At 44.1% G+C, this 72,089-nt stretch overlaps 2 protein-coding genes across 2 annotated transcripts; one reads left to right on the top strand and one right to left on the bottom strand.

The window, feature by feature from the left end:
- Positions 1–14,128: 14,128 nt before the first annotated feature.
- MDH2 (malate dehydrogenase 2) lies at positions 14,129–36,549 on the bottom strand. The gene is made up of 9 exons (XM_077482189.1): positions 36,382–36,549; positions 25,815–25,983; positions 24,139–24,222; positions 23,879–23,988; positions 22,687–22,812; positions 17,542–17,619; positions 16,358–16,457; positions 15,436–15,587; positions 14,129–14,524 (listed from the first exon to the last, which is right to left on the bottom strand). The coding sequence occupies exons 1-9, from the start codon at positions 36,445–36,447 to the stop codon at positions 14,393–14,395; spliced, it is 1,017 nt and encodes a 338-aa protein (XP_077338315.1). The 5' UTR covers positions 36,448–36,549; the 3' UTR covers positions 14,129–14,392.
- Positions 36,550–36,595: 46 nt separating this feature from the next.
- Positions 36,596–69,240, top strand: STYXL1 (serine/threonine/tyrosine interacting like 1). The gene is made up of 9 exons (XM_077482190.1): positions 36,596–36,958; positions 38,812–38,918; positions 40,905–40,966; positions 52,228–52,327; positions 52,428–52,561; positions 54,418–54,563; positions 58,444–58,529; positions 64,404–64,516; positions 68,907–69,240. Exons 2-9 carry the CDS (start codon positions 38,816–38,818, stop codon positions 69,036–69,038), a joined length of 876 nt encoding a protein of 291 aa, XP_077338316.1. The 5' UTR covers positions 36,596–36,958; positions 38,812–38,815; the 3' UTR covers positions 69,039–69,240.
- The last annotated feature ends 2,849 nt before the right edge of the window (positions 69,241–72,089 follow it).

The following is a 72,089-nucleotide window of genomic DNA, read 5'->3' as shown; positions in this document are numbered from 1 at the left end:
TTTGTGAGGATATAGAGTAAGAACATTATATTTTCAGACCCCCTTAAATTTTACTTATATTGCAGCCATTTTCTAAAATCATTTAAAGCGGAGGTCCACCCTAAAGTGGACCTTCCGCTCATCGGAACCCTCCCCCCCTCCGGTGCCACAATCGGCACCTTTCGGGGGGAGGGGGGTGCAGTTACCTGGATAATCCAGGTAACTGCACCCACTTCCGGGATAGCTCTCTGCGGAAAGGGGCGTAACTTACGCCCCTTTCTGCAAGTGCCTGCCCCTTCCCGCAAGTGCCCCGCTGCCTGCTGGGAAACACACAGATCCCAGAGGCAGCGGGGAGCGTCCTTATTGCGCAGCGCGATTCGCGCATGCGCAGTAGGGAACCGGGAAATGAAGCCGAAAGGCTCCATTTCCTGATTCTCATACCCAAGATGGCGGCGGCAGGACCCGACAGGCGACCTAGAGATCGGCTTCGGGTGCCGACATCGCGGGCGCGCTGGACAGGTAAGTGTCACTATTTTAAAAGTCAGCAGCTGCAGTATTTGTAGCTGCTGGCTTTTAAAAAAAAAAAAAAAAAACGCGGAGTCCCGGTGGACTCCCGTTTTAAGTTAATTTTTTTGTCATTAATGTACACACAGCAGCCCATACTTTAAAAAAACAAAAAAAAAAAAAACCACCCAACAGAATTGTTGACATTTTCACAGATTAAAAAATAAAACAAACTGAAATATCACATGTTCCCAAGTATTTAGACCCTTTGCTGTGACACTCATATTTAACTTGGGTGCTATCCATTTCTTCTGATCATCCTTGAGATGGTTCTACACCTTCACTTGAGTGCAGCTGTGATTATACGGATTGGACTATTAGGAAAGCTGCACACCTGTCTTTATAACACCTTACAGCTCACAGTGCATGTCAGACCAAATGAGAATCATGAGGTAAAAAAGGAACTGTCTGAATAGCTCAGAGACAGAATTGTGGCAAAGCACAGATCTGGCCAAGGTTAAAAAACAAAACATAAACCCAAGTTAGACTTACCGGTAATGGTATTTCTACGAGTCTTTCAGAACAGCACCTGGAGAGAGCGCAGTTCCACCCACTTTCCCAGGAAACATTGCAGTCAGTTTTCTTTAACCACTTGGGTACCGCGCTATTGCCGAATGACGGCATTAGCGCGGACCTAGATTTCCGGGACTACGTCTATTGATGTCGTCCCGGTTACGAGCGGCCTGCGCGCCCCCTGAGGGGCGCGCGCGGCGCGCTCTGTGATCGGCGAGTCCGTGAGACTCGCCTGATCACCGATCCGTGTAAGGGGTCGATTTCGACCCCTTATCACGTGATCAGCTGTCAGCCAATGACAGCTGATCATGTGATAGAACGGAGCCGGTAATCGGCTATTATTATCACCGGCGGCCGTGATCGGGACTGATGGCAATGCAAGGCACCACATGCCACCTGCCAGTGCCCACCTGCCTCCCGCAGTGCCATCCTGAAGAATAACTAAAAGTAAAAGTAAGTGCCCCCCGTCTGTGCCCATAGTGCCCACAGTGCCACCCACAGTGCCACCCACAGTGCCACCCAATCTGCCTCAAAGGTGCTGCACCCCAGTGCCGCCCATCAGTGCCCAGCAGTGCCGCCCATCAGTGCCACCTATCAGAGCCACCTATCAGTGCCACCTATCAGTGCCCATCAGTCCCATCTATCTGTGGTACCTATCAGTGCCCATCCGTGCCACCCATCCGTGCCACCCATCCGTGCCATCTTATCTGTGCCCATCTTTGCCCATCAGTGCCGCCTTATCTGTGCCCATCGGTGCCGCCTTATCTGTGCCTATTAGTGCCGCCTTAACTATGCCTATCAGTGCCCACCAGTGCAGCCCATCAGTGCCCACCAGTGCAGCCCATCAGTGCCCACCAATGCAGCCCATCAGTGCCCACCAATGCAGCCCATCAGTGCCCACCAATGCAGCCCATCAGTGCCCACCAATGCAGCCCATCAGTGCCCACCAATGCAGCCCATCAGTGCCCACCAATGCAGCCCATCAGTGCCCACCAATGCAGCCTATCAGTGCCGCCTTATCAGCGCACTTCAATGAAGGAGAAAAATGACCCGTTTGCAAAATTTTATAACAAACTATTAAAACATGATTTTTTTATTTTTTTTTTTGCATCTTTTTTTGTTTGTTTAGCAAAAAATAAAACTCCGAGCTGTAACTAAATACCACCAAAAGAAAGCTCTATTTGTGGGAAAAAAATGATAAAAATTTCATTTGGGTACAGTGTTGTATGCCCGCGCAATTGTCATTCAAAGTGCATCAGCGCTGAAAGCTGAAAATTGGTCTGGGACTGAGGGGGGTTTAAGTGCCCAGTAAGCAAGTGGTTAAAGACCGGATGCTTCCACCATGGCCTCAGTTGTTCAAAGAGTACCTCCAGCCATGCTGAAAAATAGATAAGCAGAACATAGCAAATAACACCACATTTTACAATAGAATTAGGGCGGGTCATTGGCGCTGTCCTCAAAGACTCATAGAAATACCGTTACCGGTAAGTCTAACTAGGGTTTTTCTCCCTACGTCTTTCAGGACAGCACCTGGAGATAAGAGAGTACTTACTCTAGGGGTGGGACCACCGCCAGCAGAACCTTTCTGCCAAACGATTGCTCTGCTGCTGATAGCAAGTCCAATCTGTAGTGGCGGGTGAAGGTGGAGAAACTTGTCCATGTGGCCGCTTTACAAATCCGACCTGGAGAAGCCCCTGCTCTTTCCGTCCAGGACGTTGCTACTGCCCTTGTTGAATGGGCCCCTAAAGCTTTATACGCTTCACTGATAGCTGTCCGCCGCCATCTACCTATAGTGTTTTTAGAGGCACCATACCCTCTACATGGTCCTGAAAACAAAATGAAGAGCGAATTTGACTTTCTGAATTCTCTTGTGATTTCCAGGTAGTGTAGTAAACACCTTCTCACGTCCAAGCTATGGAAATACTTTTCCCTAGGGCTGGCTGGTGTGGGGCAAAAGGTAGGAAGGATTATATCCTGCATCCTGTGAAAGGGTATCGGAACTTTTGGTAGGAAACTTGGGTTAGTTTTCAACACTACCCGATCTGGGAAAATATAACAGAAAGGTTCTACAATAGATAGGGCTTGCAATTCGCTTACCCTTCTAGCTGAAGTAACTGCCACTAAAAGGGCCAGTTTGAGCGACCATAATTTGAGCGTCGCCTTCTCTGGAGGTTCAGAGGGTTTTTTAGTCAAACCCTGCAGTACCAGGGATAGGTCCCATTTCGGAAAAAACTTAAAAGGCACCGGCCTAACTCTGGACAGTGCCTTAAAGAACCTAATAATAAGCGGCTCCTGAGATAGACGTCTCTCCAGGAAAACCGATAAGACGGCCACTTGGGCCTTTAACCACTTGCCGACCAGCGCACGACGATGTACGTCGACAGAATGGCACGGGCAGGCAAATGGGCGTACATGTACGTCCCTTTAAATTTGCCACCCTGCCATCGGGAGTGCGCCGGCGGCGGCACGCTGCCGCGCTGGTCGGGACCTCCGTGAGTCCGGTCGCGGGACCCGCAGACTCGATCGCCGCGGGCATCCCCGCGATCGTCTCACGGAGCGGCCGAATGAAGAAATGCCGTTGTAAACAACATTTCTCCATTCTGCCTAGCAACTAGTGACGCTGATCTCTGCTCCATGTGATTGGAGCAGAGATCAGTGTTCACTAAATGAAAGCCCAACCCCCCCACAGTTAGTAACACACCCCTAGGAACACTTAACCCCTACACTGCCACCCACTGGTTAACCCCTTCACTGCCAGTGTCATTTACACAGGAATCACTGAATTTATATAGCAGTGATTATTGTATAAATGACAATGGTCCCAAAAATGTCCGATGGGTCCCCCACAATGTCGCAGTCACAATAAAAATCGCTGATCGCCGCCATTACTAGTAAAAAAAAAAAAAAAAAAAAAAAAAAAATTAATTATTAATAAAAATGCTATAAAACTATCCCTATTTTGTAAACGCTATAACTTTTGTGCAAACCAATCAATAATCGCTTATTGCGATTTTTTTTACCAAAAATATGTAGAAGAATATGTATCGGCCTAAACTGAGGGGAAAAAAAATTGTCGCTCTATTTTTGTTTATAGCGCAAAAAATAAAAACCGCAAGGGTGATCAAATACCACCAAAAGAAAGCTCTATTTGTGGGGAAAAAAAAGGACGTCAATTTTGTTTGGGAGCCACGTCGCACGACCGCGCAATTGTCAGTTAAATCGACGCAGTGCCGAATCGCAAAAAGTGGTCTGGTCTTTGACCAGCAAATTGGTACGGTCTGAAAGTGGTTAAGGTGCTGGCCGCCAATCCCAACTTCATTCCCTCATGGATAAATTCTAAAACCGAAGGGATTTCCATTGGTGAAAACTTCTTTGTTATACACCAAGAATTAAAGCGTTTCCACGCTTGCATGAAGCTGTGCCCATCCCACTGCTGGAATTGATGCCGTGAGGAGACCCAGTACTGACATAGCTGACCTTATAGAAATTGGTAGGTTTGTCTGGACCCTTCTCACTGCATCTTGCACCTTCTCTATCTTTTCCTCCGGGAGAAAAATCCTCTCCTGTACGGAATCGATGGTATATCCGAGGAATTTTATTGACTGAGATGGGATCATATTTGATTTCTCCATGTTTATTATCCAGCCAAGACTTTCTAGGTGACTCTTTGTCCCCACTAGGTCCACCTCGAATAGTTCCCTTGTTTTGGCAAATATTAGGTCGTATAAATAAGGGACAATCGATATGCCCTTTAGTCTGAGGGGGGCTAGAGCTTCTGCTACAATTTTTGTAAATATCCTCGGAGAGGAGGATAGCCCGGAAGGAAGAGCTCTGAACTGAAGGTGCAGAGTTGAGTTTCCTATCCTGACCGCAAACCTTAGATATTTCTGTGAACTAGGGCTATAGGTACGTGGAGATATGCATCCCTCAGATCTATGGACGCCATAAAACAGCTTGGGGTCAAGAGACCCCTCACAGAAAAAATGGTGTCCATCTTGAATTTTTTGTACCCAAATGCTCCGTTTAGTATCTTCAGGTTTAAAATCAATCTGAATTTTCCCGAAGGCTTTATCAGAAAAACGTGGGAATAGCAACCCTGTCCCTCTTCTTTGGGGGGGAACCTTCACAACCACCCTCTGTTGAATCAACTCCTGAAGGATTGAAGTCATGGCCATAGCCTTCTCTAGGTCTTGGGGGGCCTGAGTGACATAAAAACGAGCGGGTGGGGTCTGAGAGAACTCCAATCTCTAACCCTCCAAAATCGTCTTGAGGATGTACAGACTGGTCGTTATCAACTCCCATTGTGGAAAGAAGGACTGCAGCCTTGCTCCCACAATCTGAGGACGGTCATTGGCTTTTAGTATTAAGGGTAGGTGGGTGGAAAAGGACCCCCGACTTACCCCTGCCTCTCTGAGACCTCCAAGGCCTTTTGTAGCCTGAATCCTTTGAGTCTGGGGTCTTTCGAAAAGTACAAAATTTTTACTGCTTTGAGGGATCACCTTCTTCACTGGGAAGGCTTTTTTCTTAACAGCCGTTCTAGTATGGCCTCAAGATTAGGCCCAAAGACCAAGTCCCCCTCAAAGGGCAAACCACATAATTTGGCTTTAGAGGCCGAATCCCCAGACCACGTTTTAACCCATAAAGCCTTACAAGCTGAATTTACCAATGCTGAGGATCTGGCTGACATTTTCACAGATTCAGCTTTTAGCTGTTCCAGCCAATGCTCCAGATTTCTGGCCACCACCGTTGAGGCCATAGCTAAGTTCGCCAAGGTAGAATCCCATGCCTTCTTTAATAAGGAGTCTGCCCTCTTGTCCATGGCATCCTTCAGGATACCCATGTCCTCAAACGCGAGGTCTGCGTTTCTTGAGACCTGAGAGAAAGCTGCATCAAGTTTTGCTTTCTTGTTCCATACTTGAGAGCCATCTTCATCAAACGGAAATCTCAGTTTGAGGGATCTGGAAAAGAAAGGGGCCCTCTCTTTGGGTCCTTCCACTCCTTTTATTGTTTCCAACAGAAACTTGTGTACGGGAAAAACCGTGTTTCACCTCGCCCATGCCCTGAAACATTTTATCGTGTAATGATAGCTGGGCTTTATACTGTGAGATGTTGAGGATGGTGTGGATAACCTTCAAAAGATCATCCACTTCCTCCAGGGATAATTTATAACGAGAAGAAGAGGAAGAAGTTTCTTTCACTTCATCCGATTCTTCCCCAGAACCTGAAGAAACACTTGGCTCTTCATCCTCTGAGATACTGCCTGTTCTGGATGTAGTGACGGAAGAGAGCGGGGTACTGTGCTGCTATTTGCAGCTGGGTGTCTGTCCAGATAGGAACCGAACGTCTCAAAAGTGTCTGCCAGTTCCTTCCGGAAGGAGTTCAATAACTCCCCTTGCTGAGTCGCAGGCGCAGCAGGAGTAGTTTCCTCTTTAACCAAGTCTGCTATGCAGGATCTGCATAACACCTTGGTCCAAGACTCTTTAAGACCGTTTCTACAAGACGGACATTTCTTTTTAATAGGAGGGGAGGAATGTTTGGTCTTTTCTTTAGCTTTCTGAAACACACCAAAAATAACATTCCATTAAACACCACAGCATACTATCAAGGCAGAAAAAAAAAAACCCACAGCTATCCCTTTAACTCCCGTTTTCACACCACCAGTAAATCCCCCCACAGATTCACCAAAATAAAAACATAGGTACAATCTTCCTGATACATCAAACAGGAAGATTGCTGCAGGCTTCCCTAGAAAAAATGCCCAAGATCCAGGAAGGGAGAAAACATTACTATGCCCCTACAGTAATGAACAGAGACCACTGTCTCTGCCTACCTGAGGCTGGCTGACTTGGGTGGCTCCTGCTCCCACCACGGCCGTCTGTTCCTCCTCCATAGCGCGAGGTCTGGACGGCTTTCCGCACATCTATTTAAATTTTCCCGGGTCGCTCGCCACTGCAAACGCCGGAAATGTCAGCCGGGAAAGAACCGCCCCCTCCTCCTGCGTTCCAACTGCCGGAACCGGAAGCCGCCCTCGGCCGTAATGACGCACTCGTCCACGGGACCCGGAAGGCATGAGGCTTTGGGGAAGGAGGCGGGAAATACAAAACAAACCATCCTATGCCTCTGGTCTGAGGACCGAAAACCTCCCGGCAGCCTGACCCTCGCTGGGTATGAAGAGGAGGGGACACCGGAGCACCCACCACACGTAAGGGAGGAAGCTGGGCTGGTCCTGAGAGGAAAAAATACGCCTAATACCGGTATGCCTCCTACTCTCACCACCTGGAGAGAGCGCAGCACACCCCTGGTTCCCTGCAGCGCTTCCACCATGGCGGAGGAAACACTACAACTGAGGCCATGGTGGAAGCATCCGGTCTTTAAAGAAAACTGACTGCAGTGTTTCCTGGGAAAGTGGGTGGAGCTGCGCCCTCTCCAGGTGCTGTCCTGAAAGACGTAGTGAGAAGCACAGTGGCCTCCATAATCCTTAAATGGAAGATGTATGGGACAACCAGAACCCTTCCTAGAGCTGGCCCCCAGGCCAAACTGAGCTGTCGGGTGGGGGGCCTTGGTGAGCAGTAAAGAAGAACCCAAAAGGTCACCGTGGCTGAGCTCCAGAGATGCAGTCGGGAGAAAGTCAACCATCACTGCAGCCCCCACCAGTTGGGGCTTTATGGCACAATGGCCTGACGGAAGCCTCTAGATGCATGAAAGCCTGCATGGAGTTTGGGGGGGGGGGGGGGGAAGAGAGAAACACACCTGAAGGACTCCAAGATTATGAGAAATAAGATTCTCTGGTCTGATGAGACCAAGATAGAACTTTTTGGCCTTAATTCTAAGTGCCATGCGGAGAAAAACAGTTACTGCTCATCACCTGTCCAATACAGTCCCAAAAGTGTAGCGTGGTGGCATCATGCTGTGGGGGTGTTTTTCAGCTGCAGGGAAAGAACGACAGGTTGCAATTGAGGGAAAGATGAATGCGGCCAAGTACAGGGATATCCTTAATGAAAAGCTTCTCCAGAGTGCTCAGGACCTCAGACTGGGCCGAAGGTTTACCTTCCAACAAGACAATGACTAAGCACACAGCTAAAACAAATGAATGGGTTCACAACAACTCCGTGACTGTTTTTGAATGGCCCAGCCAGAACCCTGACTTAAACCCAATTGAGCATCTCTGGAGAGACCTAAAAATGTCTGTCCAACGTTTACCATCCAACCTGACAGAACTGGATAGGATCTGCAAGGAGGAAGGGCAGAGGATCCCCAAATCCAGGTGTGAAAATCTTGTTGCATCTTTCCCAAAAAGACCCATGGCTGTATCAAAAATAGGATTTTTAAAACAGCTTACCTGTAAAATCCTTTTCTTGGAGTACTTCATAGGACAGTCTCAAGTAATTACTTGGTGGGTTATAGGCCTACTTTCAGGTGTTGACGACTCCCTTATATAACCCCTCCTTCCAGGAGCTCTCAGTTTTTGTAGCCAAGCAATATAAGTAATATACTCTCACCCCATAAAACAGAGCGGCGGGAGCTCTGTGTCCTATGATGTACTCCAAGAAAAAGGATTTTACAGGTAAACTTTTAAAAATCCTATTTTCTTTATCATACATCATAGGACAGTCTCAAGTAATTACTTGGTGGGATGTCCCATAGCAATGCCACTTGAGGGGAGGGAGACAACCCGTAGGGTAACCCCCAGACCTGAGGACTTCTACTGCTGCCTGCAGCACACTGCGCCCGAAGGCGATATCTTCATTCCATCTTACATGCGCTTGACAACGTTTTGTCGCGGCCTTGCAGATTTGAGGCCTGGAGACGCACTGCCCAAGCACCAACCGCTCTGGTAGAGTGTGCCTTAATTTGAAAAGGGGGAATCTTTCCCTTTAAATCATAAGTTTGAATTATAACTTGCCAAATGCACTTAGCGACAGTGGATTTTGACGCTGCCTGTCCCTTCTTAGGACCCTCTGGCAGAAGAAATAAGACATCAGTCTTACGAATCTGAGCAGTTTTCTTAACTACATTTTCACTGCTCTAACTACATCAAGACAATGTAGTGGCCTTTCTTCCCTGGAACAAGGTCTTGGGGGGGAAAAAACCCTGGCAGGACAATATCTTCATTCAGATGAAAGCCTGAAACCACTTTTAGCAAAAAACCTGGACGAGGGCGTAACACCACTCTGTCCTCATGAATAATCAAATATGACTCCTTACAAGAAAGAGCAGCCAATTCTGAAATCCTCCTTGCTGAGGATATAGCAAACGAAAATATCAGCTTCCTAGTCAGAAGGACTAAAGGGAACATGCTGCAACGGTTCGAATGGCTGTTTTTGTAACACTGACAAAACTAAATTTAAGACCCAAGGGCGTAAGAGTGATTTAACTGGTGGATTAATCCGCAGCACTCCTTGCATGAAACCCTGGACTAAAGAATACATAGCAAGCAGTCTTTAAAATAAAAATTTATAAGGCTGAGACTTGGCCCTTAATAGTACTCAGGGCCAATTTCATCTCTACGCTTAATTGTATAAAGGTAAGAATTCTGCCTATGATATATCTCCGAGGGTACCAACCCTTGGAATCACACCAGGAAACATAAGCTTGCTTTCCAGGCTCTATAATATATAGCTCTAGAAGCTGGCTTCCTAGCATTAACAAAAGTAGAGAACTGACCTGGAAAGCCCACATTTATTCAGAATGTGGGTCTTAATAGCCAAGCCGTTAAATTTTGCGTTCGTAAAGTAGGATGGAATATCAGCCACTGAGATAGCAGGTCTGGCCTTAGTGGGAAGAGCCCTGGACCCTCCACTGCAATCCTTACGATCTCTGCGTACCATGACCTTCTGGGCCATGCTGGTGCTACCAGTATTACCGATTTTCTTTCCAGCTTGATCCTGCAAAGAACTTGAGGTAGCAACTGAATCGGGGAAAAGTGCATAGATCAGTAAAACCTAATCCCACAGGGTCGCCAACGCATCTGTTCCGTATGCGAGTGGGTCCCCTGTCCTGGATGCAAAGTTGACTAGCTTAGTGTTGAATCTGGACGCAAGAAGGTCTACGTCCGGTGTCCCCCATCTTTGGCAAACAGCCTGAAACACCTTGGGGTGAAGAGACCATTCTCCTAGGAATAACTGCCGGCGACTTAGATAGTCCACCTGCCAATTCTCTACTCCCGGAATGAAAACTGCCGATGGACAGAAGAGAATGTCCCATGCCCAAGTTAGAATCTGGTTCACCTCTCTGAGCTGAGAGACTCTTGGTGATTGATATATGCCACAGCCATGGCGTTTTCAGACTGGATCCTGGCAGGAAAATTCTTTAACCTGGAGGTCCAGGTTTCTAGAGCCAGATACACTGCTGGAATCCCTAGGATGTCGATGGGCAAGGCTCCTACTTCCCAGCCTGAAAGGCTGGCATCTGTCGTTACTACCTTCCAGATAATTGATCTTAAGGACTTTCCCTTCAGCAGGTTCCAAGATAGTAACCACCAACTGAGGCTTTGGGACACTCATGGGGACAGCCACATTGGCAAGTCCAAAGCTTGAATAGTTTTGTTCCAAGCAGACAGAATACCGCTTTCAGTTTCAAAAGAAATTGAGCATAGGGAACTGCTTCGAATTAAGCTACCATCTTCCCCAACAACCTCATGCCTTCCAGGTAACTGCTTGTGATGGCTACACCTTGCTTCAAGCAAGCCACTGACTGGTCTATTAACAATAGATAGTCTAAGTAAGCCAAGACAGTTATGCCCTGTGCCTTTAACCTGACTAGAGGTGGGGCCAATACCTTAGTGAATACCCGAGGTGCTGTAGCAAGCTCAAAAGGCAAGGCTATTAACTGAAAATGCTTCTGTTCTACTTTGAACCACAGAAACCAATGATGAGGAGGAAATATATGGACAAGCAGCTATGCATCTCTGATGTCGATGGACACCAGAAGTTTTTCTCCTTGCAGGATGGAAATGACTGACTTGATTGACGCCATGCAAATGGAGTGGATTTTCAGGAACAGATTTAGATTACGTAGATCTAGACGTGGTCCGATATCCCGATTTGGCTTTGGCACTGTAATTAGGTTTGAGTAAAACCTCAAATCTTGCTCTTGTTTGGGAATCTGATCACCCCTTGAGCCAATAAATCGGTCTAATGCTTGCAACAGGGATTGCCTTTTCCCTGGATCCTTGGGAACGTTTGATCGAGATGGAGGAAACTCTCAAAGCTCTAGCTTGTATCCTAGAGACACTGGAGAGAGTCCATTTGTCCTGAATCTCCCTTTGCCAGACTTCTGAGTACTTCTGGAAATTGAATGTATTTATCCAAACTATCGTCAAATAATCGTTCTCCCTTAAAAGGGGAAACTAGTTAGAAGGTTCTTACAAGGCATCTCAGCTGACCAACCCTTTAACCAAAGGGTCCTTCGCATATATACAAGTACAAAACGCAAGGCGTGATGCCTGGTGAATAGAATCCTTCATAGAGTCTACAGCAAAGCATAATGCTTTAGGTAGCTCGGCCAGTTCCTGTGCTTATTGTGCAGGGAGCTCATCTGAGAGCATCTGTGAACTGGTCCTTTAAGGACCGACAGATGCCTATAGCTGCAATTGCAGGCTGAGCAACAGTACCTGCAAAAAAAAATAAAAAAAAAAAAATATATAAATATACACACACACACACACACACACACACACACACAGACCTTCCAACTTCTTATCTGTTGGATCTTTAAGCATTGTCCACCGTTTCTCACATTGGAAATCGCAGTGTCAACTGCTGGAACTTTCCATCTTTTAGTGAATCTCTCTTCCATAGAATAGAGCTTTGCGAGTCTCTTTGGAAGGGGGGAAAAAAAAATAAAAAAAAAAAAAAAATAAAAGCTTATCCGGATGATCCCATTCGGTATAAATAAGCTTTTTTTAGTAATGCGTGGACAGGAAACGCATGCAAAGGCTTCAAAGAACCCAAGGAAGAGACTGGCCCTTCAGCTAACTGTTATGCCCCATACACACTATCAGTTTTTCTGCTGGGTTTTTCCTTCAGATTTACCAAAACCATATAATATGAGGTCAAACCTTAGGAGTTTCAATTTGTATGCAATCAGGCAGGCCCTTCTACTACATGGTTTTGGTAAACCTGAATGAAAAACTCAGCAGAAAAACTGATAGTGTGTATGGGGCTTTAGGGGTAGTATGCAAGTAGAGCAAACCATCTTTGCAAGCCTCTGTACTTCAGATTGTGAAGTAGGGATCCTTGGGAACTTAAAGTATTGTTTCCTCCGCAGAGAAATAATCACGTCTTTCCTCACGATCATCTGAAGGCAATACCCCATCCTGTCCCCATAATTCTCTTGGACCCTCCACTGACTGTAGAGTCTAAGGTGGGGGAGGGGGGGGGGATCTAAGACGCTTCCTATACACTGGATGGAGGACGCGATTAAAGCCAATAATCTTCCTTCTAATCCTTGCAAGGCAAAGGAAAATGCATCTTCGGTCACCTCTACAGGGGCTGAAGTGTGTGAAGCAGTTGCACCACCGCTAGCTTCCAATGACTCACCCTGGCTTGCCATGTATGATCTCTCCAAAGAGGAAGACAGTATGGAGACATAACTGGGATTCCCAGCACCTGGGGGGGGGGGGGGGGGGGGGGTGACACCTTAGGTACCTTTACGGTAGGTCTGGAAGACAGGTACACACAAAACAGTTCTTTTGCTACTAACAATCTGTCTGGAAATGCCTGTTTACACCCTTACGTGCCCAGCGCTCTGGTGTCTTAGTGTGACAAACTGCCTCTCTTCAGTTAAGTATTTCTGAAATGAGTGTCTGATATAAAGCCTCAGGTGGAACCTGATTGGCATCCTCAGCACTTCCCCTCAGCTATGCGGCGAGTGCTGTGTGTGGGCGTTATAGCTATACAACACCAGTTGACCTTGCGGACATGCCCCTCTGCATTCTCAGGCCCCGCTAGGGACCCGGATGGCCAACATGTGTCTGTAAGCAGATTTATAGTTTTGTTTTTTTTAAACCACAGAAGCATAGGGAGTTTCCCCAATGTTACTAGGTGGAAGTGCTGGGTTGTAATTAAACCATGTAGCTACGTCAACCAATCAGCCACCGCCCATATAGAAGTTTATACACATCTCTGTATTAGCAACTTCTGTATTTTTTTACCAAATCCCACAAGATCTATAGTAAGAACCACCTCTGCCACTGGGACCACACATGTTCTGAGACAAAGCTGCACTAAGACACCATAGGTAGTGTAAGGTAGAGGCATATAAAGGTATATTGAAGGAAAAAGCAAAGCTTCTTCCCTTACCTTGTCCTCGCTACAGGATACTGCTGATTTAACAGACCCAACTTTCACCCATCACGATGGGCTGTGTTTAAACACTCTCAAAGACTGGGGCCCTTTTAAAAGGGGTTACGTTCCTTTGGGCCTTGTATAGCACCCCTCAGGACAACTTTAGGAAATATAGCATGACCAAAAAGCGTATTGGTTCCTAGGGACCAGCTCTCAAAGCAGCATTACAGGCAAAACCTCGTCCAGGTACCATCCTATGGCTTCAGTGGCGAGGATGGATCTGATTGTGGAGGTTTCTTTAAATCCAGCATGGCTCCCTCCTGGAGCTCCGCAGAGTTCATCTTCACTCGTGACCAACACCTTAGACACTGGCAAAAAAACTGAGTGCTCCTGGAAGGAGGCGGGGTTATATAGGGGAGTCAACTTCCTGTATTGGTTATATCAGTGAACACCTGAAGGTAGGCCTATAATCCACCAAGTAATTACTTGAGACTGTGTCCTATGATGTACGATAAAGAAAGGGTGCTTCTACTAAATACTGAGCAAAGGGTCTGAATACTTAGGACCATGTGATATTACCATTTCTTTAATAAATCTTAAAAAAAAAAAAAAAAAAAAAAAAAGTCAATACATGTGTTTTTCTGTCAATATGGGGTGCTGGGTGTACATTGAAGAGAGAAAAAAAAAAAAATAACAGTGAAAAATGTGAATATATACTGTATTACACATTTTATACACCACTTTTTTTTATCTGCAAGAAAGCACCAAGACAGACACTCAAGACATTAGAAAGAATAGGATGTTTAATTCACAAATTAAATCTCAACAGTATTTGCTTTTCACTGGTAAAAGCAATGGATGTAAGTGCTGTTACTGAGTTCCCATTGTATATGCTGTGAGGATATCTTGTTTACTGCAAAATAAATATTCAGCAAAAGCCATCTATTGCAATACAGACCTCTCCGCAGCATATTTTATGGGATCCATTTCTAAAGTGTCACCTTGCTTCAATAAATTAGGGAAGCCAACTTCCAAGGCAAGTTTTACATTCACTTGAAGTTCTTTGCAAATTCCTCCCCCTTCTTAATAGAGTTCTTCAACTCTCCCATAGCTTCAGCTACAAGCTTCTCTTCGTATGGAGTTAGTTTTCCCAAGCCAAAGTTCTTCTCAATGCCATTTTTCTGTTGAGCAGAAATAGATTAAAATTCACTCTCATTAAGCACATAAAAAAATGTTCAACTTTATACATTTTAATACCTTAGATGCATCTGGTCCTTAGGCCAAAAATGTGTGATAACTAAACTGTACACAGCTTTGGTCTCCCAGCTTATGTAGCCAAGTGGACATACGACCTATCTCTGGACCTTACACCTGAAGACTGGTCCAATATCTGGCACTTAACCCAGAGTATCCCTAAAACATATCTGCTTTAGAAACACCTTAAAAATAAAAGAACGATGGCAACTAGTGCCACAGCATAGGTTTGGAACTACCAGTCCTCCCGCTTTCAGGATTGCGGCGAATCTTCCTTGCAAAGTTTTTTTTTTTGTGTTTTTTAGATCAGTGTACTTTCCTGACACTGACTGGGGCAGGCCAACCAAGTGCCGGTTACTTAGTTGATTCCTTTTATCATTGCCACCATTTACGTTTCAAATCTTACATTTACTTAGTGTCACCACACAGTAGCTTGACATTTGTATTCCAGTTCACTTCCCACTTTTAATGACATAGTGGGCTGATTTTTTTTTTTTTTATTATGCTTCCTGAAGTGTTCCTTTATCTTAGCTGCTCATTGAGCTGTACATTATGGAATGCTTTCTAACAAGATATTTGAACCCAAAAGATACCTTAGATGGAAAAGCGATCGGCAAATTGGCTATATTAGTTTCACAACAGTTAGCCTTAGTATGGTGTGTAGGGAAGGAATCAGTGCTTAAAAATAGAATTCCACTTTAATAGTTGGTTTGTAATAGAAATGGTTTTGCTTGGTACAAACTATGTGGCCAGACTTGCAAAATCAACTCAATGGTTTGAGTTGCCAACAGTTACAGTAACCAGAGCATGAATTGAACAACTTTTACAACATGCTTACCCCTAGCAGCAGAGGAGTTGAGAAATATGTGCTTTCAGTCTCTTCAGATCTAACAAAAGAGCATTCCACAACACCCTCCTTTCCATTCATAGCATCCAGCAGTGAAAAGACGAAGCGTGCTCCAGCATAGGCCATGGACAGTGTTGCAGATCCTAGAAAGAAATTGTAAGATGATGTAGTAATTTCAATGCGTCACCTGCCTACAGTAAGGAGTAAGCCAACACTTTGAAGTGTACCTCAAGGCACCCCTGTTGTTGCAAATGTTGGCCTATTCACAACCCATCCCCCCCCCCCCAATTCCTCCCCCCTAAAACACTGAAGAGAGAGAGAGAGAGAGAGAAAGAGAGAAAGAGAGAAGAGAGAGAAAGAGAGAGAGAGAGAGAAAGAGAGAAAGAGAGAAAGAGAGAAAGAGAGAAAGAGAGAAAGAGAGAAAGAGAGAAAGAGAGAAAGAGAGAAAGAGAGAAAGAGAGAAAGAGAGAAAGAGAGAAGAGAGAAAGAGAGAAAGAGAGAAAGAGAGAAAGAGAGAAAGAGAGAAAGAGAGAAAGAGAGAAAGAGAGAAAGAGAGAAAGAGAGAAAGAGAGAGAGAGAGACTTTAACAGCAGTATTGTTTGACAATACTCATCCACTGCAGTTTATTTTAATTTTTGCGAATGAGTACATTGAACAGTTAATTCGTTGAAATGGTTCAATTGATAGGATTCTAGGACAGCGCTATGAACAGAGTAGAAAGTCACAAAATGCCCTAAGAGCAGCTATAGAGGGTAGGGAGTTGCTAAAAGCATGTGTACACACCAATTTCTAATCTGTGCCATCAGTCAGTTAATGCTTTCCATTGAAGAATTGCACGATTGTTCATACAGTCAAGCTTATGCTCTATAAAACCCATTCCATAGAAGAAATTGTTACACAGCTCAGTACATACCTGCGCCAGCTTTGGCTTTAACTACTTCTGTCCCAGCTTCTTGAATCCTGGAAACAAGGGGTTCCAATTGGTCTTGAGGAAATTCTACTTTGGGGGTAGACTAAAGCAAGAAAAATAAAATACATACATGTTCTGCGTTAAAGGGCCCATCAAATATAAAAAGGAGCATGTTAGCTTTACAAGTCATTCACTGTTTTCTGCTTCTGTTCTTTGGCTGGCAGAGGGACAGGAGAAAATATAGTAGCCCCTAGAAATCTTTAGTGGCAAATTTCACAAGCATCAGACTAAGGAGCCAGCAGAAGGATGGCAACATTGCTGTGGGCTTCCAAGTGAGATGGGAGGGAAAAAAGGGTAAGGAAACCCCCCACTCTATATCTGTACGAAGAGGATATGCAACTATAAGAGCAGGAGTTCCACAACTGCAGCAGTGGTGCTAGTTTGAATTCAGCCAAGTGGTTTAATCTATGCATCAAAGAGAAAATCTAAAACCAACCAGATGTAAAATCTTATGTAATCCTGCAGACTGCATGCAAAATATGCTTCCAGAGTTAGAGGCGAAAGCACAGCTTTCTGTATACATTTTTACTGGAGGCACTATAACCCCCTTTACTTGCGAGAATCTTAAAGTGGAAGTAAACTCTTAGCTGTAGGTAGAGTGAATATCTAAAACATGCACCATTTACGAGATCATTACAGTGCATGCAGCTGATGTTACTGGCACATGCGCTTTGAAGGGACAGAATACCCACGCTGTCCCGTTAGAGCTCTGTGCCGCAGTACATGACTCCCATGCACCGGAGTTATGTCATGACTCAGCGAGCCTGGCTACACAAACCTGGACAGTCTAGGCGAAGATGGAAGCCCTTTAAGTGGCAAAAGTGTGCCGCTGGATGCTTAATTACTACCACTTTATAGTGATGGTAAAGCTTAATTTTTACTTCATTAAAATAAAAACCATGTTGTACTTACCTGGCATTTAAAAAATTCTCCCCTATCCTCTGCAATAGAATGCCCTAATCCCCTAGCATGTTGGTTACTTAAGTCTATCCCTTTAGTAGACAAAAGGGTAGTCTTACCACCATACTGAAACCAGGCAGTCAGAATTATTTGACCTAGCAAGTATTGGGGGGTGGGGGTGCTGGAATTTGTGCACACAAGAATTGAGTTTGACAGGAAGAAAATACCTGGGAAATCAGAGGTATAATAGTTTTTCCAGCATGTCCACCAACGACAGGAACATTCACACGTGCTGGATCCAGACCCTAAATATAAAAAAAAAAAAAAAAAACACACCTTAAGAATAAAATTAAGATTTTATTTTTAAAATGTACGGTAGGTTTTAAACACCCATTAGCAATCTAGTAAACACTGAATTCATAAAATGGTAAGGAAGGAAGACTCTTTACACAGCAACCTGCTCAAACAGTGATTTTTGGAAGTAATCCTGAACCCACGCAGTGAAGTCTATCACAGAATCATGCCTCTTTAATGCAGTACCAGCAGAGGGCCCAAAGATAAACACCCATCCAATAATGCGTTTCAGCCTTATCCCTTGCGCAGGGACTCTCGGAATCGGAGATTAAAATCTACGTAAAGTATGTAGAACACATTTAAAGTTTGTCAAATTTCAGCTCCTAAGGCTTCAAACCCACCCCCACCCCCCCCCCCCAGATCTATGATAGTGAGAGTGCTTAATTTCCAGGACAATATCCTGCAGGGAGCCAGAACTGGCCCTGAGCTGACGTCTGATGGTAATCGAATATCAATATACCGACTTTTCAGCAGCCACCCAGAAATAGAGAGCTTCCTTTCAGCCCAAAAAGAAAAAAAAAAAAAAAAAAAAAAGACTGAGGGATCTCAACCTGATCTACAGTATGTTGTACCCGGCTAAAGCTGCATATAGTGGAAAATCCTATTTTTTTTTTTTTAACCAATCCTACTGAGGCCTCAGAGTGGTTGGACACTCATGGTCACCAGAGAGACAGAGTTTCTTCCTGCCCGCCCTGATACAAAGAGGTGAAATAATGGGGCTGACAGGGATTACATACCTGGATGTTTCTCCCGTTGGGTATGAGGTAAACCAACCTATTTGGAACATGTTTTTCTGTACCCGAATGCAGGGCCGTCTTTAGAGCAGGGCAAACGGGGCAGCTGCCCAGGGCCCTGTCACTGTTTGGAGCCCAAAGCAGAGCTGCCCGCAAATCAGCGCTGCATGTTAGTGGCACGCACAGTACCTTATTTTTTCGTTTGAGGAGCGGGCCGTGGGTGGGCGGGGCCTTGGGCTCCACTGACGCTCTGGCCCCACCCCTTGCTATGCCTGCAGTTCTGTGTACCTGATCGGAGGAGGAGTGAGCCAACAGCACGGAGTGGAGTGCACTGAAGCCTGGTACCTGAAGTGAAAAACTAAGCCGTGTGGAGAATTGAGCTGAGGCTGAGAATCAGAGCTGAGCTTTCCAGCTCAGGACAAGGCCAGGTCCTGTCTCCTCCCCTGGCTTCCGCTCCCCCTATCCTCATGCCAGTCTGTTATAGAAGATATGTACAAATCAAAAAGAGGGGGAAAACACTGCGCTCCCTATATAAGTGACAAAAAATTGTGATATAACACAAAACAGCAGCTAACATACAAACTAAGTCAAAATAACGAATGATAAACAATGTAGCGCTATAATGTCAAAAAAAAAATTAGAAAAAAAAAAAAAAAAAAACTAGACATAAATCACCAAATGATCTGGTAGTGAAATCAAACTTAAAACGTCAGCACACATCACATGCTGTGCAGTCTAGTAAGGAATACAGAAAATGTGCTTCAGTGAACTAACAATATGAGCATAAAAAAGTCCAGCTATGACAAAATAATGTGAAACGCGAGTCCAGATATTCCGTTGGTATGAACTATGTATAGCCTTCCGTTCACAGCCAGAAAATATTATAGAAAACGGTGGATACCCTTACCGAAAATGGTGGACACAAACTACTGTATAGTAAATGTGTCATGCAGGCTTATGTGCGTCACACACCATTCGTATACATCAGGTCATGGATCACCATCCGGATAGTCGCTGCCCACTTCAGGATCGGTACACCTCAGATCTCCAGGGTTTTCAACTCTCTCGCGAAGGTTCCGGTCAGCTAGGAGCTCAGAGCGGGTTCACCATAAACAAAAAATAAGGACACAATGCCTCTCATAGTGAAATTCCACCATTAAAGGTTTTATTTGGAAAAAAAAAATTCCAAATGACAAAAAAAATGACATAAAAAATATCCAAAAAGAATCACGTGATCCAATAAAAATGAACGATAAAAAGAGCAATATGGGGAGCTAGCCCTACGCGTTTCCTGCTCCCCATATTGCTCTTTTTATCGTTTATTTTTATTTTTTTACCTTCGCGAGAGAGTTGAAAACCCTGGAGATCTGAGGTGTACCGATCCTGAAGTGGGCAGCGACAGTAAAACCACCATTTTTAGTAGCGCTTTACCGTAATTTTTGCGGCACGCTAGCGGCCGAAAAGGGGTTAAAAGTGCCCGCTACAGTGGCACTTTGCCAGTGGTCCATTGATTTTAATGGGCAGGGGCGCTTTATGAGCGGTGAGTTCACCGCTCCTAATGAGCTCCAAAGAAGCTGCTGGCAAGACTTTCTGACATCCTGCCAGCACACCACTCCAGTGTAAAAGCCCTCGGGGCTTTCACATTGGAGTGCATGGAGCTGCTGTTTCAGGGCACTTTGCAGGCTCTATTTTTAGTGATCTAGCGCCTACAAAGCGCCTCAGTGTGAAAGGGGTCTTAACTGCTTGATGGGCTTATTTTGGGCCTGGCTGGTTCACATGTATGCATTTTGGTGGCCCACATTTGCGCAGGCACAGTGCCCATTCATTTGAATGGGCTGCCATGCCTGTGTTTCCTGAATAAATAAAAGTGCATGCATTTAATAGGCCACGCACACCTATGCCCATTAAGCAATGAAATACAGCACTGTCTGTCCATTGTGCTTTTGCAACATGTGACTTACCTGCAGTTCCTACACCGGCAAACTAGATGAAACTGAAACTATGGTGCAGAACACAGATGTGAAGGTTCTGATTGATCCGGATCCAGCTAACCGAATATGTAGATACTATGGAGCAGTGAGCCCGGGGGCGATGACTACAACTTCTAGGCCCATGGCGCTGGAGTTGGGAGGAAATGTGGCAGGAGGTACCGGACACGTATTTGGTTGGTGTACAGTATTAGACACCAGACTTTACTGACTGCAGAGGAGGGAATCGGCTAACTGCCATAAAGGCAAGGGGGCAGAAGGTACCTTCTTACATATGGTCTGGAAATGCAAAAAAGTGAGACCATTATGGTCGCAGGTGACTGAATTTCAGATCATTTTGATTTCCCCAACATTTGTCCTCTGCTACGATGCCTACTTGGGGTCTTTAAGGAAGAAGATGAATGCACACAAAAATGTTCCTCAGGATCCTATTTTTGGTGTGAGGAAACTAGATACATGACGAACACTTAACACTGGGAATGTGGTAAATAGTAAATGCTGCTGTGCAGATGTATATAAAATTACCTACGAAGCTAGAGGGGCTCCAAGGAGTTTAGGATGGTATGGTTTAGATGGGTTGGTAGAAGAGGGATGATGGACCATTAGATTTTCTAGGACTAACCTCTTGAATTTCAGAATGTTAAAATGTAAAATTGCAATTGTTAGATGCAGCTTTTCACAGATTGGGGATAAGGCCAGCCTAAAGGGAATGGTTCAGAAAGATGGGCAGAGGTTAACCAATAAGGTTAATTGGCAACAGATCACAACATACCGTATATACTCGAGTATAGGCCGACCCGAATATAAGCCGAGGCCCCCAATTTACCCCCAAAAAAACTGGCAAACTTATTGACTCGTGTATAAGCCGAGGGTGAGACATGCCTGTCCATCCCTGTGTGTGTGTCCGTCCATCCCTGTGTGTCCGTCCATCCCTGTGTGTCCGTCCATCCCTGTGTGTCCGTCCATCCCTGTGTGTCCGTCCATCCCTGTGTGTCCGTCCATCCCTGTGTGTCCGTCCATCCCTGTGTGTCCGTCCATCCCTGTGTGTCCGTCCATCCCTGTGTGTGTGTGTGTCCATCCATCCATCCATCCCTGTGTGTGTGTGTGTCCATCCATCCCTGTGTGTGTGTGTGTGTCTCCATCCATCCATCCCTGTGTGTGTGTGTGTGTCTCCATCCATCCATCCATCCCTGTGTGTGTGTGTGTGTCTCCATCCATCCATCCATCCGTGTGTGTGTGTATCCGTGTGTGTGTGTATCCGTGTGTGTGTGTATCCGTGTGTGTGTGTATCCGTGTGTGTGTGTATCCGTGTGTGTGTGTGTGTGTGTGTGTGTGTGTGTGTGTGTGTGTGTGTGTGTGTGTGTCCAGCCTACCTTTGTCCCGAGCCTCCGTCCCGTGCCTTGCCTCCTTGCCTCCGTTCCGTGCCTTGCCTCCTTGCCTCCGTGCCGTCCCGTGCCTTGCCGTCGTGCCTTGCCTTGCCTCCGTCCCGTCCCGTGCCTTGCCTCCGTCCCGTGCCCTCTTCGGCGGCCATTGTAAAATTCAAAAGCCGCACCTCCTCCTTCGCCTGTGATAGGCGGAACACTGAATTTCCCAGCAGCCTGTGTTCCGCCTATCACTGACGTCGTATCATCCTCGTCCGTAGTACGAGGATGATACGATGTCCGTGATAGGCGGAACACAGGCTGCTGGGAAATTCAGTGTTCCGCCTATCACAGGCGAAGGCGGAGCCGGAGGCGCGGCTTTTGAATAGAATGGCCGCTGTCTGTCTGCTCGACACGCTGATCGAGCGGGCAGACAGCGATGACTCGAGTATAAGCCGAGGGGGGCACTTTCAGCCTCAAAAAAGAGGCTGAAAATCTCGGCTTATACTCGAGTATATACGGTAATTAGTTGCTTGTTCTTTCAAAACGTTTCAATGTTTTTCACTTTGCAAGCTTTTTGTTGCCGTCCCAACTTTGAAACCATGATGCCGCCATCAATTTAAAAATGTCTCCTCCCACCCCTTTACTTTAGTAGGTTTAACTGCCCCCCAAAATTTATTGACTTTTTTTCTCATATGCTACATTGATTGCAAAGACCTGAATTTTTAAATTCAAGCCAATGGAAACTGGGTCCATCAAAAGCATTCCTGAGCCAATTAAATGCACATGGAGGTTGCCAAAACACAAATATCCATAAGCTCCTTAATGTCAGACCCAATCATGCGTTTGTATACATTACGGCACCAAGAACAGGACCGGAGAATTTCAACCTGAACTAACCTGCCAAAAAATTTGAATGCAAAAGCTTCACTTACCTTGAGCTCTGCTACAAATGTGTTGGCTCGAACAATGTCCAGGGTAGTAACACCAAAAATACGGTTAGGATTGTAAACACCATGTTTCTTAAAAACTTCAGAAGTAATAGGAATAGTTGAGTTTACCTATTAAAAAAGTACAAAATAAAAACTCCTTGTAGCTTTTGCAAATTAAAGCAAAAAAAAGATATATCTATAGCGTAGCCAATTCTAGATAGGTGTTACTATACAGAGTAAAAAACAGAAAAAATAAATAAAAATAAAAAAGTTTGATAAACATGAGATCAACCAAAAAAATAAAATACAAAATTTAAATCCTTTGCTTGGCAATTGTGGAAGATCTTCAGAATTTTTTATTTTTTTATTTTAACTTAAGCAGTCAAGCTTTTTTTCTAAGTAGTAAGGTTTGATCTTCTAACATGCTGCTAGAGAAGCTTATCTGGGCAAAAAAAAAAAAAAAAAAAATTGGAGCATATGCTTCAAAAAGAGCGCCGGGTAATTGAGGAAAGCTCACATATGGAATAGAATGTGCGATATGCATCACTTCTACCCAACAGCATCTCTAAATGTTAAATGACAGAAAACACTTGGTATACAAGTATATCTACAATACAAAACATTTCCTCTCACTTCCGATCTCATACATCGAACCAGAATCACCACTTGGACATCAAAAATTGTGTATTCTTTTCTGATGACAACTTAAATAACCCAAAAAAGTTTTCCTAGTTTTTTTTTTTTTTTTTTTTATAAACCGTTGGCTTCAGATATACTTAGGCCGGGTTCACAGCTACGAGTTTAGTTTTGCAGAAAAGCACTACAGTTCATTTAACATGCTTGCCTATGGGTCACATTCACAGAAGTGTAATTTTCCCACTGATGCACTTTTGGGAAGGGCGAGGGACTCCCACAGCAGGTTGCATTTTTGGTTTGAAAGCCTTTAACAAAAGGCAGCAGAAATACGGTACATCAAAGATGCAGCGCTTTTTTTTTATGCATTTCTGCTGCAACGTAGACACAAACCTGTTAAGATTCCAACCCCTTCACCCCATGTGCAAAATCAGAAATAAAGATGTAAATATTGAAAAATCAGAGCATGCAGGTTGCTCTTTGCAGCACAGATCAATCTTTGGATCTTACCAGTAAGAGAGTACCTAAATAAAATTACAGTGTAAACCAGCACTAAACTCACGGGATTGGCGATGATGCAAATCATGGCTTCTGGGCAGTGTTTAGCACAGGCATCAGTCAGTGTGGCGACAATAGATGCATTTGTGTTAAACAGATCATCACGGGTCATGCCTGGTGTCAAAAGAAGAAAAAGATTGGAAAAAATAAATATATACATAAAAAAAAAAAAAAAAAAAAAACACGAACAAAGTGCATGTGTGTATTAGTCAAGTCTTAGGCTAGATTAAAAAAATAAAAAATAAAGCCAAACACACCACATACCAGGTTTCCTGGGAACACCAGCAGGGATTACTACAACATCAGCACCTTTTAGGCTCTCTGGAAGCTGTTCTGCTCCAATGTATCCTATTTGGAGTGCAATACAATTTTGAAAGAGTTAAGAATGCAAAAAGCATACAATGAGGGGAAAGGGAGAAGGGAAAAATAATACATACACTCCATCACATCAAAAATTCTCAGTTTGAGAAAGGTTTTTGTTCTATAGCAATTAGTTTGTTATATCCACCCCCATTGTACATAAAAAGTCAACATACCCCTGTCAAAAAGTCAGGTTTCTTTGATTTTGGGGGGGGGGGTTGGGGAATACATACATACATACATACTATGTTGAAGCGCCCTTTGATTTTATTACAGCACTCAGTCTGTCTTTTTGGGTATATCAGCATGGCACATCCTGACTTGGCAAGATTTGCCCACTCTTTGCAAAAACTCCAAATCTGTCAGATTTGAGGGTCTCTCCTGCACACAGCCCTCTTCAGATCACCCCACAGATTTTCATTCCAATTATGTACGTCTTGGATTGTCATGCTGAAAAATGAAGTTCCTCTTCATGTTAAGTCTTCTAGCAGAAGCCTCAAGGTTTTGTGCCATTTGGAACCGTTTAGAATGCCCTCTACCTTGACTAAGGCCTATGTTCCAGCTGCTTCCACCACCATGCTTCACAGTGTGAATGGTGTTCTGGTGATTCGCAGTGTTTTTGCCCCAAACATACCTTTTGGAATTTAGGCCAAAAAGTTCAACCTTGGTTTCCTCAGGCCAGAACACATTTTCCCACATACTTGTGAGACCTCAAATGTATTTTTGCAAACTTTAGCCAGGCTTGGATGTTTTTCTTCATAAAGAAAGGGCTTCCATCTTGCCATTCTACCCCATAGCCCAGACATATGAAGAATATGGGAGAGATTGTCATCACATGTACCACACAGCTAGTACTTGCCAGATATTTCTGCAGCTCCTTTAATGGAGCTATAGGCCTCTTGGCAGCCTCCCTGACCAGTTTTCTTCAGGTCTTTATCAATTTGAGGGATGTCCAGTTCTTGGTAATGCCACTGTTGTGCCATATTTTCTCCAGTGTTCCATGGTATATCTAATGCCTTGGAAATTTTTTTGTACCCTTCTAACCGATAATTTTTTTTTTTTACCAATGAGATTCCTCTGATGCTTTGGAAGCTCTCTGCAGACCATGGCTTTTGCTGTAGGATGCGACTAAGAAGAAGTCAGAAAAGACCTACTAGAATAGCTGAACTTTATATGGGGTTAATCAGAGGCACTTCAAAATGAGGGCAGCTGTGTACTGATTCTTATTTAACACGAGTTAAAATGTAATTGCTTAATTCAGTTACACATGTACAGTTATAAGAGGCTGTGCAGCACACTTATACAACCACATTATTTTAGTTTACCTCCGCCCCCCCCCCCCCCCAAAACAAAAACAAGTTTATAGGTTACTTTTATGAAATAAAAGTGGAATAAGTTAAATGGATTTATCTTGTTCTATTTTTTTACATCACAGAAACCTGACATTTTAACAGGGGTGTGTAGACTTTATAGCTCAAAGCAGACCATCTGGTGTTCTACTGTGTTTGCAAACTAGTAGGCACTACCCCGAAGCAATTGCTAGCACCAATATAAAAGGGGTCAAAACCAATTTCTCTTACCTGTCACTTTGGCTCTGGTTTCAATGTGGCTCAGATCTGCAGCGACACCTGGTGTATGAGCAATATCATAGAGTGCAAGGTTGCTGATTAAAGGACTGTTCTTCAAAAGCAAGGAAAGAGGCTGTCCAATGCCCCCAGAGGCTCCCAGCACTGCCACCCTGGCATTGTTCTAAGGAGATAAGGAAACATAATAAACAACTTAAAATTGTGCAGATTGCTGCAGAATAAAAATAGGGCAACAAAAAATACAATGACCAAAGTTACATTTAAAGTTACTGCCATGAGAAAAAGCATGAGGGCTGCCATTGCTGGCCTTCTTCTAAATATGCAAGTTGCCTGACTGTCCAACATCAGTACTTGGAGTGAGAGACCCAAACAAGCCTGGCATATATTAGCCAGAAAGAGTCAGAGTTAGACCCCATTCACAGCTGAGCGTTTTGTAGCTTCAAGCTACAAAACGCTAGAGGGGGGAAAAAAAAAAAAAAATCTATTCTCAATGGAGATGGTTCACATCTCCACTCCATGTCGCCTTAAGCCAAACGCCTGAAGCTCAAAAAAAGTTCCGGACCCTTTTGTCGCTTGAATTGAGCAGATTTGGGCGTTTTTCTTTTAACATTGGTGACCTTTTGCCCTGCACAAAATCGCATCAAAAACGTGGTAAAAATGCAGCAAATCGCAGTAAATTCGCGTGATTTTCTGCTTGAAAACGCTACGCTCAGGTATGAATGCAGCCTCACTCATCTCTGCTTGTCAAGCACTAAAGCATGACAGCCAGAGAACCAGTATTCACAGAATCAGGTAAGCACTGGCAGCCTTTAATTCCTTCTCATGACAGATTCTCCAAGTGCATGGAAACAAAAAAAAAAAAAAAAAAAAAAATTATAGATGTGTAGAAAAGTTTCTCCATCTTGTTCTAATTTTGCAAATGATTGGTGTGCCATCTTCTCTAGAGGTCGACCGATATGTGTTTCTCTGGCCGATGCCGATATTTAGAAATCATGGCAACAACCACTATTTTATTCCCTAGGATCTCTGCTAAAAAAAAAATATATATATATAATTTTTTGGGGGTCTAAGTGATTTTCTGGCAGAAAATACAGGCCTTTTACTTGTAAGCAACAAGTGTCAGAAAAGATTTAGTCTTTAAATGGTTAAGCTGAGAACTTCTACAAACTGAGATGACTTCATTCATTCAAGTGTAAACATTGTATCTTTTTGCTCTTTTCTTGGCAGACTGCCCAGAGAGGAGACAAGTAGCTTCTATGAAGACTCAGGCAACTTGCACTGACTTCCAAGTCATTTCCAAGTCATGCTGTAGTTCTACAAACAGCCGATGCCGATTAAAAAACGGCAAATATCGGCCGATATATCGGTCGACCTCTAATGGTGGTCAAACAAGCCTCTCTAAATGGATTACTTTCCTGACTGATCTCCCCCAATAGAAATAGTCCATCTATAGCCGCTTGCCAACCACCTCACGCCCATATATGTCAGAGGGGCTCGTACAGGCAAACTAACGTACCTGTATGTAGCACTTTGGAGGGGGGGGGGGGGGTAAGTGCTGCAAATGGTCTGGAAATGGTCTGGAAATGGCCTGACCCACATCCGAGTTAATGGTAGATGTGGAAAGGGTGCCTCAGTGGGACTTTAAAGGGGTAGGACTGCCCCTTTAAAGTCCCACTGAGGCACCCTTTCCACATCTGTATGTGGCACTTTAGGAGGCGGCCAGCAAGCTCCGCAAGTCTGGTCGCGTGAACTCGATCGCATCACGGGAAGCGATAAGCTAATGCAAACAAGCATCTCCCCGTTCTGCCTAGTGACAGTGTTACTGATCTCTGCTCCCTGTGATCGGGGGCATGTCACACATAGCCATGAGCCCCCCCCCCCCCCCCCGTTAGAAAAACTCCCTAGGGCACACTTAACCCATACACTGCCCCCTAGTGGTCAACTCCTTCACACAGGAATCAATGCATTTGTATAGCACTGACTGCTGTATAAATGACAATGGATATAGAGATGAGATATTTATTTTAGTAGACATCCTAAATAAAAACAGTGGTTGTTGCAATATTTTACGTTACACTGCATTTGCGCAGCAGTCTTTTAAATGCTTTTTAAACCAGTAAAGTTAGCCCTTTTTGTATAATGTGAAAGATTTTACGTCGCGAGAATCGTGATCTTTTTATTCCAAGCAAAAAAAATTGTGATATACATACGGATCGCCGCCATTACTAGTTAAAAAGCCATAAAACCATCCCCTATTTTGTAGACGCTATAACTTTTGCGTGAACCAAACGTTATAAAAAAAAATTTATATATATATATATATATATATATATATATATATATATATATATATATATATATATATATATATATATATATATATATATATAGCAAAATGTAAAAAATGTGTTCTCTTCAAAATCGTCAATTTTGTTTGGGAGCCAAATCGCACAATTGTCATTTAAAGAGATGCAGTGCCAAATCGCAAAAGAAGTGCTCTGGTCAGGAAGGGGGTAAATTCTTCGGGGACTGAAGTGGATAGTTGACAACCCATGCCACACAGGGAAGTGGACAGATATATTTGGAAGACATGGATCAATCGCAATATGACCGAATTTGTGAACAAAGCATCTCAGCGTTGCCTAAACATTAATACACCCTGTTCAATTGACCAAGAATTTCCTTGAGTAATCTTCTAATACCATAAGTGAGCATGGCAGGAAGAATCCGACTAGCTTCTTGACAAAAGAACAAGACTTCTGCACTCATGCATTTGGGAGCCTGTGGTCTATGACATAAAATTCTGCCAAGTTGCCACACCCAGGAGTCACAGCTGGCCATAGAAATCAGTGTGCCATTACTTGTGTAAACATGCACATGTCTACATACTTACACCCCTGGACATAGACTTGCTGACTTATGGATACAAAAAAAAAAAAAAAAAAAAAAAAAACACTTTGCACATCCATTCTAACCCGACAGCCAGGGTCAGGGCTAATGGATTTCTATCGGATCCCTTGGTGATCAAAAACAGAACAAGACATGGATGTCTACTGTCAGCTCTCCTTTTTGCCCTGGCTCTGGAACCCTTCCTCAGTCATGTGCGCCTGAATCCAGATGTCACTAGCATCAAAGTGGGGGACTCCCAACAAAATGTGTTTGCATACGCAGACAATATGATGTTCACACTTACGAACCCCCTAATATCCCTCCCTAATTTGAAACCTATGAAGCGTTGTCCAATCTGAAAATGTTATTTTACCAAAGCAATGGGGGGGGGGAAATACAGCAGCCTCTCTTCTCACACCTCCAAGCCAGTTTTAAATTGAAATGGGCGTCTATCTCCCTGAATTGACTTCATCCCACCTAGGCCCTCAAGCATGTTTTTGACCCAAAAGCTGCAAGGCTCCATTGCCCGTTTCCCTTAGTTTGAATGGCGGCACCAGGACCTGAGGGACGGGTCGGCCGACATCGCAGGCACCCTGGACAGGCAAATGTTCTAAAATAAAAAATATTTTTTTTTTTAAAAAGTCAGCAGCTACAGTGTTTGTAGCTGCTGACTTTTAAAAAAAAAAAAAAGGTTTCTCAGCTGGCCCACCACTTTAAATAGAAAACTGAAGAGGAATAGATCTCAGCATAGGCAAACTTCTGGATGGCGAGCCGTGAAACTGCCAGCTTCTGAAAGGTGATCCTCCCCAGAGGAGAAGTCAAGCAGCATTCTTGAAAAAAAAAATACCCATCTGTATACAAGGCAGGGCGTTTCCTCATACACCAAACGGAGCCAATGCTGCCATTTTCAGCAAAACCTTGAAAAAGTGCTTTTTTTTTAATTAAAAACCTGTACACTATGCATAAGAATGCCCCATTATGGCTGTGTCACACAGAAGAGAAAGCACAGGCAAATGATAACAATTGGCATCATACTAGTTAGGATTACATTGTATTAAGGGTTGCAAAGTAAATTTTTAAACAAAGTTATACTTACCTCCACTATTCAGCTCGTTATGCACAGAGTGGCCCTGAACCTGCTCTTCTGGGGGTCCCTCACCGGCTGTCTCGGCTCCCCCCCGCAAGTACTCCTTGCGTTCATGCGAGCTCCCTCGCATGGAGAGACGCTGCTCCTGTGATACAGTGAACAGCTATAGCCGCTCACTGTATCACTCGGCCCCCGGCGCACCATGTCATTGGATGCGATTGACAGAAGCGCGAGCCAATGGCTGCGCTGCTTCCAATCCATCCACTCTAGCCAATGAGCAGCCAGGCTGAGCGGTGAAGAGGATGTCGGGGGTGAGCGCGGAACTTTCGAGGGGTCAGGCTGGCACTGCCAGATGTTTTTTCACCTTAATGCATAATATAATTTACCTTTACAACCCTTTAACTTCTATAGTACTTCTTGAAAAGTTCTGCCGACTTCATTTACATGACAGAATGAACTTGGTCACTGTTAACCCACTAGGCTCTGAATAAAAATTAAACTCAGCTAGCACTGTCAGTAGGCTGATCATATTACATACCTTATAATTTGCTAGTTACAAGTGCTCATGTTTGTACAAAGGAACAGGTGAAAAGTCTTTCAATGGCCTGGCCAGCATCCAACTGTGCTCAATGTTGGCACTTAGGCCCACATGCATCCATTGCAAGTGTTTGTGTGTCCAGGAAGCACAGGTGCAGTGTCTAGCCTGGCTACCTGAAGCCCAATAACACTATGGCAGGCCAAAATAGGATTTTTAAAAACAGCTCGTTTGTAAAATCCTTTTCTTTGAAGTACATCAAGGGACACAGAGCCATAATAGTTACTATGTGGGTTAAATAGGCCAGCTTCAGGTTATGGACACTGGCACGCCCAAAAAATTAAAAAAGTGCACTGCCTATATAACCCCTCCCACTACCAGCAGTACCTCAGTTTTGTAGCAAACCAATACACATGTATACCAAGAAGGGAGGGACCTCTGTTCCTGATGTACTTATAAAATTTATTTTTTGGTAAGCCGGGAAGGGAAGGCAGAACAATATCCTGGTTTAAATGAAAACCTGATACTACCTTCGCTAGGAATTTACAATGAGGTCGTAATACAACCTCATCTTTATGCATAAGCAAATTTTTTTCTCTTTTAAAAATCATAAGCCAGCGGATACTCTTCTTGTAGAAGATATTGAAAACAAGAAGAACCATTTTCCTCCACAAGAAAACCAAGGGAATCTCTCGAATTGGCTCAAAAGCCGTTTTTGTAAAGCCGAGCCCATGACACATTTTCTGGGGCGCCAACCTCTGGATTCACACCAAGCCTTCCAGACTAAAATACGATTCTGGAGGCCAGCTTCCTAGCATTAGGCTGGGTTCACACTGCTGCGGGGGGGGGATCCGGATGTGAGTCGCACCGCACTGCAGTGCAAATCACATCAGATCTCTGTAGCGATGCGAGTTCAGCCATACAGATAGTATGGCTGAATTCGCATCGCTCCCGCAGCAAACTCGCACGGGACCCTTTTTTGGTCCGCAGCAGAATCGGATCGCATGGGTGTTCACACCATGCGATCTGATTCCTGTGCGAGTGTGCAGATCGCACTGCGATATGCGGACGGATCTGGGGGTGTCATTAAGATTTCATTGACACTCCCAGCAGTCCGCATAGGGCAGTGTGAACTGCCGGCGGGAGTCATGCGATGCGGGAAAATGCCGCGGATTTGCGGCGTTCCCGCATCGCTATAGTGTGAACCTAGCCTTAATCACAGAAACTACTGAAGTTGACAGCCCACAGTCCTTTAGAATGTGGGTCTCAATAGTCAAACCATTAAAGTTTAGCATTTTTAAGCTAGGATGGAATACCGCACCTTGCAAGAGGTCTGGCCACAGTGGTAGGGTCCAAGGGTCCCCTACCACCATTTTTATGATCTCGGCAAACCAAGATCTCCTGGGCCACAAAAATCACCTCCTTCCCTTCTTGCTTGATCCTGCGAAGATGACTCGAAAGCAGCAGAACAGGAGGGAACGTATAGCTCAGTGAGAACTGATCCCACAGAAAGTCCAAGGCACCTGTTCCGCATGCCATCAGATCCCTTGTCCTTGACACAAAGTTGTTGATCTTGTTGTTGAACCTGGACACAAACAGATCCATGTCTGGAGCTCCCCATTTTTGACATAGAAAGATGTTGGGATGAAGGGACCATTCTCCTGGGAACAATTGTTGGTAAATCAATTAGTCCGCCTGACAATTTTCTATTCCTAGAATGAAAATTGCTGATAGGCAAGGAATGTTGCTTCCTGTTCAAGAAAGAATATGATTAACATCTCTTTGGGGTGCACGACTTCTCATGCCCCCTTGGTGATTGAAGTAGGCCACTGCAGTGGCATTGTCAGATTGAATCCTGACAGGATAATTCCTTAGTCTGAGCATCCAGGCCTCCAGGGCCAGGCGTACTGCCTGAATCTTGATGGGCAAGGTCCTCTTCGAGTTGGACCATTTTCCATGGACAGATGCTTCTTCCAGGACTGCTGCCCAGCCTAGAAGGTTGGCATCTTTACCACCTTCCAGGTGAATGGCAGAAAGAAGGTAAGAACACAAAGAACCGCGCTCTCTTCAAAAGTGCTTAATACATAAACCTCCCACCTGAGGCCAATGTCCCAGCCTGGAAGCTATGTATAAAAAAGTGAAGTGCAACCAAATAAAGTTATAACAAATGTGACTACCAATAGCCCATACTATACACATATTCAATCGTAAGTATATGAAAAATTATTTTCAAAAATTATGAAAAATTACATATAAATGAACATTCAAATAAGTCCATGTGTAGCAGTCCTTAAAGAGGAGGGCCGTTAAAAAGAGTCAGCAGCTGCAAACACTGCAGCTGCTGACTTAATAAACACACTTACCTGTCCAGGGCGCCCGCGATATCGGCTGGCGAGGCCGACCCGTCCCTCGGTTCTCTGCGCCGCCATTCCCTCTAAGGGAAACAGGCAGTGGAGCCTTATGGCTTCACTGCCCGTTTCCTACTGCGCATGCGCGAGTCCCGCAGCACTTTCTGAATGGGACGCGCTGTGTTCTGGAACACACAGTTCCCAGAACACAGCGCGACCCATTACCCAGAAGACACCGCGACGAGGAGAGAAGACAGAAGATCTCCGGAGGAGGAAGAGGAAGATTAGGATTATGTGCCTAGCAACAGGCATTTCTGGCAAGTAAAAAAATAAATAATTCTCATTTTTTTAGATTTTTTTGTAATTTTTAATATTTTTTTGTTTTCAGGGTGGCCCTCCACTTTAAAAGGAATCCAATCTGTAAAATGTTCACAAATGCAAACCACCACGTGTCAATTATAGTGTGCAAGAGAAGTTATTGATTCTTTGCTTCATGTTCCAAATCGTGAGGCATGCCACAGTGCACCACCAAAGATCAAGAATGGCTCCTTACCAGATGTCACAAGTTAATTCGCTTATCAAGGAATCAAAACCAGGCTGTATGCACTCCACAATCCTCCAAACGCCACCCTCCTTCAGAGTCATGGTTCGGTATCAAACTCCAGTTTAAATGTAATGCATGATCTACCATAAAAGAGGGAAAAGAGGCACTCCCATAGTGTAAAATCGCTTATTTAATATAAAGACTAAAACTAAGAGACACACTTACAAACATGCAGTAAGGTATGGCATAACAAGTGGGAAGCACCGGCCGTAGGCAAATCTCCACAGGCCCACCTTCTTCAGATGATACAGTTGGTACAGTTCACAAGGCAATAGAAAGCGTGTCGTGATACTTCACGTCGTCTCGGAGCACTGCCTCCAAGACGACGTGAAGTATCACGAAACGCATCTGGCAGTGAGCCACGCTTTCTATTGCCTTGTGAACTGTACCAACTGTAGCATCTGGAGAAGGATAGGCCTGTGGAGGTTTGCGTATGGCCGGCGCTTCCCACTTGTTATGCCATACCTTACTGCATGTTTGTAAGTGTGTCTTAGTTTTATTCTTTATATTAAATAAGTGATTTTACACTATGGGAGTGCCTCTTTTCCCTCTTTTATGGTGGATCATGCATTACATTTAAACTGGAGTTTATGATACCGAACCGTGACTCTGAAGGAGGGTGGCGTTTGGAGGATTGTGGAGTGCATACAGCCTGGTTTTGATTCCTTGCTAAGCGAATTAACTTGTGACATCTGGTAAGGAGCCATTCTTGACCTTTGGTGGTGGTGCACTGTGGCATGCCTCACGATTTGGAACATGAAGCAAAGAATCAATAACTTCTCTTGCACACTATAATTGACACGTGGTGGTTTGCATTTGTGAACATTTTACAGATGGATTCCTTTTAAGGACTGCTACACATGGACTTATTTGAATGTTCATTTATATGTAATTTTTCATAATTTTTTGAGAATAATTTTTCTCATACTTACGATTGAATATGTATAGTATGGGCTATTGGTAGTCACATTTGTTACAACTTTATTTGGTTGCACTTCACTTTTTTTTTTATACATAGCTTCCAGGCTGGGACATTGGTCTCAGGTGGGAGGTGTATGCTTATGTATTAAGCACTTTTGAAGAGAGCGCGGTTCTTTGTATTTATAGATTTTTGGTATATAATAGAACTGCAGCACTGACGGGAATTGATTTTTCTGATTTTTTTCTGTAGCGCGATTTTTCTTTTCTTTTCTTTTTCTCGAGTGGCAGAAAGGACTTCCTTTTTTGAAGATTCTTGGATATCAACCACCAATTGAGGCTCTGACGCACATTGGGGGATAAATGCATTGGAAGGTCCAGAGCTTGGACCTTCTTGTTACAAGTAGAACAGCCTCGAAAGAAGCCACCATCTTTCCCAAACAATTTCATGCAAAGCTGAATGGAAGGATTCTATTGACCACACTGTCATAGCTGTACATCGGCCCTTTAAACAGCTATAGCGCCTGCTGCACAATTAGGGACCCGGGTGTGCGTACAATGTCTGCCAGCCATGCTGGATAGCGGGCATGAGAGCCAGGTTGGGGAGGTGTGTGTAAACACACAAATCCCCATTCTATCAGGAGAGAAGAGACAGATAGTCTGTTCTTAACAGCAGTGACCTGGCTCCTCCCCTAGTCAGTCCCATCCCTATACAGAAAAAACCCCCACACACACCCCTCGATTTCCTCCTAGTGTTAACCCCTTCCCTGGCAGTGACATTTACACAGTAATCAGTGCATTTTTTATAGCACTGACCGCTGTATAAATGGCAATGGTTCCAAAAAAAAAGGTGACAAAAGCGTCAGATCTACCCGCCACAAATCGCTGTCACTACTAGGGAGAAAAAAAAAAAAAAAATTTAAAAAAAAGGGGGGGGGGGGGGGGGTTTGGTTTTCTTCAAAATTTACCCCCCCCCCCCCCCCCATTTATAGTGAACATAATATAAAACCACAAGAGGTGAATACCACCAAAAGAAAGCCCTATTTGTAAGGAAAAATAGAAAATGTCAATATTTGCTCACATCGCACGACAGAACAATTGTCAGTTATAGTCCTTTCACACTGAAAGTGCCCAGGCGTCGGGGGGGGGGGGGGTAAGGCGATGCTATTTTTAGCAGTTGCTGGCAGGGCAGTTTTGACCCCTGCTAGCATAAAAAAAAAAAAAAAAATAAAAAAAAAGGGGGGGGGGGGGCGTGAGGGTTAAAACTACCCAAAAAGCGCCACTGCAGCAGCGCTTTGCCAGCAGTGCTACCCATTGAGTCCAATGGGCAGGGGCGCTTTAGCAGCAGTGTAGTCACCACTGCAAAGAAGCTGCTTGCAGGACCTTTAGTGACACCCGGCCAGTGCAGCGCCCCAGTGTGAAAGCACTCTGGCATTGCAGCTGAGGCTTTTTTTCCAGAGCTAAAAAGGGTGGGCAAAGCAATAGAGAATATAGATAAATCTCTCTCAACCTCTAAAGCACCACCCAGAAGGTGAATGTATATGGACAAACAAAACGTTAACACTTTGCACACTACAAGCGCCAGCAATAATTCTAGTGCCACACCCCCAACTGTAACTCTAAACTGCTAACCTATAAGAGGGCATTTTAAGGGTCACCTCTGGTAGATATTTTTTTTGTTGGGTACCATAGTTAGTCACCATTCCACAAGCATGTGCAAATTTTAAAGCATGACATTTTAGGAATTTACTAAGCACATCAACTTTTATATATTTTACTGATCAGGTATTGTGTTTTTGTGCTTTAAAATTAGTGTAATTTTCTAAAAAATAAAAAGCTTGAACATACCCTTATTTTTTCCTCTTCCCCCATACTCAAAATTATTTAAAAAAATATTTTAGTAACATTTGAACTTTGCCCACATGCTTCCCCCCCCCCCCCCCCCCCCATGTATGAAAATGTCAGAATAGGCCTGGGAGGCAAACAGTTAATGTGATGTTCCCACACATCTAAGCAGCCTACAGATCCCCTAATGATTAGAATACATTGGATCCTCGACTTTGTCCGTGCATGGAATGCAGAAACCTGCGTCTCCCGTGGCTAGCCATTGCCTAGCCCTGACCTAAAGGAAGGCATCCCCGTGCTCATCATTATACAGTGCCCAACGCCCAGACACATACCTGAGCGCTAGTGGACAGTCCTCGGACGAGGCCGCAGGCGGCGGGTCTGGCGATGCGGGAGAACATGACGGATGACGGGCACACAGTCTTGCAGTGACTCCAACGACCTCCAGCAGCAAGAGACAGCGGAAAAGCGAGGGGGCGGAGCTTCCTGGTGCGTCGGACGTGTGCCGTGACCTTCCTCCGTCATAGATAAAGGCCGGCTTCGCGCATGCGTATTACATTAGGACTTACATTACATTACATGCGTATTACATTAGGCTCAATGACGGCCTATTTAATTTAGTAGGGCCGTGTAATTAATAATAATAATTAATTAATAATGGTATTAGGTACTACGATCCTTGTGTTGTATGACTATTTCTTGCGCAGGGAGCCTACAATGGGCGCACAATCAGCTGTGGCTACGTTCTGATGACATCTGTGATGTATAGTAGGGTGTTGTGGCTGATGATGAATTCAGGGGGCGGAGTAGAGGCGTGTGGGCCTCCATAGATACCAGTAGAGCGTCCTTAGTAACAGGACAGGCAGCCTGTTCTGGGTGGTGTGTGTCTGTAGGAGCCTGTCAGCTATACTAGTAAGTACACTGCACCATCACTGATCACCACATTCCCTGTCTGTGTCACATACAGGACATACATAGATTGTACAACGCTCACCTTACATGTCAGTGTTATGTACACTCAGGGTGTATCTCTGTTTTATCAGTCTAAAATGTACCTACAGCCCAGACTTATACCTTGGGGGCCTGGGGCACTTCAGGTTATGTGGACCCCTCATACACAGGACTTAAAGCGGATCTTCACCCTCAGATTGAACTTCCATCCTCTACACAAATGTGCTTTTTTTTTTTATTAAGAAAAGAGGGCCGCCGTCCTATGCACATTACTCACCTAGGTGAATGACATGCCCTGTGCTCTCTGTGCCTCCAATGAAATGCACATAACGTATTCCAGGTGGTATAGTTTTTCATTCACTAAGGAGGTGGGTGAGCCTAGCAGCACTTCAACAGGAGGCCCACCAGCTGAGCAAGGAAGAGCCATCAGCCTCCTGATGATGTCACAGTTAACATGACAGCACAGGATCTGATCAATGGTAGAAGAGAAGAAGATTCTGCAGGACAACGCATAGTCTACTGGGTGGGAGAGTACTTGCAATTTGCAGAACACACCATCCTGTAAGCAGGGGGTTTAAACAAAAAAATGGGTGAAGGGCGAAGATCCGCTTTAAAATACACAGCACATTAAGGCCCCATCCACGTCTTGGAAATCCTTCAAGTGAGAATTCAATCATAGATTAAATAACAGACCCAAGAAATAAATTGTGGTGTGGTATCTTTATTAAAATAAAATGCTAAGTTGTTTTAAAATCAGCTTCTCATGCCTCGGTGCCTGTAAGACACCAACACATTCAGCTCAACTGGAAAGGTAGCACCGCCGCTCATGGCAACCGAGCCGGTGTGCATTTCAAAGGATGGATGTGTGACGGCAATGGACCAGATATGATGTTGGAGCTCAGCCTCTATGCATTTCGTGCGTAGCATGTCTTCAGGAAGCTTTTGATAAAAGGATACTTACCTGTCCAAGGATCCAGCGCTGTCCTCACCCAGGACCATTCTTGTGCGAGTTGAGCTGTGCTGTGGGAATGGTCCTGCAACCTCATGGGACCTGTGACATGTTCCAAGAAATAGCGGGCAATGGGGGGAACAAACTTCCGCCAAGGTTAGTGGTCTCCAAACTGCAGCATGGGGGCCACATGTGGCCTTTTGCTTGCCTTTATCCAGCGCTTGGACAGCAACAGTAGGGCACTATTCCTTCCACTTACACTAATGATGGGTCACTATTCCTTCTCCTAATGCAAGGAAATATTCCTCAGACGGACACCAATAATGAAGCACCATTCCTCCTACTGACATCAATGGTTTGGCACCATTCTTTCCCTTGATACTAGCAATTGGCACCATTCTTCCCACTAATACCAATGATGAAGCATTGTATACTCCCATTGACGCCAAAGCATTTTCTATTCTCACTGACCACATTCCGGCCCCAGAGAGTCTGAAGTAAACTGGCCTTTTGTTTAGAAAGCTTGGAGACCCCTGGTCTAGGTCATCCGACAGAAGTGGACGTCGGTACGTACCAAAACTAGATAATTCATATTTTTAACTGAGAATTTGGAGTGGATTGGGTTCACAGCCATTGACAAAATCTTGTTAATACCTGTTGCCAATGCCAAAAACGTATATTATATGGTTTTGATTTTATTGACTTCTATGAGCTTCCCAATGCACTGAAACACAGAAAAAAAAATGCTATTTTATATTTTTTCAAAATGCACTACGCTGCAGTGCTGACATGGAAAGATACACACAAGCCAAATTAGAGTTTAGATTTACTTTAAAAAATGTAAAAACTTTTTTCTTTCTTCCAGAAAAATGGGCAAATTGGTATTATGCACATCAACAGAATTATACAACATCTTGAACCAGTCAACCAAGTTCTCTAGACTTGCTGAACCAAACTATTTATGTCTTTTAGGTAAGTAATGTATGTATTATTAAAGTGTATGTATAGCCCAAACTCTTTTTCGTTTTGGATAAAGTCACTTTCTGGAGACATCACAGGAAGCAAGAGGAATTTCCCTGCTTTTACAGTTGTCACCAAAATATATGTCCACATTGGAAGGCTTCACTTTTTTGGTGACAACTGTAAAATGTTGAATTTTTTTCCATAATTTTCTGTTTCTGTGGCAATGGCCCACAGGACAAGTAGAGGAGTGACAGCAATAAACATTTGACAGAGGATCCAACCCTGCTCACCTATATCTGAAACAAACAAAAAAAGTTTTGCCTTTGCATACATTGCATACATGCATACAGAAATGTAAAAATCACAGGCTCATGCACACACATTCAAATCAAATGTAAAAGATATGATTTTTAGTAAAACTTACAATTTATGTATCTTTTTACTTTTGATTCCTGTTTTCTGAGGCACTGGTGACATAGTCAGTGCCTCACAGCCTCGTCCTGGGAAGGCTACGTCATCTGTACCTTCTGCAGAGATTTTGTGTATAAACTGTGAGATCTCCCAAAGTTTTGTGAAGTTTTGTGAGATCTTGGGGGAAGGCCTTATTTTTTTTATTTGTCTATACATTTTTATGCCTTCAGCAATGAGAATGTCAACTAGTGTGATCGCTCTCATGTTGCTAACACTATAGCATTGTATAAATAATAACAAACTGCACCAGATTTCGAACAGAACATACATAGATCTGGCACATGCAGAATAAACAAAACAAAAAAAAAAACATCCACTAATGATGTCTTTTAAAATGTTGGCATGGGATATTTGGTAGGGGTGTAAGGGAGCATTAGGATTCTAAATATATATAGATTAAATATAAAAAATAAATGAGGCAAGTAAAAAAAAAAAAGTATGTTTTTTCTATATTAATTTCTTTATCATAGTGGAGGTTTATTATGGGAGAGAATACGCAGATGGTATTATAGGCCTTATGCACACTGAGCGTTAAAAACACTGCTTTTAGAGGGCTTTTACACAGAGCTGCCCCAAGGGGCGGCGGTAAAGCGGTGCTATTTTTAGCACCGCTTTACCGTTGTTTTAGCGGCTCTATTGGACCGCTAGAGGGGCAGTTTTAGCCACCCGCTAGCGGCCGAAAAGGAGTTAAATCCACCCACAAGATGCCGCCGGAGCGGCATTTTGCCGGTGGTATCGCAGCGCTGCCCCATTAATTTCAATGGGGAGCAGCAGTGGAGGAGCGGTGCGTTCACCACTCCTTCACCGCTCCAAAGAAGCTGCTGGCAGGACTTTTTCTGATGCCCTGCTAGAGCACCGCATCAGTGTGAAAGCCCTTGGGCTTTACATTTATTAGCAGTTAATATTGTTTAAAGCGGGAGTCCGCCGGGACTCCGCATTTTTTATTTATTTTTTAAAAGCCAGCAGCTACAAATACTGCAGCTGCTGACATTTAAAATAGTGACACTTACCTGTCCAGCGCGCCCGCGATGTCGGCACCCGAAGCCGATCTGTAGATCGTCTCTCGGGTGCTGCCGCCGCCATCTTGGGTATGGGAATCAGGAAATGGAGCCTTTCGGCTTCATTTCCCGGTTCCCTACTGCGCATGCGCGAGCCGCGCTGCGCAATAAGGACGGTCCCCGCTGCCTCTGGGATCTGTGTGTTTTCCCAGCAGGCAGCGGGGCACTTGCGGAAAGGGGCGGCACTTGCGGAAAGGGGCGTAATCTACGCCCCTTTCCGCAGAGAGCTATCCCGGAAGTGGGTGCAGATACCTGTACTGTACAGGTATCTGCACCCCCCTCCCCCCTGAAAGGTGCCAATTGTGGCGCCGGAGGGGGGGAGGGTTCCGATGAGCGGAAGGTCCACTTTAGGGTGGACCTCCGCTTTAAATAAAAATAACTGGATGAGAACAAATGTTTAGGAAGTCTGAAATTCATTACCTTTTGTGTACATATTACTTTATAATTGTGCATGGTTGCCTTCTAGATGCCCGTTCCAAACGAGAGTACAATGAAAGTCACATTATTACTGCAAGAAGAGTGAAGCAGGTAATGATAGTAAATGGTAAATTAGTACACTATGCTGTTTACTGTTCTGTAGTCAGGCCGGCGCTACCACTAGGCAAACTATACAGCCACCTAGGGCACACTGCCACCTAGGCTTTCAGCCAACCCTTGCCTCACCCCTTCCATCTCCTCGTCGCCCCTCAGGCTTCCGGTGTCGGTGTTCATCTTGGAGTCCCAGGGCACAGCACCTGTGTAGGACTGTTGGCTACAAAGTCTTCATGAGCTCCTAGCTCCTCGCTTTGGCTAGAGAGAGGGGAGAGCGTTCTGGTGTACTGATCGCTGCTGCTCAGGTCTGCTGATAGTGGGCTAGCACCGGTCATCCAGTAGGGGGACCGGCCACACAGGGGCCCGAACAGTAGGGATAACCAGTTGTGAACAAGACAGGGAGGGAGGGCGAGCAATCACAGGAATGATTCCCTGTGTCTGTGTCTCCTCTCTCGCCAGCTTTTAGCTGCTGCAGGGAGGGAGAAGCACAGACACAGGGCATTTTTCCTGTGATTGCTCCCCCCCACCACACCTAAGGTTGCCACATTTTTCAGCCTGGACTGAGGAGATCTAGGAACTCTGTTGTGGAAATTCCCCAGGTGTCCCATTAGCCAGCATAAACAGTGCTGCTCTCCCTGGTGTTCACCTCGGGCTCTCCCCGTTGACCTGCACTTCTTCCTCTCCACTTCCTGGGCAGCAGCTGGCTGGGAACTGTGATGGCCATGCCTTGCTCCCAAAGGACATGTTTCTGCTCTGCACATGGACATCACTCTGTTGTTGTTCAGGGCCAGTGTGAGGGTGTCCCTGCCGGGTACAGATGTGCTGAGGAAGACCATAGCCCGAGATGTAGAGAGTGGAGCCTGGAGGCAGCAAAGTGACGGACCTGCCAGCTGTTGTGGAACCAGAGCTTCCAGCATGCCCTGACAGCTTCTGAACTTCTAGCCTGTCCATATACTACCCTAGCCTGTCTATATACTACCCTAGCTTGTCCATACACTACCCTAGCCTGCTCATATACTATCCTAGCCTCCTCCTATGCTACCCTAGCCTGTCTATATACTACCCTAGTCTGTCTATATACTACCCTAGCCTGTTCATATACTAGATAATTTTCTAAATTTTCTGTTTTTAAAAATGTTAAAGTGTTCTTTCTTTAGGGTGGGGGGTGGTTGCGCAAGTATCTGGTCATGCCTAGGGCACAGGATAGTCTAGCACTGGCCCTGTTTGTAGTCTTTACAAAATTGGCATCATGTGATCCTATTTGCACAGATGGTGTAAGGGCATTGCGACTGAGCAGAGTGCATTATCCATTAGTAATAGGAGTTCACATTACAGTATTTGTTTCAGTGAAAAATGTCAAATTCAGATTTGGTGTTGTGGGTGACCACACTTTGCACATTGTTCTTTGGACTCTCTAAAATCAAAATGTCTAAGAGAGCTATATATGTGGAACACAACCTGAGGGAGAAAGGTGCATAGAATTTTTGTCAGGAGGCTGCAGTCCAGGTTTGAAGCATTCTTTATGATCACAGTTCACAGAAATATGGGAAAATAGATAGATAGATAGATAGATAGATAGATAGATAGATAGATAGATAGATAGATAGATAGATAGTTTTTGGAAATATCAAACTGGCAAGTATTAAAGAGAACTTGTGTAACATGTTCACAGCTTATTAGCAGTACATGGCTTGAGACAGTAGAAGAGAACATTGACAGTACTCTTATAAAACCACCATATGACTTCTAAACTGCTTGGAGTATGTGAAAGACGTGTTAACCTCTTGGCCAGCATTGACCATACATTTTCTAGTCACAATTCCAGCTCAGTCACATTCCAACATATCTGCTCTTTATGCATGTTTTTTACTTGCTTACATTTTGGTTGTGTATTCTGTAGTCATAAACTTTTTTATCAAGTGGGAACCCTCTGCTACCATTCTCATCCTAAATATTGGTCCACCATCTATACAAACACTCAGTTCTAGGTAATGAACACTAATTACTATGTATACAGTACGTATATGTTTGTTAAGGCCCGTAAACACGATAGGTATGGGGAAAATTCGTACGAGGAGCTGTCTGACGATTTTTGGATCGTTAGTACGGTACTTTACACAGACGTTTCGCTTTTTCATCAGACAAAAACGTGGATGTGCAGACTATAACATTTTTGTCGGTTATGAACTCAACGTCTGATTTTTGGTTCATTAGTATGGTTTTCATAGGAAAAAAAACGTAAGAGCAAGACTATGCATGCTCAGAAACAAAAGAATACATACAAAACTATTCAACACATTACGTCACTTCTGAAGTTGAATTCTGGCATATGAGAATTTTCGCATTGTGGGTAACCTCGACGTGAGAATAGCATGTCACAAAAAATGGACGTTCGGTCGTCTGAAAATCTAAGCGTCTGTACGAGCCTTTAACCTCTAATGTGACAAATCATGTCCGTTAAAAATATTGCTCTAGTTAATTTTTGTTGTTGTCAAAGAATTTTAGAACATAAAACTAAATTCAAGGAAGGTAAAAATGAATGCTGCTATGTGTTTATTACAATATACTAAATATATATTTTAAATGCTTGTAAATAATAATATTGTAAATACTTGAAGCAGTTGTATAGTCATATTTGTAACTTTGACCTGCAGGTAATCCTATAATAAGGCTTACCTGTAGGTAAAAAGAATATCTCCTAACCCTGTACGGTTTAGCAGATATTCCCCTCGCAATGAGCCGCTGACTTCAGCGGCGCATGTGCTCCGGGGATTCTCGGCTGAAAGTCCGGCAGACGCCAGACCCTGCCGGGAAGAAAAGTCCCGCGCGCATGCGTGGGAGTGATGACATTGCGCTATCCGGCCACTCACAGCACTGGAGCCACGATACCTGGAAGACATGTCAGCTCCCTCGGCGTGCACCGAGTGAGATGCGGTGCATACTAGCTCATTATGCCTTTTCCCTTACAGGTGTAGAAAAAAGAAAAAAGTCAGCGGGTTTACTCCCGCTTTAATTCTTGAAAGGTGTTTATTTATAAGTTTTGCAATTAAACATAACAATCACAGGGTAGTAAAGTAAATACATGAAAAGAAAAAGAGGTGGGGGGGGGGGGTTAACAGGGGACCAATTACACATGCCTCGAACAAATATATTTGGGGGCCTTAGCGACCCAATAAAATCAGCGACGTGGCTTAGCAGGCTCATATACTTCCTTCCTTTTCTCCCCCATCTGGGCTGGGGATTAAGGAGTTAGGCCGCGTACACACGGGCGGACTATCCGTCCAACTAAGTCCGTCAGACAAACCCGACAGACAGTCCGTCCTACTTTTGAATGAACGGACTTGACCACACACGATGAACAGACAGTCCGCTGAAAGCTTGCGCGATGACGTGTACAGCACGTACGACGGGACTAGAAATACGACGTCCAATACACTGCAATGCAACCTTCGGCCGTGTAAATCCTTTCTGAGCATGCGCCATACTTAGTCCGTCCAACTTGCCTACTCACGAGCGGACTGTCCGCTGAAACCAAGTTTGGACGGACAATATTACGGAAATTCCGAAAGACTTTGTCCGCCAGACTGTCCGCTGAAAAAGTCCGCTGAAGCCCACACACGAGCGGACTGTCCGCTGAAACACGTTTCAGCGGACTAAGTTGGACGGACAATCCTCTCGTGTGTACGCGGCCTTAGAAAGCAGCAGAAGGTACCCCTAACAATACAAAAGCAGTCACACAACCATTCATTCAATCTTTCACACTGATGCACCTTAGACCTATTTAGGTCACAGCCCACCTCACTCCCAAGATCAATTGAGACAAAAAGCTTTGTATCATATAAAGCCCCTTCCAGTTGAGAAGTACCAACGCTTCTGAAGGTTTAGGGATACGCCTCACTGTAGTTCAGACCAGACTAGGTCATCAGGCATGACAAGACAGTACCCCAGAATAAGTTAGTGACATCCATCCACGGCTGCCATATTTTAGTAAATTTCTTTGTACAAGCTCTACTCTTGTAGATTAACTTGAGCTTGGGGAGTTCGCTGTTAATAATGCAATAAAGGGTATGGTTTGTTGGAGAGTTTATATCCTTCCACTGTAACAATATAACCTTTCGGGAATAATATAGAATTGTGCAGACTATAATTCGAGGGTGGGTTCTGTGTATAAAATCATTTACTATACCTAATGCCGCGTACATACGGTCGAACTGTTTGACGTACTTAGTCCGTTGAAACACATTTCAGCGGACAATCCGCTCGTGTGTGGGCTTCAGCGGACTTTTTCAGCGTGCAGTCCGGAGTACTAAGAATTTCGGTTTTTCCAAAAATCTTTCCATCGTACTTTGGTTTCAGCGGACAATACGGTCGTCAGTATGCTAGTTCGACGGACTAAGAATGGCGCATGCCCAGAAAGGATTTACACGGCGGAAGGGTGCTTTGCTGTGTCTTGGACTTCCTATTTCTAGTCCTGTCGTACGTGCTGTACACGTCATCGCGCAAGCTTTCGACGGACTGTTTGTGTATCCGTGTGTGGTCAAGTCCGTTCAGTGGAAACTACGACGGATTGTCCGTCGGATTGTATGACGGACTAAGTACGCCATACAATCCGCTCGCGTATACGCGGCATTAGAGTGCTGCTTCTGGGGTCTGAGGTATGGGATGTGCAAGTTTGTCCTCAAAAAATTTGAACAGTTCCCTCCAGTAAGAGGCAAGCCTCAGACAACTCCAGAACATATGAAGCAAATCTGCCTCAACTAACATACATCTGGGGCAAGTGATTGCAGTACCCAATCCCATTCGGGACAGCTTGGCTGGAGTATGGTGAAGGTGATGTATTAATTTAAATTGGATGAACTGGTCAGCAGTTCTGATAATATCTTGGAAACGAACCTCAGTGGCCTCCTCCCAGCCCTCATCTGAGAGCTCAGGCAGTAAGACTAACCACTTACCATGTGAGTTCTGAAATGGGTAAGCCCCCTTCAGGGACAGTCCACCGTAGAATGCCGTCACCAGCTTTGAGATAAATACCATAAATCTTACTTGGGATCATCCTCTTATAATCCGTTATACAGCAACACTCAGACTGCAAAATGGAGAGGCAGCACTACGAGCCAATCAGTTGTCCTGCAGTGCACATAAAGTATCTCACTAAAGTGAGTACACCCCTCACATTTTTGTAAATATTTTATTATATCTTTTCATGTGACAACACTGAAAAAATGATACTTTGCTACAATGTAAAGTAATGAGTGTACAGCTTGTATAACAGTGTAAATTTGCTGTCCCCTCAAAATAACTCAACACACAGCCATCAATGTCTAAACCGCTGGCAACAAAAGTGAGTACACCCCTAAGTGAAAATGTCCAACTTGGACCCAAAGTGTCAATATTTTGTGTGGCCACCATTATTTTCCAGCACTGCCTTAACCCTCTTGGGTATGGAGTTCACCAGAGCTTCACAGGTTGCCACTGGAGTCCTCTTCACCCTTGTACACACGGTCGGAGAATCCGTCGGAATGTGTCCTATCGAACCGCGTCGTCGGATAATCCGACTGTGTGTGGTATGTATAAATTATGATATAGCGCATTAAATAATAACAAATGTAAAGTTCAAATTATTAATGAACGGATTCCAGGAAAATGATCTAGACGAAATCGTTGTCCTTAAATTCATACAAGGAACAAAGGGAACCACCACCAACACCCGATATTACTGACTCTTACCGTCAGTCTGCATATCAAACGCATGTAGGATTGAATCATAAAAGATCATATCTCCCGACTTCTCCTCATCACAACGTGATTGATCCACTTAAAGGGAACCGTCCAAAGGCCATAAGGGAAAAACTTTTTTCCTCCTCACTTAATTCTCCGCTTCTCAAGAATTCCTCAAAAAGCATTCTTAGAAAAAGAATTCCCCCAATGGCCACATAAAAAATATAAAAAGAATGGTTTCATTGCGCAGACTTCATGATAAGTCAATAACTCTTTAATAAAAAAATGTTAAACTCACATTTCAGATGAGGTAAAAACAGCATCAAATAGTATTTAGCAGCATTCAACAATAAGGATAGAAACCACTCCCGTGCTCCTTCTAGTGTCACAGGTCTCTCATTCGCCCGAAGTTTCGTCACAAACGTGCGTCTTCAGGGGCATAACCATGACAATAGAAAGAGAGCTATATATAAGAATCTTAAAAGAGAGTAATCAATTAGAAAGATTAACCTTTTACAGGTGTTGTCTTCAAACTGAGAAGGAGACCGCCATTTCGTAGTGTGTGTTCCCGCCATGATTAGCGTGCGTTCCAACACATAAAAAGGTAAGATAAACCAAATGCGAAACTTCCGATCCGCCATGCGTTCCAATACCCGGAACTTCCGGTTCGCCGTGCGTTTCAGCGGCCGGAAGTAACTTAAAACACAGAGAGCAATAAATTATATATCCCCCTGGTATCCCAATAGCAATAAACCATCCACCAGAATATAAATCCTTCCTCCCAAAGGTAATATATATGTGTTCCACTAAAAAAACCGCTTTGATACTGAGACGTCCGCCCGAAATAGCGGCACAGTCTCCACGGAAGTAACGTATATCCCCCTGATGTGGGCCTTCCGGTCTAATCATGCGTTCCAATGACCGGAACTTCTGTCCGTACCACCAGCCGAAAACTTCCGGTCGGTCATGGATTTCTAATCCAGATCAAAATATAAGCCCCGAATTGGCTCATTCTTTAGTAGACAATCCTCAGGTACCTCCCCCCCAGAGGTAACAAAAGGGGAAAGTCTGGAACATTTATTATGCCGGGCCCTCAGCAGTGCGGACTACCCACTACGGATACTATATATAAAACACACACCAGCTTCAATACGTGCACGGAACCAAAACACAACAGTCCTTGACTCCAGCGCAAAAAATGACCAATTGTGGAAAAAAAAAATTATATATATACTAATGATGGAACGCACATGCGCTTAAAATGCCCACATTAATTTTATTTAAAATGGACAATATTTAACACCAATAAGAATGATTGGTGTGAAACCCACAAAATGTTAATAATCATGGTGGAGGGAGGTGGTGAAGGTAAAAAACCCAATTTTTAAACAGCAAAACAAAATTCAAGAAAAAATAAATAAAAAATAAAAATTATGCTAATAAAAAATGCTAATAAAAAATAACAAATACCAAAAATATTTATTATTTATTTTTTATTAGCATTGTTATTTTTTTGTTCATGGATGCCACTCTCGACTCCAACTAGTGATTACGGTCTTCCCTCCCTTTTGAATACATTTGGTCCTTGGGTGGACAAATGTATTGATTAAGAAATTGGTATATAGATTTATAAGGCTATTTTATCTATACCGGTTTTTTATATATACATTTTTTGTATATTTTTTATTTTAATTTAAATTTTTTATTTATTTTTTCTTGAATTTTGTTTTGCTGTTTAAAAATTGGGTTTTTTACCTTCACCACCTCCCTCCACCATGATTATTAACATTTAGTGGGTTTCACACCAATCATTCTTATTGGTGTTAAATATTGTCAATTTTAAATAAAATTAATGTGGGCATTTTAAGTGCATGTTGGAACGCATGTGCGTTCCATCATTAGTATTTTTATTTCATTTTTTTCCACAATTGGTCATTTTTTGTGCTGGAGTCAAGGACTGTTGTGTTTTGGTTCCGTGCGCGTATTGAAGCTGGTGTGTGTTTTATATATAGTATCCGTAGTGGGTAGTCCGCACTGCTAAGGGCCCGGCATAATAAATGTTCCAGACTTTCCCCTTTTGTTTGTGTTACCTCTGGGGGGGAGGTACCTGAGGATTGTCTACTAATGAATGAGCCAATTCGGGGCTTATATTTGCTCTGGATTAGAAATCCATGACCGACCGGAAGTTCTCGGCTGGTGGTACGGACGGAAGTTCCGGTAGTTGGAACGCATGATTAGACCGGAAGGCCCACATCAGGGGGATATACGTCACTTCCGTGGAGACTGTGCCGCTATTTCGGGTGGACGTCTCAGTATCAAAGCGTTTTTTTTAGTGGAACACATATATATTACCTTTGGGAGGAAGGATTTATATTCTGGTGGATGGTTTATTGCTATTGGGATACCAGGGGGATATATAATTTATTGCTCTCTGTGTTTTAAGTTACTTCCGGCCGCTGAAACGCACGGCGAACCGGAAGTTCCGGGTATTGGAACGCATGGCGGATCGGAAGTTTCGCATTTGGTTTATCTTACCTTTTTATGTGTTGGAACGCACGCTAATCATGGCGGGAACACACACTACGAAATGGCGGCCTCCTTCTTAGTTTGAAGACAACACCTGTAAAAGGTTAATCTTTCTAATTGATTACTCTCTTTTAAGATTCTTATATATAGCTCTCTTTCTATTGTCACGGTTATGCCCCTGAAGACGCATGTTTGTGACGAAACTTCGGGCGAATGAGAGACCTGTGACACTAGAAGGAGCACGGGAGTGGTTTCTATCCTTATTGTTGAATGCTGCTAAATACTATTTGATGCTGTTTTTACCTCATCTGAAATGTGAGTAAAAAATTTTTTTATTAAAGAGTTATTGACTTATCATGAAATCTGCGCAATGAAACCATTCTTTTTATATTTTTTATGTGGCCATTGGGGGAATTATTTTTCTAAGAACGCTTTTTGAGGAATTCTTGAGAAGCGGAGAATTAAGTGAGGAGGAAAAAAGTTTTTCCCTTATGGCCTTTGGACGGTTCCCTTTAAGTGGATCAATCACGTTGTGATGAGGAGAAGTCGGGAGATATGATCTTTTATGATTCAATCCTACATGCGTTTGATATGCAGACTGACGGTAAGAGTCAGTAATATCGGGTGTTGGTGGTGGTTCCCTTTGTTCCTTGTATGAATTTAAGGACAATGATTTTGTCTAGATCATTTTTCTGGAATCCGTTCATTAATAATTTGAACTTTACATGTATTATTATTTAAAGCGCTATATCATAATTTATATTTGTGTTCATATTGTTTCCAGCAATATTTGTGTTAGCTGCTATATTTTCTTTGTTTATTTTTTTATGCTTTTAGAGCAACAAAACCTATTTTTATTATGTGTGTGGTATGCATCGGACTGATTCCGTCTGAATATCAGTCGGACCCAATTTTCCAACATGTTGGAAATATTTCCCGACCAACTGGGCCGATCGGACATACTCCGATCATGTGTAGAGAATTTTGATCGGACCAAGTGCCACACATGCTCAGATCAAATTCCTACATCAAAGCTATTGGCTACTAGCCTGAATGTAGTCCCATTGTAACGAAATTACGTCATCACGTTCTGAAAGATCGGATTATTTCGCCAACTTTGTTCGAATGTGTGTATGCAACAGTTTTGGACAAGATCCGACGGACAAAATCCGACCGGAAAAATCTGACGGATTTGGTTGTGGAAATCTCCGACCGTGTGTACAGGGGCTTCCACTACTCCATGATGACATTACAGAGCTGGTGGATGTTAGAGACCTTGCGCTCCTCCACCTTCTGTTTGAGGATGTCCCACAGATGCTCAACAGAATTTAGGTCTGGAGACATGCTTGGCCAGTCAATCACCTTTACCCTCAGTTTCTTTAGCAAGGTAGTGGTTATCTTGGAGTTGTGTTTGGGGTCGTTATTATGTTGGTATACTGCCCTGTGGCCCAGTCTCCAAAGGGACGGGATCATGCTCTGCTTCAGTATGTCACAGTACATGTTGGCATTCATGGTTCCCTCAATAAACTGTAGATGCCCAGTGGCGGCAGCACTGGTGATCTACAAACTGGTCCCAGACCATGACACTCCCACCACCATGCTTGACTGTGGCCAAGACACATTTGTCTTTGTACTCCTCACCTGGTTGCCACCACACACGCTTGACACCATCGCAAACAAATAAGTTTATCTTGGCCTCATCAGACCACAGGATATGGTTCCAGTAATCCATGTCCTTAGTCTGCTTGTCTTCAGCAAACTGTTTGCGGGCTTCCTTCTGGGACATGCAGACCAATTTGATGCAGTGTGCAGAATATGGTTAGAGCACTGACAGACTGAGTCCCCCCCCCCCCCACCACCACCCCTTCAACCTCTGCAGCAATGCTGGCAGCACTCATACTTTTATTTCACAAAGACAACCTCTGGTTATGACGCTGAGCACGTGCACTCAATTTCTTTGGTCAACCATGTTGAGGCCTGTTCTCAGTGGAACCTGTCCTGTTAAACTGCTGTATGGTCTTGGACACCATGCTGCAGCTCAGTTTCGGGGTCTCAGCAATCTTCTTATAGCCTGGGTCATCTTTATGTAGAGAAACAATTCTTTTTTTTAGCTCCTCAGTGAGTTCTTTGCCATGAGGTATGTTAAACTTCCAGTGACCAGTATGAGAGAGTGAGAGTGATAACACCAAATTTAACACACCTGCTCCCCATTCACACCTGAGACCTTGTAACAATGATGAGTCATATGACACAGAGGAGGGAAAAATGGCTAATTGCGCCCAATTTGGACATTTTCACTTAGGGGTGAAAATTAATAATAAAAAAAAAAAAACTAAATAAACAGATAATGCCATGAAGAGAAAACATGGCAATTTTTCTGACAACTAAATACATAAAAAAACTATAATAATTTGATGTTCAGAGCCCCATTTGATAACTGGAGATAACATATATACTTGTATCAAATAGTGAAACTAGTTTCTTGGACTACACATTCTCTGAAGCTTGTTACACATAGATCGAAGATCAGCAGGGACTGGCCGAATCATGTAAGGGGACGGTGGTTGTATAGAAGTTGATCTACTGTTTGATTTCTGTGCAATTAACCTGTAGGATAAATGGCGCTCAGTTGGGGCTGTAGGCTATAGCCAGCAGCTTTAATCATTGTATTTGGATGGAGGAGAAATCTCCCAGCTGTCAGAACACAATAGCTCAGTGGGAATGATTCCCCCATCTACCTCGGATGTGTGAATGGGGGGAATATTTTTTTTTCAACCTGCGGCTATAGCTGTGTGCGGTTATTTGGCAAAAAAAAAAAACAGACATTGATGAATCGACTTTAGTACAACCAGCCTGTCCATAGACTGATTAAAATTCGGCCAGTTCCTCCTGAACTATGGCTGGCTTAAATCATATGAATATTCACTTCAATTACCTAATCAGTTGTGTTTTGTTCTTTTGACCCCGAAGGCCTTTGTAAGTAATTCTATATTTTTATATCTAATTTCCCATAGGATGAAGATATGCATTTCTTATTACCCGAATCTATTGAGCTGGCTTGCATGAAATACTGTGTTGTTTATGATAGTCGGACCAATTCCTTGGATGGAGAAGGTAGGAAAACTATTGATATTAGCTTACTGTAGTTGTATTGCTATAATTATGGTCAAGCTGTAATGGTGTACTAAAGGATTAACTTCGAAACTTTCCACAGGCCCAGCTCTGGAGTGTGCAAAGGTGATTTCACAAGTCTGCCATAATCCTGTATTTGTGCTCAAGGGAGGCTATGAGGAATTCTCCGGCTACTACCATTTCTTCAGATCACAGAAGGTCTTTTGGATGCCGCAGGTAAATGCCATAATCAATAGAATGTAAATATTTTCACGCAAATCACAAATTTAAGCAAAACGAATACAGTATCTCACAAAAGTGAGTACACCCCTCACATTTTTTGTAAATATGTTATTATATCTTTTCATGTGACAACACTGAAGAAATGACACTTTGCTACAATGTAAAGTAGTGAGTGTACAGCTTGTATAACAGTGTCAATTTGCTGTCCCCTCAAAATAACTCAACACACTGTCTAAACCGCTGGCAACAAAAGTGAGTACACCCCTAAGTGAAATTGTCCAAATTGGGCCCAAAGTGTCAATATTTCAGTGAAGAAATTACACTGACACTGAAATGACAAAAGTGAGTACACCCGTTTGTAAGCATAAGGCCCCTTTCACATGTGCCGAATACAGTTTTATTTAGCATCTGTCTGATGATCCCCTGCTGAGCGGAGCGGCTGGATGACAGGTCTGTGCCCGCTTCGCTTATGCAGAGATGGCATGGACACAGCCCACTCTGCTCTATGGGCAGTTGGATGTAAACGGATCGGCTGTCCGTTTACACCGACTGCTCTCCGATCTAGTCTAGGAGGTGAATGAATCCCCTTCTGTTTGTTTTTGCTGGATCAGAGGTAGCCAGGTGTAAATGGACACAAGTCTGTTTACATCAGACTACTGATGAAGGAGAATGGGGGGGGGGGCGATATCTGGTCCCCCTGAAAAACAGACAGGCAGAACCAATCGTACCACTCGTGTGAAAGAGAGGCTTTACACAGGTGTTTATTACCTCCCAGAGAGAACATTGAGCTCCCCCTGACATGACTTCATCCACTTATGTCTCCAGAAGATTGGAGTCCTCTGTTCATGGCACCACATAGTATCTATTACCTGAAATAAAATCCTGGCCCACATCCCAGTTCCTATGCAGTAAGCCACGTGCTCCCGCCTGCCAGGATGCTGACACTTCACAGTGAAAATCACAAGCAGTGAGACATTTCCCGATCCGCTTCTGAACAGATCTGGAAATGTTTCACTACCTTTGATTAGCGCTGCAGAGTGTCAGCTTCTTGGCGGGTGTGGGCACGTGGCATTGAGAACGCGCCTGAGCTCATCCTTACTGTGCAGTAGCCCTTTTGACCTTTGCTTTATGTACATATGCTATCTCACACAGGTCAGCCCCCTGCTGCCACCCTTTATTGTTTGAGTTGTTGAAATGTTGCAACAGCCCTATTAACAATTAGAGTAAATGAGACTGGAGAAATGTTTCACCATGAATCATTTTTAATGACACTGGGCCTATGATAACTTCTCTGAAAAGGGAAGCAAGCGGTAGCATTATAGGTCATATTTGCAGTGGCATGCCTGGATATATTAAATTAACTACTGTGTTTTTAATGGCCAGGTATCCTAAAACATATTTGACCATACACTTATATAGCTAAGTTTGACTGATCCAGTTTTTCAACATGTCTGCTAAACTTTCCAAATAAAAAAAAGAGCCTATACAATTGCTGAATATGTGTGTAAAGCAGTCATTTCCTAATTAGATTTTAAAGCGGAACTAAACCTTCCTATCCTTTTCAGCCAAGGAAGCTGCCACCTTAGCCTCTGTTTGATCTGCAGTTCCTATGGTGCTGCACATGTTATCAGCTTTGACTTCAGAAATTTGATGGTTTGACAGTTTGGTTGAAAGCACAAGCAAATGTGGCAGTTAGCATTCCTAGTAATGCTGGTGATGTAACTGTTTTTTTTTTAATCGTTAAAGTGATGGGTTTAGTTCCACTTTAAGTGAGCAATATTTCAGTGGATAGGAAGGCTATGCATGGGTAGAAACAGGATACGACTAACAACTATTTGGTTTTCCTCTAGGAAATAGATGATTTTCAGCCATATCCCATTGAAATCATACCGGGTTTATTGTACATGGGAGATCATCGCCAAGCAAATGACTATCACATTCAAAAGGACCTGAAGATTAAGGCTGAGGTTAATGTGTCTTTAGAGCCCATACAACTGTAAGTAAAGATTACTACTAAATTTAGTGGAGCTCAATTTGTCAGTGTTGAGTTTAGTTCACCAATTCTGCAGTTGAACTGATTATGTACCAGATTATACAGCTTCTGCATCAGAATATACAGTTAAACCTTGGATTGCGAGCATAATTTGTTCCGGAAATGTCCTTGTAATCCAAAGCACTTGTATATCAAAGTGAATTTCCCCATAAGAAATCATTTAAACTCAGATGATTCATTCCACAACCACAAAAAAAAAAAAAAAGTAGGAGCTACAGAGTATAAAAGGGAAGAGTGGCAACTCTAATGCCTTGTACACACGATCAAACAATCCGGTGGAAATGTCCGGCGGACAATCCCGCCGTGTGTGGGGTTCAGCGGACTTTTTTTACCCAAAATTCCGGCGGACTAAGAAAGTATTTTTGCACTCCAATCTGTCCGCCGGACTCGCATTTCGGCGGACAATCCAGCCGTGTGTGTGCCACCCCGCCACACTTTTGAAATGAACAGACTTTTCCCGCCCGGAGAATCGTCCGCTCATTTTGAGCGCGTCTCCAGGTAGCCGAGGCCAGCAAAGGAGGCATCGCTGGCCCCGTCACCTGGTATGGACTTAAAGGGGAACCCCTACGCCAAAAAATCGTTGTGGGGATCCCCCCCAAGGCCATATCAGACCCTTATCCGAGCACGCTACCCGGCCGGCCAGGAAAGGGGGTGGGGCAGAGCGAGCAACCCCCCCTCCTGAGCCGTACCAGGCCACGTGCCCTCAACATGGGGGTTGTACCTTGGGGAAGGGGGGGCCGCGCAGCCCCACCCCACCCCAAAGCACCTTGTCCCCATGTTGATGAGGACAAGGGCCTCTTCCCGAAAAAACCCTGGCCGTTGGTTGTCGGGGTCTGCGGGCGGGGGGCTTATCGGAATCTGGGAGCCCCCTTTAATAAGGGGGCCCCCGGATCCCGACCCCCCACCCTATGTGAATAAGTATGGGGTACAATGTACCCTTACCCATTCACCTGTGAAAAAAAGTAAAAAAAAAACACAACACACAGGGGTTAAAATAATTTATTCCACAGCTTCCGTCTTCGGAGGTCTTCTCGCCGGACTCCCCTATCTTCTGCTCTTTTGCTAGCTCTTTCACTAGCGGAGGAGCCCGGCTTTCTGTCGCCGCTGTCTTCTGGCCTTCTGTTCTTCTCTTCTGTTCTTCTCTTCTTCTCTTCTGGAGATGTTGCCTCGTCGCAGTCTCCGGTCACAATGACAGAGAAGTGGCGTGCAGAGACTTATATAGGGACATCACCAGATGATGTCCCTGCCCATTATGATGTCACAGTCCCAGAGGATGCAACATCTCCAGAAGAGAAGAACAGAAGAGAAGAACAGAAGGCCAGAAGACAGCGGTGACAGTAGAACGGGCCACCGCCTGTAAAAGAGCTAGAAGAAGGCGCGGTGGCCTGGGAAGAAGAACCGGAGAGGGGGACAAGACCCCCGAAGAGGGGGGCAAGACCCCCGAAGTTGGAAGAAGAGGGCGGCGGCGAAGAAGAAAGCCGAGCTCCTCCGCTAGTGAAAGAGCTAGCAAAAAAACAGAAGATAGCGGAGGAGACCCCTGAAGACGGAAGAAGACCCCCGGAGCTGTGCAATGAACTATTTTAACCCTTGTGTGTTGTGTTTTTTTTTTTTTTACTTTTTTTCACAGGTGTATGGGTAGGGGTACATTGTACCCCATACTCGTTCACATAGGGTGGGGGGCCGGGATCCGGGGGCCCCCTTATTAAAGGGGGCTCCCAGATTCCTATAAGCCCCCCGCCCGCAGACCCCTTCAACCATCGGCCAGGGTTGTCGGGAAGAGGCCCTTGTCCACATCAACATGGGGACAAGGTGCTTTGGGTGGGGGGGGGGCCGCACGGCCCCCCTTTCCCCAAGGCACCCCCCCATGTTGAGAGCACGCGGCCTGGTACGGCTCAGGAGGGGGGGGTGCTTGCTGGTCCCCACCCCCTTTCCTGGCCGGCCGGGTAGCGTGCTCGGATAAGGGTCTGATATGGACCTGGGGGGGACCCCTATGCCGATCTGTCGGCGTAGGGTTTCCCCTTTAAGTCCATACCAGGTGACGGGGCCAGCGACGCCTCCTTCGCTGGCCCCGGCTACCTGGAGATGCGATCAAAGTGAGCGAACTTTCCTCCGCGTGTGTGGGCGAGTCCGTTCATTTCAGTCTGGCGGACTTAGTACGCTGTATTAGTCCGCTGAAAAAGTGGCGTGTGTGGGCAAGTAGCTCGTTCGGAAAGTCCGGCGGACAGTCCGGCGTAAAGTCCGCCAGACTAAGTCCGCCGGATAGTCTGCTACGTGTGTACGTGGCATAAGTGTAGCAATATGGTTACATTTAACGAAGGTACAACATTTAGCAACTCACATGGCTGATGATTAAAACAGGCACATCTAAGTATGCAGGCATCCGGGGTAAAGCTGTCCATGTAGACCATCCTTTTTTTTGGAAAAATGTCCTGTTCTACTTTGGTGCGATTCCAACACGATTTAGTGTGAACCTAGCCTAAAGTGCCTGAGGCAGGCAACATTAACACAGTATCACAGCTGTGTAAACTTGCAGCCATGCTTTTAAAGTGTATCTAAACCCAAGATCAAAAAATGTATTATATTGCAGATTACCAGTCCTTTAGATGTGGTGGCTGCATTAGTTTACCTTTTTAAGTCTTTTTTTCCTTTCAACTATTCCTAGTGATCCTGTCAATAACACAATGCCTGTCCCAGAATGACAAAGCTTATCCACTGTACTGTATCTATGGAGGAAAAGCACTGTCACACTAGACATAGAAATTACTGTATATTAAACAAACCAAAAGGGAGAAAATAAGATACATTCATTGTAAGTGCTTACATGCACTTTAACAATATACTACAAAGAATAATACTAGGACGATTCAATGAAAAAAGCTCTGCAAGTCATTAACCTCCCTGGCGGTACGATTATTTCGGATTTTAGGTGCTAAAAGCGGTACCATTATTTTGCATGAAAATTTGGCGTTTTATATTGTAGTCCTGCAATTCTTAGGAATAACTCTCTTAAATCTGTCCAAACCAGAGTCTAGCAGACATCCCGGGTATAATAAAGTTTGAAAAATGAAATCATAAATTATAATATAATAAATAATTATAAATAATTGTACCAAATAATAATATAACAATAATAAAAATTATTCAATAATGTAATCAAATCAAAAACACTGAAATTTGCTCAGTTGCAGAATTGTCACTGTCATTACTTTTCAGTATTTGATGACGGATCTCCCCACAAATCGCTATCGCTCAATTCTGCGAGTGATTCCAATTTATTATCGCTGTTTTCTAGCTGGTCTAAAACCATTTTTGATGTAAAGGGACAGTTTTGGTTGCTATGGACAATCTCCAGTTTCCAGGCATAAAGAACAGTTTTTATTACATAAAACTGCATGCAGGACACTGGGCAGACCACTAGGGACAACGGGGATGTGAAATATTAACATACAGCAATGTAATCTGTAAGATTACAGTATACTGTATGTTTACTGTTTGTTTCACTTTTTGAATTTGGCGCCGATCTCCGTCCCTGTGCGTCGCAACGCTCGCAGGGCACGGAGATCGGCGATGTGATGCATCGAGCGAGACACGGCTCGCTCGTACAGCGGGGAGACAACGATGGATCCGAGGGAGAAGGTGAGTAAACGTCCTCCTGGATCCAGCGATGCAGTCCCGAGTCTGGCTCGGGGATACCGCTTTTGTTATGAAAATTCCACCCCGAGCCAGACTCGGGAATACCGTCAGGGGGGTTAATGAATCCCAATATGTTTTTTAGCAAGTTGGCATTATTAAATATTTCATCATCAGTATGATATGTTTTTAGGTCTGTGCCCATATTGCACACTGCACTGCCAGATTCACAGGATTCTGATCTCTTACAATTCTTCCCAGCTGCTTGTCAGTTTATAGGTAAGTGTTACTATTTTTTTGGATTGAAGACATACACAGTATTTTATGGCAAAAGACTTGAGACTGGGGGGGAGGTTCACCTTCCAGCAAGACAATGACCCTAAACATACAGCCAGAGCTACAATGGAATGGTTTTGAACAAAGCATATCCATGTGTTAGAATGGCCCAGTCAAAGTCCAGACCTAAATCCAATTAAGAATCTGTGCCAAGACTTGAAAATTTCTGTTCATAGATGCTCTCCATCCAATCTGACAGAGCTTGAGCTAATTTTTCCCCTCTTGTAGTTGTGCCTGTATAAAATTGGGGTTGTATGGGCTATGGGGGTACCTCACCCTTTATGATATTTTTAGAAGAAAGGACTGACGTGACGGACTTTAACGGTACCAGTGAAGGACATCAAAACAAAATAATGGCAAATAAGTTCATTACAAATTATTTAAAAATTATTTTTCAAGTAATATCAATTCAATTGTATTGCTCTAATCAATATGACCTCCAATCAATTTGAACGGTTATTATAAAATGTATAGATCTCTGTTTGATTAGGTGGGAGTGCAACACATTCATTGTGACATACCGACCAATTAGGTGAGAAAACGTGCATAGAGGGCCACTTACATGAAGAGTGAAGAGCCCTCAGTAAAAGTGTTATAGGAGAGCAATCCGAATGCTAGTATCTTCAGACACTAGGTAGATTTTATATATATATATATATATATATATATATATATATATATATATATATATAAAGACTGTATTTATCGGCGTATAACACGCACTCTTTTCCCCTTAAAATCAGAGGAAAATTGTGGGTGCGTGTTATACGCCGATCCCACCGATCCCCCGCCGATCTCCACTGACTGTGAGCGGAGTGATCGCCGCCGAGATTCACATAGCCGAGTGTACTCGGCTCTTCTCGGCTCCGCTCACAGTCACACCCATTCACGCCATTGGACCTGTGTTATGTCCATCATAGGGCGGGACTGGACGTGACTGTGAGCGGAGCCGAGAAGAGCTGAGTACACTCGACTATGTGTATCTTGTCTCCGCGCAGTCCCTGCGATCTAGGCGGCGTTCGCTCCACTCCAGCGAATCTCCGTGGCGCCAATTTTAAATTCAGCCAAGCGATGGACACTGGGACAAGTCTGCACTGGGGACAAGGCTGCACTGACAAGGCTTTTAAATTCAGCCAAGCGATGGACACTGGGACAAGGCTGCACTGGGACAAGGCTGCACTGATAAGGCTGCACTGGGACAAGGCTGCACTGGGACAAGGCTGCACTGACAAGGCTGCAATGGACACTGATAAGGCTGCATTGATGGGCATTTAAATGTAAGTTTTTTCCCCTTAAACTTCCCTCCTAAAAGTTTTTTTCCTAAACTTGGGGTGCGCGTTATACGCCAATAAATACTGTATATATTAAAAGCGATGAGATGACCATATGGTTCTATTCTGCAAAAAATACCAATAGACATAGAGTTGGTAGGTTGTATTGGGGGATGAGGTAGATGCAGAGTTATTTACTGAGGGCTCTTTATGTAAGTGGACCTCTATGCACGTTTTCTCACCTAATTAGTCGGTATGTCAAAATGAATGTGTTGCACTCCCACCTAATCAAAATGCAAATAATGTTGGTGCTCTTTTCTTCTTTTTTCTTTTGAACAGGATCTCTGTTTTAAAATAAAAAATGTGCGGTCCTGAGGAAGCAAAGATGTGAAACACGTAGATCTCTTGACATTGTATTAACCACTTCCCGACTGACGCACGACGATGTACGGCAGAATGGCACGGGCAGGCAAACTGGCGTACAGGTACGTCCATTTGTAATTGCCGCCCTGCCATCGGTCAGCACCCCTGTGAGTCTGGTTGCGGATACCCGCGATCATCTCACTGGGAGGCTGAACGGGGAGATGTTGATGTAAGCAGCATCTCCCCGTTCTGCCTAGAAAACAGTGACACTGAATTCTGCTCCATGTGATTGGAGATCAGTGTTCACTAACACACAGCCCAGCCCCCCACAGTTAGTAACACGCCCCAGGACACACTTAACCCCTACACTGCCATCTAATGGTTAACCCCTTCACTGCCAGTGTCATTTACACAGGAATCAGTGCATTTGTATAGCACTGATTGCTGTATAAATGACAATGGTCCCAAAAATGTGTCAAAAATGTCTGATGTGTCCGCCATAATATCGCAGTCACAATAGAAATTGCTGATCGCAATTGCCATGTGTTTGCTTGCATTGTGTTAAGGCTACCCATTCAAAGGCAACAAAATGCACCATAAAAGGTGCATGTAGAATTTTTGAGAGTGTACCACAACACATGTTAGTGTGTTACTGCTTGTTGCACTGCAGTGCACATCCAGAGGAAAGGTGCTTTGGGGTGCCATTCAACCCACTGCAGTGAAAAGCTGTCTCCGTCTTTGTTGGGGAGATTTTCCCCTTACTTACTGTCCTAGTAACACAAGAAGTAAGGATATATGTTCAATGGGGACAAACACAGCAAAAAACCCTATCCTACTACTACTAAAATTGTGTACAGTATTGCAGTCTGTGTCCCAGATGAACAGGTTCTTTTCAGCTCCTGTCTCCATGACACATCAGGAAGGAAACATTTATTTAGCTGAATCACAGCAATAAAAAAAGCTAAAGGAGATTTGGCTGGAGTTCCTCTTTAAGAAGTAATCTGCTACCATTTCTTTATGGAGAATGTTTAGTCAAACAAACTTTGCCTGTCAAAGTGGAAATATAATGTTTGCTGAGATAATGTTGCTTTATATGATAAGAAATTGCCACATTAATTTCTAACCTTTGGTCTTTCTATGAAATAAGGCGAGCTTGGTAATATTCCAATAGCTATTTCATGCTGTTATGCAAAGAGAAGTCAAATCAGCCTATTTTTTTACAAGGTGGCTGTAATTGTACAGAACAAATCACTGCATTTTTATCCATATTAACTAGCATCCCATACTTTGTGATAGCATTCAGTGTTGTTATCTTAAAAAAAAATAAGTACCATAACTATGATAGTTACATAGTTAGTAAGGTTGAATAAAGACACCAGTCCATCCAGTTCAACCTGAGTGTCTACAATTGTCCCTATCCCTGTACATTGCACACTCACATCAGTCCCTACCCTCAAGGAGCCCACAATCCAAGGTCCCCATTCATATCCTAGGGCCAATTTTTTTGACAGAAGCCAATTAGCCTACCCGCAAGTCTTTGGAGTGTGGGAGGAAACCGGAGTAAACCCATGCAGGCACAGGGAGAACATGCAAACTCCAAGCAGGTAGTGTCCTGGTTGGGATTTGAACCAGTAACCCTTCTTACTGCTAGGTGAGAGTGCTACCCACTACACCACTGTGCCGCCCTGGACATGAACATGATATTGGTTGTGTGACTGTGTAAGGGGGTTCTAAATAGACATTCATAACATAAAATTATAGTGCATTTCAAACATTTCTGCTCACAGATGTTTCACTGCGGACAGAAAAAAAAACATGACTTCAAGCGGAGTTCCAGCCGTTTCTGTGTTTTTTAAAAGTCAGCAGCTACAAAAAGTGTAGCTGCTGACTTTTAATAAACACACACTCGCCTGTCCCACGATCCAGCGATTTGGCCTCACGAACCCCCCGATTTCTCCCTCTCCCTGGCGCTGGCATTACAAATGTGGGCACCCAGCTGTGACAGCTTCTGAGACCTGTGACGTGTCCCAGAAAATTGCTGAGAGGGAGGGGGAAAGTAGAACTTTTGCTCAGATCACCTAGGTGGCCCGAGCGGAAATGGGAGCGGGTACCTGTCAAAACTACGTACGCGCTCCCCAAAAAATAATGACATGCCAAATGTGGCATAAGAGGAGGGAGGAATGCTTAAAGTGAAACTTCCCCTGGAGCTCCACTTTCAGTTACCAGGTTCTTATGGCAACTAGTATTTTGTGTGCCCCTCTTCTCTCTAAAATCGACTTTGTTTAGACCATGTACACACTAGGCATGTGACCCTAGTGCATGAGGCTTCAGTGATTAGGTGTGGGCAAAGTGCACAGGTGTTTGTATGTAATAGTGCTGCGCAATATAGAAAGGAAAGGAGAAGGGAAGGATGGAGGGAAGGGGAGGGGGAAGTAAGAAGGGAAAGAAGAGAGGGGGATGAGGGGAGGAGAAATGGGAAAGAGAGACCCCAAGGGTGGGAAAGAAAGGGAGAAGGGGGTGAATGAAGTACTAAGGAGTATAGACAATTTACAGAAACATTCACTTATGCCGTGTACACTCGACCGGACTTTTCAACATCAATGGTCTGACGGAACAATTCCGGCAGACCATTCGATCGTGTGTGGGCTGCAGCGGACTTTTGATTTGCAAAAATCCGACAGACTTTAGAAATGGAACATGTTTCAAATTTTTCCGTGGGAACTCTGCCGGACCCAGTTCCTACAGAGAAATCCGCTCGTGTGTATGCTAGTCCGACGGACAAAAACCGACGCGAGGACAGCTATTAGCTACTGGCTATGAACTTCCTTATTCTAGTCCGGTCGTACGTCATCACGTTCGAATCCGTCGGACTTTGGTGTGATTGTGTGTGGCCAAGTCCGTTCATTCGGAAAGTCCGTCAGAACTCTGTCAGAACTCCGTCAGAACTCCGTCGAAAGTCTGTCGGACCTAGTCCCTCGAAAAGTCCGGTCGTGTGTACGCGGCATAAGTGTACTAATAGCAAACACTCCTTCAGTTAAAAGATGAAAATAAATGTGACATAAAATGTGAATATTCCAACGGAGCTATATCAGATATAGAAAAGTACTGTTGGGATCAAAAAAATTCCATACAAATTATTACCATGTATAGTGCATAATGTGGTAATCCAATAATTAGGGAAAAGTGCAAGTGCCAGATATTAACCGTGCAAACACTACAAACAATGTGTCAACTTCACAATCAATATAAAAAGAAATATTTATCCGTGCAGTCCATATAAATGAATGTGCAAAACTGCAGACGCAAAAAAGTCCAAAAATAAAGTGCCAGTGCTCTATAAGTCATGCGGGCAAGAAGGTGAAAATTCCTTTCCTTTCGTTCAATAAGTGTATGGGTGTCCCCTTACCTTACTGCTGTAAGGTTACAGCGTGGACATAGGTTTGTAAAGGGCCTCTCTGTGTCCCCAAGCGTGATGTCCCCAGGACGGATGTACCTCACAAAAGCGCAAAATGAATGCTTGATAGTGTAGTATTTTTAAAACTAGCTCGTTTATTGAATAGCGTAAATACAGGGTACTCACTTTTAAAAGCAAACAAATAAGCATAGTAAACAGAGAACGAGAAGCGAGCTCGTACATCACTTCCGGTATCTCGCTATTTCCGATGCGTGTTCGTCACAGTCACGTGACTTCATCAGGGAATAATCAGAGAAGGTGGAAGTGTCCTTTATATACCTATGTCGAATAGTTATAGCGGCCATTTTATTGTAGTCCTGATCACCGGAAATAGAGTCGCGGCCATCTTTTAGATTGTTAGTCGCCGAAAACTCATTGATAGACATTGTTTTGGTGTGCACAGGTGCAGTTTCCAGCTCCACTGCCGACAGCCTGTCAAACTATTTGAAAGTCTGATAGCTACTGCGGCTGAACAGGGCTGGAAGGTTCACCTAGCAGTGCTTACGTTTAGGGCAGTGTGTGCCCAGGGCGGAATGCCTGGAGCACGGACTGCTCTGCAGAATGCCTGTGCCCACACCTAAATGCCATAGCCTCGATGAACCAGGGCTAAATGCGCAGCATGAATGGGGTCTTACATATAATGATGATGATGTTATATGAATAATAAATAATGTAAATACTTGCAATATTATGGTTTTATTGACTGAAGTCTACCTATTACGTTTCTAGATTCTTACATGGCTCCAAACTGTGCTGTTCTTGTTTCCTCTACGTTGGGGATCAGTCGAAGCAGTACTGTGGTCATAGCATATCTTATGCATGCCAGAAAATCAACGCTGCAGGTAACATGGGGATTATTGTTGGATTGATCCTCTGGAGAGTCGGGGTATGCTAGATCCTTGTGTTACACTCAGGGTTATTTACGAAAGGCAAATCCACTTTGCACTACAAGTGCCAAACTACAAGTGCAAGGTGCACTTGAAATTGCACCATGTGCAAGCTAATGTGCAAGCTAAAATGCTGTTTTTTATTTTCCTTGCATGTCCCCCTGAGATCTACAGCAACTGCACTTCCAAATGCACTTTCAGTGCAATTTCAAGTGCACTTTGCACTTGTAGTTTGCACTTGTAATGCAAAGTGGATTTGCCTTTTCGTAAATAACCCCCTAAGTGTCCGTTCTGTTTGCTACCTAATTCCCTTCTATCAGCAGAGTCACTTCTGATGTGTTTTCCTGACACCAAGAGAAAAATAATGACAGGGGAGGGAGTTCCAGGTGATTGACAGCCTCGGCTCTGTTCCTGTGTGCAGGGGGTGTGTCCCTTCCTTCCAATCAGCCCTCAGAGCTCTCCTCACCGAGCTCTTCAGAGTGTAACTTCAGCTTTCCGCCCCTTTTTTTCTGACAGCTTGGGCAAGCTTATATTGTATATTCTAGACTTTGAAAGTATGTAAAGAAAAATGTTGCAGATAAACAGGTACAACTTATATAGGAAGATTTGTTTCATCTCTGTGTATCAACTGAGACCAGTCACTTCACTGGCCCTATGTAAGGGTTTACAACCACTTCAAAATAATTTGAAACCATTAGGAATTGTTTAGTTTAACACATTCAGCACAATAAATAAACATTCCCTGGTAAATATATGGTAAAATTCTTACTTCAGCACTTGCAGGTTATGACTTCAGTGCTGGCAGCTGCTTTCTCAGCGCTGCTTTTCTGAACTTCTGGTCTGCACGGAAAATAGTTCACAGTGGTCAGTGCAGTCTGGGGTCAATCTGCTAGCTTAGAGAAGGGAGGAGCAGTAGATGCATTCTAGGCTAAAGGGGCTGTATGTTTTTATTAATGCACAAAGTTTATGGAGACACCGCTTTAGTCCCTTCACACAAAAGTAGTTTTATAGGATGCTGCAAGGGAAAGGAGCCATCCTGAAACAGGAAAGCTAGGGCAGCAGTTATGGCACCATAGGCAGTAATTAAAAGAAAAGCTACATACTCAGTAGGTAAGGAAATGAGGACAGATTTTATGTGGTTAAAAATTGATGAAGAGTTACAACTTTGCCAACTGCCTTGTGTGTGGTCAGTTATACAGGGCTGTGTACTGTTGGCACTATCTATCTATTGATCTATCTGTAGATACTCTTCCTAATTCTAGGTGCCCCTATGCACATAAGCCCCACTGCTTCATTTAGGGTTGTCACCTCATCCATTTAAACCCGAACACATATGAATTACGCAGGTTCTGAGGCTAATTTAATGCAGATAAGGCAGCAAGTGGGTTTAATTGCCACCTTGATAGCCACAGAACCTGTATAATTAATATGTGTTTGGCTTAAATGAATGAGGTGGCAACCCTAGCTTTATTCTCTATCTGAGCTCTGAAATTATAGTCTCTAGAAGTAAAGTAATTCTAAAGCTCTCCAATCCATCACAGTGGCAAATGATAGTAGAGGAGGTCATGATGATGTTGAGTCACAAATGATGGCAATAATATGACTACTTGCTTCCTAGTAAGAATGAAAAATGCACCTATTTGCTTAAAAAGAAGAGTTCCAAAAAGAAGAAAGTGACTGCACGCAAAATGGACAAATATGTCTAACAGTCAGCGTTTCTGTAAGATACTGACACCTATTGGCTGCTTTTGTTTAAAGCATCTCCTAGATGTCAAATCTTTTTTTTTTTTCCTTTTTTTCTTTTTTTTTATTAAGCCCCATACACACGATCAGTTTTTCTGCTGAGTTTTTCCTCCGGGTTTACCAAAACCATATAGTGCAAGGGCCTGCCTGATTGCATACAAATTGAAACTCCTAAGGTTTGACCTCATATTATATGGTTTTGGTAAATCTGAAGGAAAAAAATCAGCAGAAAAACTGATAGTGTGTATGGGGCTTTAGCCAGTCTGCTTAAAAAAAACAAAACAACAAACAAACAAATTAATTCCTCCATTCATACATTGGAGGTGGATTAAGGAATTCTATATGCTGCGTAATTGTATTATAACAACAGGGACTCCTCCGTTGTCAGAATATACTGATCAGTGTTGCAGCCGATTGTCTGCAGTGCTGATCAAATTAAACAATTTCAACATTCCCATTCAAGAGAAGCTGATCATTAGAATTCATTTCAATCCATCTATGGCAAACTTGAGATTTTCAAATTATTAGCCTTACTCTTATTATCACAGGCTACTGGTTTTGGCTGAAAATAAGCACATAGCTTTTGCTAAGGTGCTACTGGAATGTTGGTGAATAGTTTAAAGAAGAGCAGAGTGACAGACCAAGAGAGAGCAGTAGAACTGGCTATTTTGCTGGAAAATAAAGACTTTGAGGCTGAATTACTTAAATTAGAGTTCCACCCACAAAATTTACATTAATTAACTGGAAAAAACATTAAAAAAAACATTTGAAAAATGTTACATACTTGTTCAGGGCTGTTGCTATGGGGTCTCTTGTAATCTGCCCCCTTCTTCTCCACAGCGCCTGACGTCACTTTCCTCTACGCCTGTGTTCGCTAGTGCTCCTGGGAGATGGATTGTGTCATCATTTCCCAGGAGTCACTGGGCAGCGCTGAGGGCTAGAATTCTGGTATTTGATAGGCTTATCATAATTGCCATCGCAATAGGATGGGCACTTCCGCCGCCGCTGATTGTGATGGCAACCTGAGAAGTTTCCTGCACTACTAAATTAGCTTACTGCGCATGCGCGAGAACGGGCGGCGCATGCTGGCTATTCAGCAGCACCGAAACCCGTAAGTTTATGCTTGTGGGCTTCGCCTGCCCACAAGCAAGATGGGAACGCCCGATCTTAAGGAATATAAGGTGAGTTTTTTCAATTTAGACAGTAACTAAAGCGGCGCTATTTACAGGCATTCCCCACTTATAAGTACTCAATGGGGTTTATTTACTAAAGCTGAAAAGTGCAAAATCAGGCTCACTTCTGCATAGAAACCAATGAGCTTCCAGGTTTTATTACCAAAGCTTAATTGAACAAAATGTGGTTAGAAACTCATTGGTTTCTATGCAGAAGTGAGCCTCATTTTGCACTTTCCAGCTTTAGTAAATAAACCTCATTGTGTACTTAAAAGTAGGGTACGCCTGTACAACACAAGCCAATGCAAAAACAATATCATATGATAGTAACAGTTATATTTTAAAAAAAAATTAAATCTATGGTTAGAACTCCGCTTTGAAGGAGAATTACAGCCAAAGCTCACTCCTATGGATCACAGGAATACAGTTCACTCTGCACTCCTGTGACCTGTTTTCAGCAGACAGCGGGCTGAAGTCCCACAGAGCCGATCCAGGCTCTGGAAAGTTCATGACTATATGGTCAGAATCCGTCCTCAGGCCCAGACCACCACCTGGCTCAGCCTCTCAGTGAGGCCACTCCTGCCCCATCCACAGCTCAGCGCTCCAGTGAACATGGGGGGGGAGGGCAGAACAGAGAGCTGGTCACTGACAGTCACCAGCTCTCTGCTCATGGAGCTCTGAGAAACGAGTGATCAGCGGTGTTTGATCGCTCGGTTCTCAGTGCTAGAGCCGGTGGGGGATAGATGCAGTTTCGGAGCAATGTTGCATCCACCTAGGTAAGTTTGATTCAAGAAAAAAAATAATCTTTCCCATACTTCTCTTTTAGATAGTTGAGAATTGTTAGTCACAAAATGTTGTGAATATTCACTTCAGATTATTCAATCGTGTGAAAAGAAAACGTCTGTTAACTTCTGTTAAACAGGAATTTGCTTTTCACAGATTTAATGATTGAAGTGAATATTTTGAGTGAGGATTGTCAACTCATTTAGTAAATCTGACCATTTGTGTAGATGCCTGTGGCCATGGATATGATACGCCTGTTCCTCTTGTTCTGGGACAGATCACGAGAGCGGAGCATTTAAAAAAGCTGCGTGCCAGCAGTGGACTTTTTCTAAGACAATAAACATGAATGTGGTTTTTATAAAGAGAGGTTCAACCATGGCTGGCAGTGCTGCTGCAGTGACCTGTGAGTGCTGTTTTTCCAGCTGTCACACTTCCTGAGTCCAAAGCGAATCCGAGGCATGGCACTAACATTGCGCACAGCTATGGACTCATTTTGCTTTATCATACTGTCAAATGGCATTCCATGAACCTTTTTTTTATTTTAAATACACATGCAGATTGTATTTAGTCTTCATACCAAATTAAATCAGGATTATCGTTGGTTGATTCAGCTCAATGAAGACGCTTAATGCTGTTTTTCTTTTCAGGAGGCTTGGAAACATGTTCATAAATGCAAAAACAACATGAGACCAAACAGAGGATTTGTGCAGCAGCTCTCAGAATGGGAAAAGACAATTTTGGGACAGCAGTTCACAGATATAGAAGATCCAAAGTTTTAATGGCCTTCATGTTATTTACAATCATGAACAACTCTAATCATTTAGTTACTGTAGTATATCATTTAACATGAGATTTCAACCACCAGACATCCACATTTTAAAAACACATGTAGAAAAAATGCATGTGCTTCCTTAAAGAGGAACTGCAGTCTGCTCACATAATTTGTAATAAAAACATCTTTGCCATTCTGAAGCTCCCCTCCCATTTTACTGTGGGCAGCTGAAGCTGCTGCCTGTTCACTTCCTGGATTTACACAGACACACAGAGGCACACCTCCTGCTCAGCAGCTCTCATTGGCCCTCTTATGACTCACCCCCCCCCCCCCTCCCTTTTTGGAAAACTCTCACAAGAGTGAGAGAGAGCTGTGCAGGATGTCATAAGCCTAGGCCAGTGATGGCGAACCTTGGCACTTCAAATGTTTTGGAACCAGTAGTTCCAAAATATCTGGGGTGCCAAGGTTCGCCATCACTGACCTAGGCTTTTTACCAGACAAGAAACAGGACTTGGGCTAATATATATATATATATATATATATATATATATATATATATATATATATATTGGCATTGCACCAAAATTTCAGCCGAAAGAAAAAAAAAGTCGGGGGGGCAGGGTGTGAGGTCCGCCCCGAGTGCCACCCATTGCAGGGGTGCCATCCTGGTGCACCCCACCAGTCCTCCACTCCCTCCTCTCTTTCACAGAGCAGCATTCTCCGTGTGTCACGGAGCTGAATTGCACGGGCCGTAGTAACAATGTCCCGTCTCTTTTGTGATATGATCACAGGGGGCAGGACATTGTTACTGCGGCCTGGGCAATTCATATCCAGCTCCAGGCTGCATCTGATGGTCACAGGCAGGCTGCATTTTATGGGCACAGGCAGGCTGCATCTGACAGGCACTGGTAGGCTGCATCTGATGGGCACTGGTAGGCTGCATCTGATGGGCACAGGCAGGTTGCATCTGAAGGGCACAGGCAGGCTGCATCTGATGGGCATAGGCAGGTTGCATCTGATGGGTCAGGCAGGCTGCATCTGATGGGCACAGGCAGGCTGCAGCTGTTGGGCACAGGCAGGCTGCAGCTGATGGGCACTGGCAGACTGCATCTCCATCTGACCCCCTCCGGCCAGAGTCCGGCTCAGGGACAAGCAGGAACAGGGCGTCCCACCATTATGAGCTCTATCTCCATAACAGAAAAGAGAGGAGGTGTCAACCCTTATATGAAGTGTACCTAGTGATAACATAATAGGAAAGCGCCACCAGGATGCAAGATCAAGATAAGCACATGCATATCAAAAACTTAGCCTCTTGGCCTTTTGGTTAGTATCTGTTCTTATCAGTTGCCAGAGGAGGCACTGTGCTATTCTTATCCAGGGAGGTGGCTATGCAAATCCTCTGGTGTAATGGTACCTAGATGGTTCGTATCGGCAGGGACCGAACCCAAGTGCTCCTAGGTAGAGATGGCCTTGCGGTTCGCGGCGAATTTTGCATGTTCGCGATTAGCCAAACCGGCGGACTTCTGTCGCTGTTCGCGGCGGCCATATTTGTTTACATTGTGAAGAACTTTGACCCATGACACATCCATCATGGGGTACAGGGCAGCCAATTGAGACATTTCAGCACATGGACATACCCCCTACCTTATAAATAGTCCTGATCTGGCGGCCATTTTACATTCTGTCTTTTGTCAGTGTAGAGAAAGAACGCTGTGTGGAGCAGGGACAGTCAGTCTAATCACTAGCTAGCTAAATAGCTATTACTATTAGGTCCACAAAAGTCCTTTTAAGGACTGGTATAGGTGTACAGTATACAGGGTTGTAATACACCAATAATATACTTTCTTTTAAATATACAAAGTATATTATGGTGCACTGCTGACTGCTGTACTGCTGAGTGCTGACCGATTCTGAAGCTGTCTTTTATCAGTGTAGGGACTGAGGGACAGTTTGATGTTTGGAGCAGGGACAGTCTGCAAATCACTAGCTACTAGGTCCACAAAGGTCCTTTTAAGGACTGGTATAGGTGTACAGTATATAGGGTTGTACACGTATAATATACTTTGTTTCAAATATAGAAAGCATATTATACTTGACTGCTGTGCTGCTGAGCTGAGTGCTGACCCATTCTGCAGCTGTCTTTTATCAGTGTAGGGACTGAGGGACAGAAGAGGTTGAGCGGTGTCATATTTTTGGGTCCCGCAGCGAGTTGCAGGTATCAGTGCTGGTGTCAGTGCTCTCTATCACGGTGCTGGTGTCAGTGCTATCTATCTTGTTGCTGGTGTCAGTGCTCTCTATCACGGTGATGGTGTCAGTGCTCTTTATCACGGTGCTGGTGTCTGCTCTTTATCTCGCTGCTGGTGTCAGTGCTCTCTATCACGGTGCTGGTGTCAGTGCTCTCTATCACGGTGCTGGTGTCAGTGCTCTCTATCTCGGTGCTGGTGTCAGTGCTCTCTATTACGATGCTGGTGTCAGTGCTCTCTATCACGGTGCTGGTGTCAGTGCTCTCTATCTCGGTGCTGGTGTCAGTGCTCTCTATCTCGGTGCTGGTGTCGGTGCTCTCTATCACGGTGCTGGTGTCAGTGCTCTCTATCTCGGTGCTGGTGTCAGTGCTCTCTATCTCGGTGCTGGTGTCGGTGCTCTCTATCTTGGTGCTGGTGTCCGTGCTCTCTATCTCGGGGGTGGTGTCAGTGCACTCTATCTCGGTGCTGGTGTCAGTGCTCTCTATCACGGTGCTGGTGTCAGTGCTCTCTATCACAGTGTTGGTGTCAGTGCTCTCTCTCTATCTCGGTGCTAGTGTCAGTGCTCTCTCTCTATCTCGGTGCTGGTGTGATGTCAGTGCTCTCTATCTCGGTGCTGGTGTGGTCTCAGTGCTCACGGTGTTGGTGTCAGTGCTCAGTCTCTATCACGGTGTTGGTGTCAGTGCTCAGTCTCTATCATGGTGCTGGTGTCAGTGCTCAGTCTCTATCACGGTGCTGGTGTCAGTGCTCAGTCTCTATCGCGGTGCTGGTTTCAGACAGTGAGGGAGATAGCAGCGGAGAAGCCAATCAGCATGCAG

The sequence above is a fragment of the Lithobates pipiens genome, unplaced genomic scaffold, assembly GCF_037356315.1.
Source record: "Lithobates pipiens isolate NorthernLeopardFrog02 unplaced genomic scaffold, aLitPip1_a1.2 Scaffold_16, whole genome shotgun sequence".
NCBI classification, from domain to species: Eukaryota; Metazoa; Chordata; class Amphibia; order Anura; family Ranidae; genus Lithobates; species Lithobates pipiens.
The sequence above is the reverse complement of the archived record's forward strand: the minus strand, read 5'-3'. Positions and strand labels throughout refer to the sequence as shown.

Bases quoted from the DNA above. Each gene is read 5' to 3' on its own strand.
- MDH2 (XM_077482189.1), bottom strand. From the start codon at position 36,447: ATGTTCTCCCGCATCGCCAGACCCGCCGCCTGCGGCCTCGTCCGAGGA. The intron at 15,588-16,357 runs GTATGTACTGAG...ATTTCTTTCTAG, and splicing joins TAAAGCCAAAGCTGGCGCAG to GATCTGCAACACTGTCCATG. The intron at 14,525-15,435 runs GTAAGCATGTTG...TCTGCTCAACAG, and splicing joins CAACTCCTCTGCTGCTAGGG to AAAAATGGCATTGAGAAGAA.
- STYXL1 (XM_077482190.1), top strand. From the start codon at position 38,816: ATGGGCAAATTGGTATTATGCACATCAACAGAATTATACAACATCTTG. The intron at 38,919-40,904 runs GTAAGTAATGTA...GTTGCCTTCTAG, and splicing joins AAACTATTTATGTCTTTTAG to ATGCCCGTTCCAAACGAGAG. The intron at 40,967-52,227 runs GTAATGATAGTA...AATTTCCCATAG, and splicing joins CTGCAAGAAGAGTGAAGCAG to GATGAAGATATGCATTTCTT.